Raw genomic sequence first — 72,089 nt, 5'->3', positions numbered from 1 at the left:
GCAAGTCTTTATTTATCTCTTTCTCTACAATTTGTTAAGAGAAATCTCATTATTTTATGGAGAATGAAAGTGACAGACATGTGCAGTGGGGTTTGCACAAAGTCTCAATGGTTCATGTCATGGAAACCAATATTCCTTGTCTTCTATTCTTTTAGATTATTTATTTAGAGGGAATTCTTGTCTGCTCTCTCTCTCTCTCTCTTTCTCTCTCTCTCTCTTTCTCTCTCTCTCTTAAATTGGTTCATCTCCATTTAAAAGGTCACAAAGAACAAAAAAAAGAGGGGCTAATAAAAAATGAATAATAAGAAATGACAAATGCACTGAACAACGCAGGCTTGTTTGATTTATGGGAGCTAAGTAGATACCTTTCGTTATTTTCATATTAGATTGGCCCATTGTAAGTTCTAAAAAAGTTAGTTTCCACTATAAGAGTCTTAGAGTATAAAATTACTTTTTAATTTTGTAGGGTATTATAGAGTTTAAACAACATTTATTGAAATTCAATTGAAATTAATGACACGCTCTTAATCGTAAGTATAAGGGTAATTCTAAGGGTAATTCTGGCCTTCATGTAAAAAAAGAAAAAGTAAATGTAATACATATGCTGTTTAGAAAGTGTAAAGCATCCATTTTAAAGATGGATGCAAGTAGGTGCTCCATCTAAAATCAATAGAAACTAATGGTCCAAATGTTTTTTTGTTGCTATAATTATTATTTTTAGTTTTTAAAATTTATTTATTTTTCATATTCATGATCTCCATGTTAGACATTACATGTTTTTAAAAATAAAGTCTTAAAATCCATCTAGAAAATAGATTTATTAAGAGGCCCGCATTTCTACGTGTGCGGGCATGGCTGATCAGAAACCGGGTCCAAATGCAAAGTCATTCTCAATTATAAATGAACTTTTATCCTATGCTCCTACGGGAGCATAATGTCCAACTACTCTCTTGCGCAGAAGACCTACTTTGCAGATTTTTTTCAATCTCAAATTTTGGAAACTACTTAAGAATCACTGGACGATTATTTCAAAAAAAAGATAATAGAAGAAGAATGAATTTTAAGTTTTCTAACACAGATCTCACCCTTAAAGAATTCGATGGTTACTAGTAAATCCTGAGACCATACTATTTTCAAGTATGTAGAGAGTGAAATTTGGAATATTTATTTTTTGAAGCTAATTAATGAATTGAAAAGGTTATATCTCCAAATTTGAGATCATAAAATTACTCCAAGAGTCGGTTTTACCTTGGGGAACTAAAGGAACTAAACAGACAATATGCTCCAGCAGGAGTATGAAATCTTTTTGACATATGAAAACTATCCTATGGTGTACTCTCTTTTATAAAAGTGGACGCTAGACATGACAAATTACAAGTAAGCAAAAACTCAGAAACCCAACATAATTCATATCCCAAAAATAGTATTTATTTCATGAAAAATGACTTCTTACATTAATATAAATCCATGCTATAATCGCTTGATGAACTCCTGAAAGATTGTCCGTCATTGCTCATGATCAACCGTGGTGATCAACAGTACTTTGTTAATGTAGATCCACAATTTAATTACCGTTTGTCTTCACCAACTATTTTGAGAAGGAAAAAATTTATATAAGGTTGCAATCTTAAAATGTAGAATTACAGGTGCATCTCAAAAATCTATCGAAAATGTTGTTTTAATATCGAAAACCCCCTCTATTTGATCATCTTGACATCGAGATATATGAATATAAAAAAAAAGTTTTTGAGTCTCAAAAATAGTGCATTTTACAACACATTATCTAGGCCGTCCATTTTCAAGATTTTCATATGTTTATAGATCTCCTTGATTTTAACTATTTTTTTAGTTTAAAATTTTCTAATTAGATAGGAAAATAGAGTTTATGATAATCCTAAGAATTGTTTACAACAAAAATACATATTACGATAAAATTTAGAGGTGCACCTTAATTGAATTGTTAAGATTGCAACCTTATAAAAACCACACCCTTTTGAGAATAGACAGGAGGGTACACCAACTAGATGCCATGTACTGTACATAGGGAGAGCCCGCTAGAGACTGTTACACATATTTGCAGCCACACACGTGTCATATATGGAACTTGTTTTTGTGTACCGGCTGGCCTATGCTACAGTATAGGTGTAGCAAAGACAGGACACCACAATTTAACAATGTGGATGGCTCATATTTATCGAAAGGTTTGGAAGCAGTTTAACAATGCACGGTGCTCATGTGTGGGCCCAAATCAAATAGAAACGGATCCTCCGTTTATGAATGTAGGGGTGGGGTCAGCATAAAAATTAAAGAGGAGAGAAGCATTTCAAAACCCGTTAATAAATGAAGTTCTGATGTTGGAAACCTCAATGACAGCCTTAAATCCATTTTCACTCTATATGAAATTTGAGACTCAAAAGCCGTACATATTTAGGGGGTACATATAAACATGAAAAGATACACTGAGGTTTTTAGATCCATAATCGTTAAAGACGACACGATCAAGTTGAGGACTTTTGATGCCAGATTATTATGAGCAGGGTTCTAACGTAGGGCTTTATTTATAAATAACTAGATTTATAAAGACTGGTGTGGTTTGCATAGGGCCGGGTCTCTAAACAATCAAAATAGAGCCTACCTTTAAATAGTGTAAAAAATTGTAGTTTTGAAAATCTTTGTGATAGCTTTAAAAGATATTTTCATATCTAATTATAAAATTTAAAACTTCAAAAATAGTGTAGATCAAGCAGATCTATGAAAACTTAAAAATCTTGAAAATTGACGGTCCAAAAATACATTACTAAATGTACTATTTTCAAAATTTGAAATCCATTTTTTTCTCATGTCTATGCATATTGATATCGTGATGATCGATATGAGGATATTTGGGCATCAAAACAACCTCTTTTGATGAAATTTTTGAGATACGTTCCAATTTGATTGTTTACCGCCTCGGCTCTATATAAGCTTTTCCTTATAAGGATATATCGTTATCAGCTTTTTTTTTTTAGAGCGAGTGAGTGAGTGATGGGTGAGGGTCATTCAAAAGTAGTTCAATCCAAAAGCAATATAATAATATTGTTTTGCATGGTAAAAAGAAAGCAGGGGCTACAGTCAATAAAGTGACTCCAACCCAAGCTTGAGAGAGGAGAGGGTGTTCCATTTCAAATTTGAACGAAGCCAGTAGAGGGCTGTCATTCCTTATTTGACCTTTAAAAAACAAATACAATTATATCTTTGATTTCATGTATTTTATTCTAAAGCACTGATTAGCGCTGCAATATGCAACAGTCTTGCACTGGGGGAAAAGGTATACACGGTTGACATCTTAAATTGTAGAATTAAGATGCATTTTAAAAATCCATCAAAAAAATTTATTTTGACATTGAAAGATTATTTCATCGATCACCTCGACATCAAGATCTATGGATATAAAAATAAAAATATTTCAACTCCAAAAAATAGTACACTGATAACACATTATCTGGACTGTCTGGTTTTAAGATGGGCGGGGTTCTTTGAGCGTTTAAAGTTGCATCTTTACACAAACATCACCCCTTGCAATAACTAATATTAGCAAATAAACAAAACCGAAGGGTAATTTTATCAGGAAAAAAGGGCCAAGAGAAGAGTCAATCACGGGCCCCCAAGCATTAATAAACCACATTAATAAATATTTATATGATTAAAAGCTTTTTAAATTGAGCTAAAAAAGAAATTAAAAAGAAACTTGAGGAAAAAGACAAAGCACTGTTGTAGTTGAAAGAGGAGGTTGGTTAACCGGGCGTTGTGATGTTGAAAGTAGCATCTGTTCTTTTCTTTAATTCCTAAAAATAAAAAAAAATAAAAAAATAAAATAAAAAGGGGATTTTTTCTCTTTATAAAAAGAAAACCATCGAATATAGTTTTTAAAATGAGAACTTAGAGGGAGAAAGTGTTGAGACGGCTCATAGTCGTCTGCCTCAATCATTACAAAATGCATAGTTTGTAGGGGGCAACAGGCTAGTATTAAATTACTAATGTTCAGTAATTTAATAATGCTCTAGTAATATTCCAATACAACCTCAATTTTGGTTTTAATAGGTCCACCGACGCATCTATTTATATGAGTCTTCCATCCAAAAATTTATATCATGAGATGGATCTTAGATCAAAAATTTTAGAGGTTCAGAACGTAAATAGGACTACTCAAAATCATTGTTCGAATTAATGACTCGGGCCACGTAATCAGCCCATTCCCGAGCCGAGTATTCCGCCCGAGTACTATATTAGCAAAAATGTGTTAAATGCTTATAAAAAATAAAAAATGTAAGTTTAAAGTATCTAAATGAGATAAAACAAAGTACTAAAGAAATTTTTGAAAAAGCAACTTGTGAGTGAGCAATTTCTGTATTTTGTATATTGTTGATTCTAATTTTTGGTAAGGCCACGGCTTTTTTACATCCATCTTTAAGATAAACGTCAAGATGGATGTAATAGAATTAGATGCACAAAACACTTTTCTTTTTTTTTTTAAACAATGTTTAACTCTTGGCAAATCTGTTGCAAGCTCTTAGTTTTAGATCTCTCGAATTTTCATATATGAAAAAATGTTAATATTACTCGCTCATTGTCAATATTATTCAAATGCATCCGTTTAAGGTGAGGCTAATGCAAAAAGGGGCTGGGGTCATGGTGGTAGCACCCCCACGACCTAGTCACCACATCAAGGTTTTACTTTATGGTTTCTATTCTTACTGACACCACCCCACTAACATTTTCAAAAAACTAACTCATAAACTATTTGAAAAAATAGATAGGGGTACGTCTTCCCCAGTGAATTACCCAAAAACAAAAAAAAAGTTGAAGCTCAAGGCAATGGCGAGGCAAAACTTGAGTCTAACTTTTTAAACATTTTATCAAGCCAATTTCGGGAGAGCTGGTTTGATAAACAACAGTACTTGTAGCATTTCAACAAACGAAGTTACTACAAATTAGCTAAAATTAATTGTTCCTTGGAGGTAAATTCAAATGGAAAAGTATACAAAGATACCATTTACCTTTAATCTAAGAAAATCACAATTGCTCTTATCCATTATATTTCAAATCCATTATATTTCAAATCAAATGGCTAAGAGTGTGTCATTAACTAAGTTCAAATTTCAAAAGAAATCTTTTCGAACTTCATGACATACCCCAAGCCATTTAATTTGATATCTAAAGGTAGGTCTAACTATGACCTCCTTATAATGAAAACAAATGGTTTTTTTTTTTTTGGTAATTCAATGGGGAAGACAGATAGCTATCCATTTTTTCAAATAGTTTAGCAATTCATTGTTTTAAAGTGTTAGTGAAATGGTGTTAGTAAGAATGAAAACCATAACGTGGTGGCTAGCGTATGGGGTGCTACCACCATGACCCCACCCCCTTTCAAATGCTTTTCTAGTATACAATCCCAATTCAAATTGGTTGATATTGGAATGTTTCCATTCCAACATAGAAGATATATACTTCCCCCATCTAGTCATCAAATTTAGATCAAGTGAACCACTGACTTTTTGATCTAGATCTGCCCCTCAAACTATTTTTTTTTTTACAAGTTGACAGACCGTTTGATCTAGATCTGTGCCACAGTTGTTTTTTTTTTTTACAAATTATATGATTATGAAATTTGGTAAATACCATCTTTTCAATGGGGCGCACTTAAAAAAAAAGAAAGTAAAAAGAAATTTTTTTTTAAATATAATGCCCAAAATACCCATTGAATTTTTCGAAAGTATTTTAGACATTTTTTTTTATTGGGAATATTTTTCTTATATATATATTTTACAAGTGGGAGTTTTAGCGAGGAGTAGAAGTGTCAAAATATTTTATATAAAAAATTAAAAATAAAATAGTATAGAGACATTGTGATTGACGTCATCTCAACCATCAATTCAGAATGTGTTTGCACCTTTGGCTTTAATGGTGAGTAAGGGAGATATGGGACTCAAACCCTAAAAAATGTTCTAGGATTCAACTAATCTAATGAATAATAATAATTTCCACTAAAAATTCCTTACATAACATATTGTTGGATGAGTTTATAGAAAGATTAAAAGATCATTAGAAGGTGGCCATTTTAACGATCCAAAGCAAATGTTTTGCTCTTTAAACCTTACAAAAGAAGAAAGTCAATGGTTGACATTCTATCCGAGACATGCTTTCCTTCGAGCACAACCACACCTAAAAACAAAAAAAAAAAAAAACCCAGTTGTTGAATGTCTTATACCAGTGGCATTGTTCAATCAACTAGAGTGTCATGTATTAATTAGCAAGAGGATTGCTTTATGATGAATAAAGGAAATGACAAAAGGTTGGTTCATGTCGAAAGTCAACCCTAAACCATAAACAAGAAAAGGATTTCAATTGATTAAAGGCCCGCTGCTAGCATGGTGCCATGGGGCCAAAATACATATGTGTTTTGTTGTTTAAGAAGGGGAAAATGGTTTGAAAGGGCTATCAAAATAAGTAAAGCCTCACCTCATAACTCATTGGAAATTGCAATTCAAGCATTGAAAACCCTTCACATCGATCATCTTGGCTTGAACATTATGGTTGTAGAAAAAGTTTAGGATTTCAAGCTCTAAAAATAGTGTATATTATATAACAAACTACCTAGACCGTCTATTTATCCCTAAAAATAAGTGTTCATAGATCTGCAAGATCCTTGACATTTTTTAATTTCAAATTTTATTGTCGGTATTGAAAATTGATTTTAGAGCCATCATGGAGATTTTCGTTGTCGAAAGTGCTTTCCAGACGAGGATTCGAGGTGAGGCTTTCTTTTGTTTTCATAAAGCGTAGGCTTTAGAAACCTCATCCGAAGGGGAAGATAAGCGGAATTTTTTAATATTATTTTTAAATCATCTTTGATTCATCCTATTGAGTTTTTTTTTTTTTTTATTCTTTTTGAGAAGGGCGCGGTTTACATAAAGTGTGAATCTTAAGCAATCAAAGTAAAGCGCACCTCTAAACCCTATCAGAAGATGCAATTTTCGTGCCGCAAATCCTACAATGGCCTGAAAATCTATCTTTAGATCAAATTATGAAATTTAAACTTCAAAAATAGTGCAAACAAATAAAAATCTTGAAAATAGAAGGTCCAGATAACATGTTATAGGATGCAACATTTTAGAACTTGAATCTTTTTCTTTTTTGCCCCCTATATCCAATCATCTTGAGGTCGTGATGATCAAATGGAAGATTTCTCAATATTGGAGCAACATTTCTAGTGGATTTTTTAGGTGTGCCTAACTTAATATATGCTTGATACTTTTATAAACATTCTCCTTAGGAAGAAAAGACTTTTGCTGTCTTGAAATACTAGATCTAGTTGCCACGCAAATGGACAATCCAGACTTAGTTTATGATGGTCGATTGGATTGACTTGCAAAAGTTTTGAAGCTCTAAATCAACTTTTTCTAAAAATAAAAATAATCTTTATAGTGAGTTTCAATAAAAGGTTATGATATTGTCAAAAAAAAAAAAAATGTTTATAGTGAGTTTATATAAATGATTTGGGAGTTTTGGTGTCAAACAATTGCTAAACGTAATTTTCTTGATCAGTGTAATACGAGTACGTTTTGGCAGCACGAGACTACAAATTCTCGTCCTATCCTCTCAGTGAGGCCAGAGCAAAGAAATGGGAAAGTATGAGGAGAAGGTTTTTGTGGGATAACAGTGATAGAAAGGAATTTACAATTTGGTTAAATGGGAAAAAGTGTGTACGCCTTATGTGGATGGTGGGATAGCTATTAGAAGACTGAAAATAATGAATGAGACTTTGTTAATAAAATGGTGGTGGAGGTGCGCAAATGAAAAGAATCAGCTTTGGAGGTGTATTTTAAGAGAAAACTATGGTGAAGATAAATAGCATAGGATTGTAGCTAAAAGTTCTATTAAAAAAGGTATCTCCTGGATATGAAAAGGTATTGTGGGATACGGAAGCTTTTTCCTAAGCTATTCTAGAATGATAGTTGGAAATGGTAAAATTAAGAGGTTTTGGGTCGCAGAAATGGGTAGGTGACTATCCCCTCGAAACCAAATTTCCTCGTCTTTTTGCTAAGGTAAATACAAAAAGTAAGTTGGTGTGTGAAATGGTTGAAGGTCGTGGATTCAATACAAATTGGGATGTTTGATGTCTTTATAGAAGAAATTGGGATGTTCGATGTACTTATAGAAGAGTAGATGATGCTATCACAAACGAATATATTCAATGTATTCAGTTGTTACAACAGTACTTCTATTGGCCAGAAATAGGTGATAAAATGGTGTGGGAACCATGTAAAAATGGAGAATGCTCTGTAAGCTCTGCTTACAAGCTGTTATTCAATGATAGAATCAGATGGGTCGATAAAGAAGCTGCAAAATTATGGGTTTGGCCTATTCCTTTAAAGGTGTGTGGTTTCTTATGGTTAATGAAGCTAAAAAGGTTATTAATAGTTGATATGTTGCGCAAAATAGGAAAAATCATAACCAATGTTTGTATCCTTTGTAAAAGAGATGAGGAAATAACTGGTTAGCTGATAGGTATGGGATTAAGGGTAGAATCATTTGGAAAGTAGTTAAAGGTTTTGTTACTTGGGAATTATAAAAAGAGTGAAATCATAGAACCTTTGGAAATATGAGTAAACAACCATTGAGTTACAAGACAAGGTTAGAGTAATAGTAGCATAGTGGTTAGCAACCAAAGAAGAATGGATCGGTGTATCTCGTTTGGATTTGTTGTATAACTTACATCTGATTATTATAGGTGGGAGATCAGCAAGAGTTATTAGGATTGAAATTTGGAAAAAACCTCAACAAGGCTGGATTAAACTTAATTTTAATCGGAGTTGTGCTAGAAATCCAGGGCCTCCGCAGGAAACAATTGATCACATCCGATTACTGAACTAAGAGTTGTGTTGCAAGGTGTGAAGATGATAAAGGATATGAATAGACCTGTGGTAATTGAAGGGTACTCTTTAAACATTATTCTGTGGATACAAATGAAATATGGGTTTCCTTGGGTGTTTAATGAACCGACGCATGAACTATTTGAGTTTTGCATAAATCTGGTTTGTGTATTTTGGCATGTAACCATGCAGAGCAATATAGATGCTGATTTGTTAGCCAAAAGGGGAGTTGATGCTGAAGTAATGACTATTTTGTAATTGTTTTTTTCTTTTTCCAGTTTGTTGGCTTGTTGTAGTTTTTCTATTACTTTCTTTTGTGGTTGTTGCAGTATAATGGTTACCGTTATTCAAAACAAAGGCCTAAGCTAATTCCATGTTTTATTAGTCAAGTTGATAATAAAAGAAAAAAACCTTTGAGTGAATATGAAGAATCTCGCTATAATCATTAGCCCAATTTTCCCTCACTTAAAAAGTAGAATCTTTCTTCTTCGTCAATTTAAAAAGGAAAACATCTAAAAATATTGATGCGCGAATTTCTACAATACTTCACTAATTGCTAATCACCATCAAAATCTATCAGATGGTCACAATTGTCTACTAGTGTTTGAGTTTTAATAATGTTTCTACGAATCTTTTAACCTAAAATTTATGGGTGTGTGCATATTAGTGAGGTGTGCCTAAATAAAATATAAAAACTAATTCAAATAATAAAAATAACCAAATTACCCTATAAATATTTTAGTGGTATTTTCTTAATTTTATTTTTTGATGATTATTTTTAAATACTTTATTTAGGCGTGAGTTGGTTATATGTGCACTCTCTCTAAATTTCACATGAATCTGATTTACAGAAAAATTATTAAAATTCAAATAATACTAGACAATTGTGATCGTTTATGGACATTGGATGGTAATAAGCCACGAGTGAAATACTATAAACTTCACTCATGAGTATTTGGAAGCGTTTTCAATTAAAAAACAAAATTCCCCAATTCATGAATCACCCAATCATGAGCATCGCTATGGAAATGCTTAATAATGCCATAGTTTGACACATTAAATTTTAACAATAGCGATGCTTTCTCGATACGCCAGTTTAAAAATGATAGGTGTTCCAACTTGGTCTGCCACTATTCAAGGGTAAGCCTAATTTTTGTAATTCCACTACACCAAACATTATGAAAATACTTGTAAGATTGCAAAAACGACGTTTCTCCTCTATTTCAGAAAAAAATAGAGTTCTTCAATATGAATGTGATGGCATAAGACCACAATTTTTTAAATTTACTCACATGGAAAAGCAAAGAAATCTCTGAAATATGGGGGTCTAAAACAAATGACTTATAGCAAAAATTAATGCATCATGTTTGAATTTGGCTTGTCAATGAACCAGGTAATCAATTTTGGGTTAATGACGAGCTCATTCCAAGAGGTCATAGTTGTAGGGCTGTTAGTGGTCGGGATCGTGCCTGATTTCGCACAGCTATGAGCCTAATTTGGGCCTGTTCTAGGCTTCGGGCTTGGCCACTGCTTCAAGTACTATTTAATATTAGAAATATAGCCTATCAGGACCTATTATCTCAGGATTTTATTTTTTAATAATAGTACAAAAGCCATATTGAAGAGAATATGTAAAATCCCATGTGGTTGATATAAGGTAATATCATAAACTAGGGATCCATTTTGGAGTTTTTTCATAGGATGACACACTGAAGGAAAAATTCAATGTCATTGGAGGGAAAACCCAGTGATGTGTTTGGATTCATTGTGAGAATTTATATATATATATATATATATATATATATATATATATATATATATATATTATAGATGTACAAAATTATTTAATTTCTAAATATTTTTTTTATCAAGTTGTAGGAATGCTTGGATGACATTCTATTATGAGTGCATTAGTGCACTAATGATGGGTTTAGCTCATTGCATAGGATTAACAGTTTGGTGACAACTTATTAATCTTAATAGGATGCACTTAAGGAATTAAGGCAAGAGTTATACTTGGATCTCAACTCCTATAAGCCATGAATGTGAGAGTTACAAATTTGGTTCTCTATAAAAAGACGTTAACCCCTCAAGTAAAAGAGACAGAGAGAAGGATGGAAAATTGGTGAAAGTAATTCACCAAGAGGACTATTAAGTTAGCCTGTCACCGGATGGCTTGGTCTATAGGTTTTAGTATAGAACTTTAAGTCCCTCGTATGATTTAAGGAGAGATTCGAGTAAGTTGTTTGTCGATTTTATTTTATTTGTTCATTATTATTATTTTATTTATTTATTTTTATTATTAGGACTAACAATGGTATCAAAGAGAGGTTGTTAAATCGACTTCCAAATATAACTTGTTGGATCATCTTTTCATTCTTTTATTAATATTTTCTTTTGTCTATATCATAAAGATCGATACACAGATAAACTTTTTTTTTTGTGTTGAAAAAAAAAAAAATTTGAGGCTATGTGTTTTTTTTTTTTTTTTTTTTTTTTTTTTTTTTTTTTTTTTTTTTTTTTTTTAACTTCTATAGTAATTTCTTTGAAATGCCCATAATAAATTGACATATTCCAATTTTTTTGCTTTTTATAAAAAAAAAAAAAAAAGGTTCTTTTATCAGAGGCATTTTCGTCCATTCCATTAAAAAAAAAAACTAGGGCATTTTCGTCTATTCTATAAAAACTCTCTTTTTAATACCTGAAAGAAAAGAGGGGAAAAAAAAAAAAACCTGCACCTTTCACCCCTCTCTCTCTATATATCATTCCCAAATACCCAACCCGTGAAAGAAAAAACCCTTGCACCCTTCTCCTCTCTCACTATATCATTCTCAAAGGGTCTTCTAAAGCGGACATACCGCCACTTGCCAAAATTGATTGTTTTTCTTTCTTCAACAAACATAGTTGTATCATGCAAAAAAAAAAATTTCTTTTCTTCAACGGGCATGATTGTTTCTTGCTAAAATTACTTCTGGGATCATGGGCTGCACACTCTAACAGCTATGTAACGGGTATGTGCCTCATTCACTTGTTATTTTTTGTTGCCATAGAGTACTATAAACAAGACCTTGTAAATGTTGTTGTATGATCAGAAAATCAGTCTTTTCATTTTCCACCTTTCTGAGATACTTGTGTTCTCCTCTCCCGCCGATGTATCTGATTTTTATTGTTGTTTATTACCCTGAGATAATAGAGTCATCTTCTTTGGTGCTTTATAATATGTGAATCTTTTTTTTCTATTTCACTACGGTTTAATTCAGATCAATTTTTCCCCAAATCTAGATAAAGAAAATATTCTACTTGAACACTATATATTACTGTTTGTTAGCAATTTAGGTATTTTTTCTGATGATCCAAGTTTGGAAGAACTATTGATTGAGCTGGATTCACATCAAGGCTTCTTCAATTTACCAGTTGTTGTATATATTTTTTGAGCTCCATTCTTGATTGTCTGTACTATTGCCCGGTGAGATCGCATCTATAAACTAGATTTATTTTAGTTTCTTGGTCTATATTTGTTATCATTCATGAATCCTAAACTGGAATTGAAAAAGAAGATTAGCTTTGATTTTAGAACATGAAAATTTAGATTACATTATTTCAACTGTAGTTCCTACTGACCCCACTGATGTTAGCAATAGAGTACAAAGATTAGATTATGCTAATTGGGAAAAAGAAAATAAGAGGTGTAGAAACATAATTTTGAGAAATAAAGATGATGAATTATTATTGAGTTTTGATGAATTTAAAAATACCAAAGATATTTATGATGAATTGGAGATACAATTTGGGGTGAATTCTTTGAGTAATTTAACAGTATTGACTCAAGAGTAGTATTCTTTCAAGATGAAAGAGAATGACTCTATGGTTGAATATGTTAGGAAAATGATTTTGCTGAGCTAACAACTTATATAAGTGCTAGTTATGCTTTGAATGATCAACAACAAGTTTTAACTTTATTGAATAGTTTGTCTAATTCTTGGGAATATGCTGTGACTACTTTATCCTTAAGCCGTAAGAATCTTACGTTTCAAAATTTTGCCGTTGAATTAAAATCTGAAGGGGATCGTAGATCTTCAGAGAGGGCTGATGCACTTCACATTGCTCAATCTCAAAACCCTCGAAAGGCAGAATGTTGAAAATAAACCAAGAAGCCTATGTACAATGGAACCAAGGGGGCATATTTCATTTGTGAGAAGATGAGACACTTTAAATCCTAATGCCCAAATAAGGGGGCACCCAAGACACCCAACTAAGGTTGTGACTACTTGTGTGTAGTAGTTGATTGTTTAATAGCTAATGTGTCTATTGATGATTGGTGGGTGGACTCTGAGGCTACTAAACATATATCCAGGTCTAGAGAGGGCTTTGTGGAATTTAAAGAGCTTGAATTAGGGAAACATGTCATTTCTATGGGCAATGATTATAAATATGATGTATTGGGGATTGACACTTGCACGTTAGCCATCCCAAATGGGAATTTTTTGTTCTTTTCTGATACTCTTTATGCTCCTTCCATGCGTTGTAACTTACTGTCTGTCAGGAGGCTTGATGCCAAGGGATGTGAAGTTTGTTTCAAGGATGGAAAAGTTTCAATTGGGATTAATAGGAAGATGATTATATGGGTGAAAGCTCTAGGGGATATGTATTTGCTTGATAAAATAAATGAAATTTCATTTTCTTCTTCTTACTTGAATGTGTGAAATGATGAAACTTACTTTTTTGGCATATGCGTTTGGGTCATATTAGTAGAAATATAATTTCTAGACTTGTTAATGATGGCTTGATTCCTAAAATGACAAATTTAGATTTTAAAAATTGTGAACCATGTTTATCTGGTAAAATGAGTAGAAAACCCTTTGGTAAGACAACTAGATCTTATGATTTATTGTCTATTATTCATTCTGATATTTGTGGGCTACTTAATGTAAAAACACATAGAGGTATGGAGTATTTTAATTCATTCATTGATGATTAGTCAAGATTTGATTATATTTATCTAATTAGTAGAAAATCTGATGCACTTGAAATGTTCAAAGAATTTAAATTGGAAGTTGAAAACCAATTAGATAAAAGAATTAAAATCTTTAGAATGGATTGAGGAGGGGAATATTGTTCTAATTTGTAAAGAAAATGGGGTAATACATCATAAGACCATGCCCCACACACTCCAACAAAATAATGTTGCCGAAAGGCGTAATCGAACTCTTATGGAAATCGTGCGATCTACGATGAGTCATGCTAACTTGTCCTCAATTTTTTTGGGGTGAAGCATTACATACTGCTATGTATATTTTAAACAGAGTTCCCTCAAAATTTGTAGAGAAAACACCTTATGAGTTGTGGACTGGACGTAAACCTCGATTGGAATATTTAAAAATTTGGGGTTGTGATGCTCATGTACTTATCCCCAGCCATGAGATATATAAGTTGCAAGTTAAAACTAGAAAATATTCATTCATAAGGTACTCTGATTATTCTAAGGGTTATAGATTTTATGATCATGAGACCAAATTTTTGGTTTAATATAGAGATGCACATTTTTTAGAAGAACATATTAAAATAAACAGACTCTCTTTAATAGATATACATGAATTAGACAATAACAAAGGAGTAAACGCAAACATAGAATATTATGAATCTAATATAGAAAATCTTGATAACTACATAGATAGCGGGAGTGATACTATTGAACTTACTAATGTAGATGACAATGAACCTAGGAGAAGTTCTAGAAACAGAAGAGCTCTGTATCATTTAGAACCATATAAGAGTTTTGTTTGCATTGATACTTTCGACCAACACTATAATTTTGTTTGTGAAGATATTCCTGAACCTTCAAATTATAAAGAAGCTATTAATTCTGGTGAATCTGATTTTTGGAAAATGTTATGAATGAAGAAATGGATTCTATAACTAAAAACCATAATGAAAATGAAAATCGTAACATGGCGTTGAGGGTTAATGTCTTATATTATGAGGAAATAGATCTGCCAAGGTGGAGTCAAAAGGACGACTCCTTTGGGCCTTAGATATATCCGTACTTGGGATTCGATATATCTGGGACTTGATATATATCCGTATAAGGGTATTTCGGTAATTTATACCATCTATCTAGAACTTGATAAATATTGTTGCGATTGGGGGTTTATCCAAAGTTAAGGGTTAAAGGAAAACACATATCTCTTTGTAATTAGATAAAAATAGAGTGGCGTGAGGAAGAGAGAATAATTGTAACTCTATTCTCTATTACCAGTAAAGAAGCTCTAATGTCCCGTGGACGTAGGCATGTTGCCGAACCACATATATCTTTATGTTGTGGTTGGTTGTCTCTTTTTTTTGTTTTTGTTTCTTCTTTCTTGTTTTCGTGGATTGCTTTTCGTTTCTACACATAGTGGCTAGTGTATGAGGGTGCTACCACCACGACCCCACCCCCTTTCAAATGCTTTTCTAGTAAACAATCCCAATTCAAATTAGTTGATATTGTAATGTTTCCATTCCAAGATGTTAATTTTGGAAAGGATCTTTTCAGCAAATTTCAGCCAACACGTTGTATGTGTGACTTGTTTAAATAGAAAACGTTAAAATCGCCATTATAGCCAAAAGAAATGCTTGTAATAACACCATAAAAGAAAAATTTACCCTCATGCCCTCTTGAAGTATAGTTATTATAATGGAGAAGTATACAAAGAAACCATTTATTTTTAATACAACTAGGTCACAATCACTTTTGTACGTCAGATTTAAAATCGAGTGGTTGTGAGTGTAGAAAACTCAAAGTTCAAAAAAAAATATTATCGAACTTTATGATACACGCCAAGCCATATAATTTAACATCTAATGCTAGGACCAATTGTGACCTCCTTGTAACAAAGATACATGGTCTCATACTATACAATCCATATTATAATATGGGATTGTATTCCACTTAGTTTTTGTTTTTTATGTTTATAGCACTTTTTCTATTCTTTTTTTTTCCCAAAATACCTCCACTTTAGATCTACTAGACTCAAACTTATAAGCTAATTCTTAGCTTTGAATCTTGAGGATTCGAAGTTAAGACTAAGTTATTGGCTTCAAACTTTCAAGATCCTATACGAGAACTACATATATATACCTTCGGATCTTCAAGATCCAAAGTTATATAAATAACAATTGAGAAAGTGTTAACTTTGGACTTTCAAGGTCCAAAGTCAAGTCTTATCGAAATCATTTCAAACCTTGAAGATCCGAAGCTATTTCGACAAGACTCAACTTCAGACCAAGAAATTACCTACTTTTAATACACAAAAGAAACTATCTACTTTTAATACAAAGGGGTCACAATCATTATTGTCGGTCATGTTTTATGTGTCATTGACTAGACTCAAAGTTCAAAAAAGTAATTCTCAAATTTTGTGATACACCCCAAGCCATCCAATTTGATATCTAATGGTGAATAACAATTCTGATCTCCTTGTAACAAAAATAAATGTTATCATAATATTCAATCCCCATAGTAAATTTCTCCACATGAAAAAGGTAAATAAAAAGTGCCATTTGTCTATTTGATAATGACATCACATTCATTATAACAGCTCTTGTAACCATAATATGGTAGTTAGCCATTATAATGGGGATAATGTTAAAACTTCTAACCTATAAATAATGGGAAATGTTTTCATACTTACCCTATCTAGGCATTAAATTTAGATCAAGTGACCCAATGACAGTTTGATATAGATCCAACACCTCAGAGTATTTTATTTTTAGTTTTTTACAAATTGTATGAATATGATATTTGGTAAGTGTCATTTTCTCAATGAGGCGCATCTAAAAAAAATATTAAAAAATATTTTGTATAAAATATAATGACCAAAATACCCCTTGAAAGTTTCAAAGGTATTTTGGTCATTTGATTTTATTGGGAATAATTTTTTTTATATTTTTTTACAACTACGAGTTTAAGAGAGGAGCGGAATCTCAAAATTTCGTGACAAAATATTTTATAAAAAAATTGAAAATATAATAGTGAGAGACATGGCATTGTAATTCACGCCATCTCACCCGTAAATTCAAAATGTGTCTGCAGCTTTTGCTTTAATGGTGAGACAGCCAATATTTGTAAGGGAGATATGAGACTCAAACCCTAAAAGATGTTCTAGGATTCAACTAATCTAATAAATAATAATAATCTCCACTAAAAATTCCTTACATATTATAGTGTTGGATGAGTTTATAGAAAGATTAAAAGATCATTAGAAGGTGACCATTTCAAGGGTCCAATGCAAGTGTTTTGCTCTTTAAACCTTACAAAAGAAAAAGGTCAACGGTTGACATTCTATCCACGACATATACTTTCCATGGAGCACAACCACACCTAGAAACAAAAAAAAAAAAAAAGAACCCAGTTGTTGAATGTCTAATACCTATAGCATTATTCAATGAGCCTATAGCATTATTCAATGAGCCTTCAACTAGAGTGTCATGTATTAATTAGCAACTTTATGATGAATAAAGGAAATGACAAAAGGTTTTTCATTTCGAAAGTCAACCCTAAACCAGAAAAGGAAAAGGATTTCAATGGATTAAAGCCCCGCTGTTAGCATGGAGCTGTGGTGCCATAGTGTTTTGTTGTTTAACAAGGGTAAAATGGTGTGAAAGGGCTGCAACCCTATCAAAATAAGTAAAGTCCCACTTTATAATTCATCAGAAATTGCAATTCAAGCATTGGAAACTCTTTACATCGATCATCTTAGCTTGAACATTTTGGTTGTGGAAAAAGTTTAAGATTTCAAGATCTAAAAATAGTGTATATTGTAACAAACTATCTGAACCGTCCATTTATTCCGAAAAATAAGTGTTCATAGATTTGCAAGATCCTTACCATTTTTTGAGTTTCAAATTTCTTTGTCGATATTGAAATTTGACTTTAGAGCCATCAAGGAGACTTTCATTGTCGAAAGTGCTTTCCGAACGAGGATTTGAGGTGAGGCTTTATTTTGTTTTCATAAGGCCTAGGCCTTATAGAGACCTCGTCCGAAGGGGAAGGTAAGCGGGATTTTTTAATATTATTTTTAATCATCGTTGATTCATCCTATAGAGGTTTTTTTTTTTTTTTTTCTTTTTGAGAAGGGCAAGGTTTACATAAAGTGTGAATCTTAAGCAATCAAAGTAAGGTGCACCTCCAAACCCTATCCGAAGATGCAATTTGGTGCCGCAAATCCTACAATGGCATAAAAATCTATCTTTAGCTCTAATTATAAAATTTAAACTTCAAAAATAGTGCAGACAAATAAAAATCTTGAAAATAGACGGTCCAAATAACGTGTTATAGGATGCAACATTTTAGAACTTGAATCTTTTTCTTTTTTGCCCCCATATATCCAATCATCTTGAGGTCGTGATGATCAAATGGAAGATTTCCCAATATTGGAGCAACATTTTCTAGTGGATTTTTTATGTGTGCCTAACTTCATATATGCTTGATACTTTTATAAACGTTTTCTTTCTGAAGAAAATACTTTTGCTGTCTTAAAATACTAGATCTTGTTGTCCCGCAAATAGACAATCCAGACTTAGTTTATGATGGTCGATCGGATTGACTTGCAAAAGTTTTGAAGCTCTAAATCAACTTTTTTAAAAAATAAAAACATTCTTTATGGTGAGTTTCAATAAAAGGTTATGATCTTGTCAAAAAATAAAAAAGATTAAAAAAATCTTTATAGTGAGTTTATACAAATGATTTGGGAGTTTTGGTGTCAAACAATCGCTAAACGTAATTTTCTTTATCAGTGTAATACGTGTACGTTTTGGCAGCACGAGACTACAAAATCTCGTCCTATCCTCTCAGTGAGGCCTGAGCAAAGAAATTGGAAAGTATGAGGAGAAGGTTTTTGTGGGATAACAACGATAACAAGAAATTTACAATTTGTTTGAATGGAAAAAAGTGTGTACGCCTTATATGGATGGTGGGATAGGTATTAGAAGACCGAAAACAATGAATGGGACTTTGTTAATAAAATGGTGGTGGAGGTGCGCAAATGAAAAGAATCAGCTTTGGAGGTGTATTTTAAGAGAAAAATATGGTGAAGATAAAGAGCATGGGATTGCCTCTAAAAGTTATATTAAAAAAGGTATCTCCTGGATATGGAAAGGTATTGTGGCATATCGAAGCTTTTTCCTAAGCTATTCTAGAATGATGGTTGGAAATGGTAAAATTATGAGGTTCTGATAGCAGGTGTGGGTAGGTAAGTATCCCTTCAAAACCAAATTTCCTCATCTTTTGTCTAAGGTAAATACAAAAAGTAAGTTGGTGTGTGAAATGGTTGAAGGTCGCCGATTCAATACAAATTGGGATGTCCGATGTCCTTATAGAAGGGTAGATATGTTGTTATAAACGAATATATTCAATGTATTCAGCTGTTACAACAGTACTTCTACTGGCCAGAAATAGATGATAAAGTTGTGTGGGGACTATGTAAAAATGGAGAATTCTCTGTAAGCTCTGCTTACACGCTGTTATTCAATGATAGGATCAGATGGGTTGATAAAGAAGCTACAAAATTATGGTTTTGGCCTATTCCTTTAGAAGTGCGTGGTTTCTTATGGTTAATAAAGCTAAAAAGGTTATTAACAGTTGATATGTTGCGCAAAATAGGAAAAATCATAACCAATATTTGTATCGTTTGTAAAAGAGATGAGGAAATAACCAGTTAGTTGATAGGTTTGGGATGAAGGGTAGAATCATTTGGAAAGCAGTTAAGGGTTTTGTTACTTGGGAATTATAGAAAGAGTGAACTTGTAGAACCTTTGAAAATATGAGTAAACAACCCATTAAGTTATAAGAAAAGGTTAGATTAATAGTAGTAGAGTGGTTAGCAACCAAAGAAGAATGGAGCGGTGTATCTCGTTTGGATTTGTTGTATAACTTACATCTGATTATAGGTGAGAGATCAGCAAGAGTTAATAAGATTGAAATTTGGAAAAAACCTCGACAAGGCTGGATTAAACTTAATTTCAATGGGAGTTGTGCTAGAAATCCAAGGCCTCCACAGGAAACAATCGATCACATCTGATTACTGAACTAAGAGTTGTTTTGAACTAAGAGTTGTTTTGCAAGGTGTGAAGATGGTAAAGGATATGGATAGACCTGTGGTAATTGAAAGGTACTCTTTAAATATTATTCTGTGAATACAAATGAAATATGGGTTTCCTTGGGTGTTTAATGAACCGATACATAAACTATTTGAGTTTTGTAGAAATCTGGTTTGTGTATTTGGGCATGTATCCAAGGAGAGTAATATAAATGCTGATTTGTTAGCCAGAAGGGAAGTTGATGCTAAAGTACTTACTATTTTGTAATTGTTTCTTTATTGTTCAGTAGTTTTTCTATTACTTTCTTTTGTACTTGTAACTGGTTTGGTTGTTGGTCATCGTTGTTCAATAAAAGGCCTAAGCTAATTCCATGTTTTATTAGTCAAGTTGATAACAAATATCAATGAAATCCTACTTGACACACTCACATAAAAATTTGAGTGAATTTGGGCGATCTCACTATATTCATTATTCCAAATTTCCCTCACTTAAAAAGTAGAAATTTCCCTCACTTAAAAAGTAGAATCTTTCTTCTCCATCAATTTCAAAACGAAAACATCCAAAAATAGTCAAGAGCGAATTTCTACAATACTTCACTTATTGCTAATCGCTATCAAAGTCCATCAGATGATCACGATTATCTAATAGTATTTGAATTTTAATAATGTTTCTACGAATCTTTTAACCTGAAATTTGTGGGTGTGTGCATATTAGTGAGGGCGTGCCTAAATAAAATATAATATATAATTTAAATAATAAAAATAACCAAATTACCCTATAAATATTTTAAGGGTATTTTCATAATTTTATTTTTTGATAATTATTTTAAAATATTTTATTTAGGTGCGAGTTGGTTATATGTGCACTCTCTCTAAATTTTACATAAATTTGATTTACAAAAAAATTATTAAAATTCAAATAATACTTAGACAATTGTTATGGTTTATAGACAATGGATGGTAATGAGCCACGAGCGAAATCCTATAGACATCGCTCATGAGTATTTGTAAGTGGTTTCAATTAAAAAACAACATTTCCCCAATTCATGAATCACCCGGTCATGAGAATCGCTATGGAAATGCTTAATAATGCCATATTTGGACCCATTAAATTTTAGCAATAGCAAGAAATTATTAGTCCATCATAAGGGTTTCTGAGGACTGCATCTTCCAGCAGAGTTTGGAGGTGCGCTTCACTTTGATTGTTTAAGGTTGAATTTTTATATGAATGGCACCCATATGTGTGTGGAAAAAGCTGGGTGCTTTTGCCCTCCCCACCCTCTCTCTCTCTCTCTTACGCGCACGCTCTCTCCTCTCCTCCACTGGCTCTCTCTCCTCTCTGTAATCTGTGACGAGGGTAGACATGTCCGAGAGAGAGACAGAGGCATAAGAGAGTGATACAAGAGAAAACATGCCCGAGAGAGAGAGAGAGGAAGCTGAGAGAGGGAGAGAGCAAAAACAATGCCCAAAGGGTTGAGAGAGAGAGAGAGATTGCGAAATTAGGGGGAGAGAGAGGAAGAGATAGACTGAGTGAATGGCGGGGGGGGAGAGAGAGAAAACAATGCCCAAATGGCGGATAGAGATTGACTGAGAGAGAGTGCCGAGAGAGGGAGACCGAGATTTGGGGATGACAGAGTCGGAGAGACAGGCCCTTAGAGAGAGAGAGAAAATGCAGTGCCCAAAGGTCCGAGAGAGATTGACTGAGAGAGGGAGGGTCTAAGAGAGAGCGAGAGAGAGAAGGATGGAAAATGGCACAAAAATTATTATAATCTTCAGTGGACGGTGATTGGGGCATGAGTGCCATGCCCAACTTGAGCACTTTTGAGTGTTCGGTAGCTTTTTCCTTATATATATATAATTTTCTTGGGCTTTCTTTTTTTTTTATTTTCTTGGGTCATTTTGGGTTTCCATTGAAATATGGTTTACTCTGAATGTTTTTCCTCTCTATTCTTTTGTGTCTAGGCAATATGGAGAATTGTCTTTCTTTTTTCTTTTATTAATCTTGGAAATGTTGCTTCTTGTAGGCTAATTTGGTATTGATGAAGGTGTTAATGACCAAATTGCAAGCAGAGAGATTACACACACACTTAAAAAGCATGGTGAAAAATTTGTTGCAGTGGCAAGATGACACCAATAAACATTTCAAAGCCAAAGTGTGGTTTTTTATTCCATAATAATACACTTAAGAAAGCACCTCAAGATACTATATTGGATTTTTGTGTAAAGATTTCTTATCATTCTTGAATACCTAGCTGTGTTTTCCAAAAGATTTCTTGTCATTCTTGAATTCCTAGCAGTGTTTTCAAATAATTAGCTGTTTCCAGGTTTATACAATGTTAAAATGTTTGGTAGTATTAGTATTTTTGGGTTGTTTCCATTTCAAGTTAAGCATCTGCTTGAGATGATTGTGCGAAAGTGTGGTCTAGATACGGTTAAGGCTGTAATACCAGAGGAACACATGAAAATTGTTACCAATATTAGGAAGGTGGGAGTTTTCTCACTCTTTCTTGTCTCGTATTTTCTTACTTCACTTCCAGTTTTTCTTCTGACTCTCTTTCGACCTATTTTTGTCCAGATTAAGGAACAAAAAGATCGAAAAATTGCAGCCAAGAACAAAGTCCGTGTATTCAAGAGCAAGCACTGCGAGGTATATACATCATTTTGGTTATGGTTGTGTGTCAGTGTTTTATGTGAGTTTAGTCCTTTTATCATTCGTTGCACATCATATGCATTGAACATTTCGTTTCAGCTCTCTTTCTCTCTCATATTGCTGCTCTGGAAAAATGCAGGCTAAGTAGATGGAGCCATACAAATATATTTTCTGATGTTGGAGATGAGGATGGTGGTGACAGTGATGATTCCCTGGGAGCAGGGACTTCTACTTGTCGGAGCAAGGATGCATCTGTTTCTTTCTCTAGATCTTCTTTAGTGACGTGAGTATTCTAATTCTCCATGTTTTCATTTCATTCATTCTTAAAGCAACCACAAATATCTGTAATCAATTCATAGTTCAAATAAGTTGCAACAAGTAGTAAAATAAATGTTTTCTAAGAAATTCCCAGAAACCAGCTTTTTAGCTGTAAATTTTTTGAGGATTTGTGGAACTGCGGGGCTACTTCTCTTAGTATTTCACCTGCATGGAAGCCACTGTATTTTCTCGTTGAAGGGAAAATTAAGTGAATCTTGTACATGTTTACAGAATATACAGTCGGGCATTCTCATTCCATCCTCATATGGAGATTAACCATTAGAGTTTTTCTCAATTTAACTACGGTTGATCATCACTGAGCACCACTGATGTGTATTTTATGCCAGCATACCATACCAAGTTGTGTATGGTACATTTCCCCTTACAGCTGACCTACAAATAGCAGTTACTTTCAGGATTCCTCAAAATGGCAGAATGTAGATCTTATCATATTGATTAAAAAAGCTATGGCTTTTCTTAATTTTGTGAATTCTGGATTTCTAACTCTGATTATGGCCTGAGCTCAGTTATTTTAATTTTTGGCCAATCTTGATAATAAATATTCCGGTTGAAATATGCTTGGAAAATTTGAAATTCCAGACCTTTACCTTGTCTAATGCATACAACCACATGTAAACTCTGTTGAAAGACCCCTTTATGAATTCTCGATGCATTAACTCTGCCTATTCAACATAATGAAACTACAGATCCAAGAAGCGGACAAGAGAAACAAACTAGCGACTCCCTGGGGATTTGCTTGACCATGGGGAATCCGTGCCCCTTGATTTGCTTGATCGCCAAAAGACGAGATCGGCCCTCCGAGCATCCCAACCTCATCAGCTCCGACCCCAAGAGATAGATGAAAACATTGAAATAGCCCCTGATGGTTGGCTCATAATAACAACCATCAAAGAGAGTAAGCTAAACAAGCAAAGAGACTCTGACTCTGATGATCAGAACAACGAATCCCTAACCCTAAAAAGCAAGAATTCGAGCTCCTCTCGGGTAATGCCTTCTATTGGATTCCGGCAGAATAAGCGGCAGAAGACATCAGATTCGGGACGGGCTTACAAGGGTGACGAGTATGCCAGCAAGAAGGCTTCTGGTGATTTGAAGAAGAAGGGCAAGCTCGAGCCTTATGCTTATTGGCCTCTTGACCGAAAAATGTTGAACACTAGAGAGGAGAAGAGAGCAGTTTCACGGAAGGGCCTTGCCAATGTTATGAAGTTATTCAAGAAGCTTGAGGGGAGAAGTGTTTCAAGCGCCCTCTCTGTGAGAGGGGTGGGTGGTCTAAAGAGGAAGCAAAAGGCCCACAAGGGTAAGGGACGCTTCAAGAAGAAATAAGGCTTTTTGCAAGTTGAGAGTGTTTCTTGGGGGTGTTTAGTTTGAATTTCTGGTTCCCGTAGCGCCTAGAATGTGTTTAATGCTGCCCCTGATGCCAAGTTTACTGTTAGCCCCTTTTAACTGTTTTGGGCTTTGGCTGGTTAGGGATCTAGCACAATGGTCCAACGCAGTCCTAGCTGAATACTGGGAAGAAAAGAGAGATATGGCCTTTGGCCCCATGGGAGTTTTTGTGAATGAAAGGAAAATGTTGTTTTAGTATTTAATGTTGAGAACAAGTTTCTTGTTTGTTTGTTTACAGTACATAGCCTTCAGCCCTGGTCACCTTGGCATGGAGTTCTGTAACCTTATATTCTTATGGATTCAGTTTATACAAGCCTAATGGGAACAAGTAAAGCCGCACTTAAAAGCTAGGGAATACAGTTTTGGCACAAAAATACCCTGTTGTCTGAAATATATTTTCATCCTTGATTATGATATCTTAGGAGGTAAAATAGGTGTGCAAGGCCTTGAAATCTTTCTGTTTTGTCTTTTTAATTATTAAATCTATGGTTGTTGAAGTTGAGATGATAAATTTGTGAAAATTTGACAATGGAACTACTATTTCTATTCGGATTTAAGATGCAATTTTGATTTTTCTTTTATGAAGGCTGGCCCTTATGTTGATCTATTTTACATTTTTTTTCAGGGCTAAGCCTTGCCAACCTTTTTATTTTTTAATTGGGATCGTATGCAAAGAGGCTATTTATCTTTTGTACGTGGAGGCCACAATCAAATTGGATGTTTTGGAGTGAGTCACGAAATTTGATAATGTCTTTTTTAGAACAATTTTTACTGAGTGACATTTTTACAACTACCCGTTTTGAAATTTAAAAAACAATAATGGTTATGACCTTTATGTACAAAAGATAAATAGTCTCTTTACAGACAGTTCTTTTTTAATTAAATCTTATTTAAACGTGACCTTTGTCACACTTGGGCTGTTGTGGTCATTGGATTTCCATGCGGAGATACTGTTAAGGGTGATCTTTAGACTGCATGGGCACGCATATGGATGTGTGTGCAGCAGTTTACTGTGCACATTTAGGTTTCAAAACAGCCGTTATGTGAAAAATAACAGGCGTTATTCAGCTAGCTAGCCCAACCCATCATGTTATAAGAGGTCAACCTTATCCTATATATGACCAAGCAATTTTAATACAAATTGATGCATTGAAAACAATTTTAGTAAATAAAATGTACATATGAAGCGTATTTTTGGGCACAACCAAGGCTAACCCAAGCCTATCCCGAAACATATTTCGGGCTTACTAGGCCAAACCCATATTCAGCCCTATCAAGGGGCTTGAACCTAGCCAAAGAGCCCCATCCTAGTCCAGACCCCCTTTGCAGCCCTAGATGTAAAACTGCAAAGGCTAATGGGTATCATCAAGATGTATCACCATAAGATAAAATGTAAAATAGGGATTGTAATCGTTTTCCTTTGGTACAATTGAGGTCAAAATCACAGTAAATTATCAAATGTCAACCCTAAAGCTTGGGGTATGCTGCAAAAGTCGAGAAATTCTCTTTTGGACTTTAAAATTTATCAATAAGACATCTCCAACAATTTTATTTTAGTTAACCTCTTTATACCAAAGACAAACAGTCTTGTTATATACTTTTCCAATAAAATAAGCTCAGTTCCTTAAGGGTAGTTCCATTGGAAATATCATTCGAGACAAATCAAGGAATTGAAAAAGAAAATATCTAGTGAAACTTGATGGAAATTTAGTTTTGATATCAATGCAAGTAAGAGATAATTGACCAATGCCTTTCATAATGGAGCCATGAAAAGAGTTGATTCTAAGGTAGAATTGGTCATTGAGAAGTACAAAAAAGTACACAAGCTTAATGAACTACAAAGTAATACAATTTAGGAAATTTATCAAAATTTACAAAAAAAAAAAGCAATTTAACATTTTACTTATATTTTAAATTTTATTTTGAAGTACCTTTCAAAATACACATGACCATGAGTTGGAATAGTTGAAAAAGAGTAGACTATTTATTTGTGGAAAAGTGTTATGCGAGTCAACAGACTCAGTAGCTCGTTGACTCACAAATGTTCAACTTTAAGATGAACCTCCACAACTAAATATTCATATTCAATGGATAGAAAAAAATTGAAAAAAAATGTTTTATAAGTTTAAGTTTCCCTTGTGTTAGTTTTTATTATCATGATAATCATATTGTAGATCATGGATCTCTACAAATTTGGATCCAAGATCTATTTAAAAAATGGGTTGTAGAGGGAGCCTGCACGAGAATAGTATGAGTTAGGGCACTCTTGAAAACCGGGTCCTTTAATTATTGAAAAGTTAGGAAGATTTTGATAAATTGCACAAGGGTGATGATCTTAAACTTTCCCTTGACCAATCATATGCCTGGGTAAAAAGGCATGGTTGTGTTAGGTAGGTAGCCAAAGTAAAATTTTGTCAAAAGCCATAAAAAATCTTAATAAACTTTTACTATCTTCTTATGTTAGGGCGTTCCCTGAAAGCGACGTGTTGTACCAGATTTTTGAAAAACTAAATTTAAATTTCTATATTTTTTCAAAAAAGTTTATATAAGATTGCAACGACAATACTTACAGATGCGCCTAAAAAATCCATCAAAAAATATTGTTTTAATGTTGAAAAGCCCTCTAATTGATCATATCACATCAAGATTAATGAATATGGAAAAAAAAAAGAAAAAGTTGAGTCCCAGAAATAGTGCATCTTGCATCGCATTATCTAGACCGTCCATTATCAAGATTTTCATATGTTTATATATTTACTTGATTTTAACCGTTTTTGGAGTTTAAAAGTTTATAATTACATATGAAAATAGGTTTTCAAATAATCCTAATAATTTTTTACTTCAAAATTACATATTATTATAAAATATGGAGGTGTGCCTTAATTGGATTGATTAAGGTTGCACTCTTTCAGAAACCACAACCAATATTTTTTGAGGGAATTGATGAGGTACGTCCACATAGAAAATGGCATTATGCTAAACGGCATGGATTTCACAGAGCTCAATCAACGGTGGGAGCGGGAAAACCATTTGAAAATTGAAAAAGGGTGCAGTTTGTATAGAGCCGAAGCTCTAAACAATCAAAGTAGAGCCTACCTTCAAATAGTATCAAGAAATGTGGTTTCAATACTGAAAATCTTTTTGTTATCCTTAAAATATATTTTCATCTTTAAGTAAAAAATTTAAAGCATAAAAAATAGTGTAGAACAAGCATATCTATGAAACCTTGAAAATCTTGAAAATTGACGGTCTAAAATGCATCACAATATGCACTATTTTTTATACTTGAAATCCATTTTTTTCTTTTGTACATGCATCTTGATGTCGAGATTATCAATTTGAGGATATTTGGGTATCAAATAACATCTTCTAGTGAAATTTTTGAGGTACGATCTAGTTTGATTGTTTAGACCCTTGGCTCTATATAAACCTTTCCCCACTGAAAGAGGCCATTTCAAATGATGGGTTTTCATACGGGACTTTAAATTTCACGGGTGAACCATACAGGGCTATGAATGCCCTCTCTCTCTCTCACAGTGATCCTCAATTCACTCTCTCTCATTGCCATTTCCCCACTCTCTCTTCATCTCTCTATCCTCCCAGTGTGTTTTAAAAAGCACTAGGCGGCATCTAGGCGGCCATGGGGTCCAGCCGGCACTAGGAGTACAACAAGAAATAAAAAGGTGAAGAGGTACCAAGTAGAGCAGCTAAAACTCTTAGAGTCTCATCTGCACAGAGTACAAGGGAGTAGAAGAAGAGGAGGAAGAAGCAGATTCGAGAAGAAATAGAGGATGAGTGTTACATTGAAGAAGAAGATGCCTCTTAAATCTGATGCATATATCTTTTTGATGATGATGATGACTGAATAATAAAGACGCTTGACTCTTGGTGTTGTGTGTTGAGTTATTGACTGTATATTTTCTTTTTTCTTTTTCTTTTTGTTCTTTTTTTTTTAGTTTCTTCTATCAAACTCTTGTGTGTATGCTTGTATGGTCTTAGTATTGTATGGAAATATGGATTATGGACTATCTAAATTCTCCTCATTCATGGAAATATGGATTATGAATTATATTTTATATAGTTATACTATTAGACACTTAGACTTTAGACATTTTTCTTTCTATTGGGCCACCCAGGTTCTGGGTGCCCGCCTAAACGCTGGGTGGCCTGGATCCCCCGGTCGCCTAGGTGCCACTTAGTATTTTTGGAAACACTGCCTAAAATCCATACTTTAAACCTATCTAATACCTCAAGTTAGTCGCCCTAGACAAACCTCACCCTAATAAACATGGGAGTGAAACTCATACACTAATATGATACTCATAAATCTAAAAACTAACACCGAATATCCTAGCCTTATAGACCCTTTAAAATTCACCCAATTTGACCAAATTTGATTCTAAATTATAGAGGAAATCACAAGCTTTACATTTCCAAGAATCGTCCAAATCCAACTTATGGCTTGAAAGTTAGGTCTGAGCAAATTTGTTAAAAAAAAAAAAATTATTTTGGTCTAGACGAAGTGGCCCAGATGATGGGAAATGCGTTGTTAACCCAAAAACTGTATGGATGATGCAAACTGCATTCTAGAGCCTAGATTGTCCAATTTGGACGATGTAGGCTACGTTGTTCGACGTAGAACACTAGACGACGGACATTGCGTCTTCCAGACCCCGTAAATTGGTTGATTTCAAAATTTTGACAAGATAAACACATGAAAAACTTCTAAAAAATGAGTTTTTTTTATGCAGATTATAGTCTATATAAAGGCAAAATATGGGACAAACTCAAGGAAATAACCAACCCATGCTATGTTAGAAACCCTAAAGAATCTAGTAACCAAAAACCCTAATTTTGAGAAGTCATAAAACCCTATGCAAACCTAAACCCTATATCAAGGAAACCCTGACATTAGTTTTAAGAAATCATAGCCAATTCTCTATGCATTCAAAACCTTAATTTTAAATCTTATTAAAACCCAAAAATCCTAGGATATAAATGTCCTAGTTACTTCTCATTCAAGAAAAATTCAAATGGTCGGGGATGATGACACTTCATCAGTTAGTCTAATCCGGCCACCAACTCTAAGTGCCAGTCCAGTTAGATTGGATTTTGGTAAGTTTTACTTTCTCTAAATTTCAGTTTATTTTCTTTTATCTGATGTTTCTTTTCTATTTTTTTAGGGTTTCAGTAGTGGATTTAGTGTGACCTTGAGCCGGACCTATCGATGGTTCCTATAGAACCTTGATTTTCCAAGCTTAGGGTTTATTTTTAATCAAATTTTGATGAAGCCCATTATTCTCTGCCTGTCTTTAATTTTAATAGTTTAAAGCATAAATTTGGGGGGGTTTCTTCTGAAATCTTATCAGATTTGTGTTGTAAACCAGGGATGTCTAAGATGACTAATTTGAAGTGTTAGGTAGGTTTAAAGTTTAGGTTAGGTCTGAGAGTTTGAATAGGGCACATGTTAAATGTCAATGGAATTTTAAATTTTTAGGAATTTAGGAAAAGCAACCAATCTCACAATGTGATTTCCAGTGCAAAAAAGGAAACAAGTTAACCCTCGTGACAACAAAGAAGTGGGGACGTAGATTATTAGGAGTTGATATGACTCTCCACGACTTCATATTATGAGATATTATGTTGCTTTTGTTGTGTGCGCAATGTGGGAGTCTCTGGTCCTCCAAGACACCCTACTACAATCTAATAAAAACATCAATAAGTACAATTTTGTTCATTGTGTGATCAAACTTTTGAAAAAAACATAAACAAAATTCCTCGAAAAATATCCCCTTAAGAATTATTCTTAGAAAAGAAAGAAGGCTCATGTGCCTTTTCATATAAAATAATGATTAATACTATAAGAATATAAATTTAGACCACACATACATCAACTGCCTATGATGTGAAATACGACAAAAGCGAGGTTCTAGAGGTAGATCGAAGCAAATTCAAATAGAAACAATTCAAACAGTTTTTCCAAATATTTCAAATTACTTGTCCTATAATGTTTGATTGAAATTTGACATTCAAATAAGATTATTTCATATTTTCCTCCTCAATACTTCCCTAATGAATTTAGAAGAACACAAATCATTAAATCACATCAAACACCTAAAATTTAAAAAATAAGGGAAAATTACAAATTACCCTTAAGTATAAACTTCCTATGTAACTTCCCCTCAACCAAACCTTTTTTCTCACTTTTTACACTAAATTTAACTTTCCCAACAAATAACCCCCAAGTAATAAAAAAAAAGTAAAATGAATACCCAAATACCCTCTAAAAAACATGCAGTCCAACACAAAATAGGGGCGGTCCGGTACTTTACTTTTGGAAAGCATGCGGTTTGATACAAAATGGGAGCGGTTCGGCACAAAATGGGGGTGGTCCGGTATTTTGCTTCTGAAAAGCATGTGGTCAAGCACTTTGGGCATGCGGTCCGACACAAAATGGGGGTAGTCAGGCACTTTGGGCTTCTGGAAAGTATAAGAATAACCAAAAAAAAAAAAGATAATCAAATTAATAAAGCAAGAGTTCAATATTAAAATCCACACAAGTTCAACTTATTTGATCTGAGATAAAAAGCAATATAGATACATTCCAATCACAAATGAAGCTAGTAATACTTGATGAAAAAAAAATCATAAAAGGAATATAGAAGCAGATCCTGGATGGAAAGAAAATAATGATTTACCAATAAATCACAGCTCATAAATTCTGATAATATACACACATCTAAATATCCTAATATATTATCAAAACCACCTATTTTTCCCCCGATATCATAGAACCCAATATCAAGAAAAACTAAAACAAATTCAATGATACAAAATTAGGGTTTGGTGAGAACAAGGGGGGCACCCTTATACTATTGAAGTAGAGTGCACACTAAAAGTCCACAAAAAGATATCATTATGTGTTGGAAAACGTGCAAACAAATCATCTTGACCTCTGGAAATATGAATGTAAAAAAATAAATTATGTTTTAAAAATAGTGATCTTAAAACAAGTTATCTAAACTATTTATTTTAAATATTTTTAAATGTTCATAAATTTGACTTTTACTTCTATTATTTTAAAAATTTAAAAATTTATAATTAGGTATGAAATAGATTTTCAAACTATTATAAAGTTTATGATACGGGAACTACTTTTGCCTTAAAAACTTTAGAGGGGCTCTTTGCTTCTATACAATAAGGTGGCTTATGGAAAGCTTTCTTTTCTTGAATATAAAACATATACATTGAGATCATTTATTTTTGATAGAAAAAAATCATATATAAAATTCGATTGAGGATATATTATTGATGGGTATAAAATTTAAAATAAAATTAATTTAATATTAAAGTAATGATCTTATTGGACCCTCTCTCATTCATGACTTTAAAGGATGGCTGTTAAAATTGACAAATATCTCCAAAAAAAAAAATATTACATCAATGGTACTTAACTTTATTCGTGCCAAATTCAAAAGTGGTGTTTTTGGATCCTTCACACGTGGGTGGAAACACGTGGGTGGAAGAGATCCTATAGGATCAATTTTTTTTTTAATATTATAATATTTCATCTTTTTCGTCTAAAGTATCACCAAACTCCGGCGGGGAGCACCAAACTTGAAATTCCAGTTCCTCCATCCTGTGAAACCACCTCGCATTTAAAACCCTAGCTCAAAGAACCAGCTCTAGGGTTTTTGTCCTAGGAATTATCGGGGCTTTTCGGATCGCTTTCTAGCGTGTCTTTTTTCACATTTTCTCTCTCAAATCCTCTTCTAGGGTAATTTATCTCCTTCTATGATGGAGTCTCTGTCATTTTCATCCTCATCTTTCTAGAATTTCTCTTCTGGGTTTTCAGGCTTCTCTGCAACTTATTGGTTTCCTCCATGGAAGGCATTGAAATGGAAGAAGTTTCACTTTGCGAAGAGAACGAGGACCTTTATTACGATTTATTATCAAGGTTAAAAAATTCTCAGAACACTGACCATCAACACTTATGTGCAGTAATAGGAGCCATGGCCCAAGAGCTCCAGGACCAGAACATACCTAGAAATCCCACTGCTTATTTTGCTGCAACGATTTCTTCTCTTGATAAGCTCTCTATTGATCCCATGGTTGGTTCAAATGACCCAGTCTCTGCTTCTCTCTTGATTTTCCTTGAAATGATATTGCCTAGAGTTTCCTCTGCGATTCTTCGAAGCAAAGGTGTGGCATCCATGGAAACAATCAGGAAGGTTGTTGGTAAACCAGGGGTTAGTGTGGGTGCAATGAATGCTGGGCTGAAGTGTATCTCTCATTTGATTGTAGTTGGAGACAAATTTCAATGGCAAATTATTGTCCCTTACTACGGGTTTTTGCTCAGTCATATAATTGACCGTGTCCAAAAGGTACTAGCTTCTCTCTATCTGATACACTTGTATACTCTCTCTCTGTCTCTTGTATGCCTGCTATTTCCATCTCATAGTTCAATATCTCAATTAATGTTGCCCAAAGGTGTTTGTTTTGATCTGTCTCTTTCTCGCTCTCTCACACACACACACAGGTTCTCTCTCTCTCTCATGCTGTATATATGAATGCCTATCCATGACTATTATTGTTGGATGTCAATTTCTAGGTTATTAATTGGATTTTTCTCATACATACTAATGAATTAAAGTTAACCATTAAAAGAAATCATGATGAGAATTTAGCCCTAGCAATACTCTTGTTGTATTTTTTTTGAAAGAGCAAGTACTTGGAAGTTGGAACAATTTTTAATCGTGGAGAAATAAAGAAGTTATGTTTTTCGGGGGAAAAATATTGGCATAAGGCCCAGAAAATAGTAGCCTCAAAGAAAAAAAAAAAAAATGGAGCAAAAAAATCATCAAATTAGAATTTGGGAAGGCTTCTAACATTTTGTTTGTTTAAGCTGAAATTTCAGCTACCTTTTTTTTTAATGCTAAAAGTTGGCTTGAACCCAAACCAAGGTCTCACTTGACCTGCTGCGAGTCAGATATTTTGATATTCAGTGTAGTTTGGGAGAGTCATCTCATCTGCCAATCAGAGGATTCAATTTAGGTTTAGATTAACTTTAGGTACATCATGCACTGTAGCAGTTGCTTCATATTTTGACTCATTATAGCATGTATTCCAGTTTTGGGAAGGTTTTCTGGCGTTTTGGAAATCTGAATTCTCTATTAGGCATATAGAAGGCGACCTCCTTTATGAACTAGCCTATGAATTCAAATTTTTCATGCTGAAACTTGTACAATATTTGGCCGTTTAGATAATTTTTGCACATTGAAGTTGTTGATTACTTGTTGTATTGTGGACTTAGCTAGTCCCAATAATAAGTAATCCCTTGTTTTAATTTCCAATTCTTGAATTAGTCATATTCAAATTACTGCTTTTGTAAAACAGTCATTGTAAGTTGGCAATCATGGTTTTGTAATGTTTAATTTTATAAAATATAATTGATTTCGAGGTTAATTGTGAGTAATTGCTGCTTTTTAAGCAACAAAACTACATGCCATATTATTGCTAAATATAAATGAGTATTTTGGAATATTGAATGGTATCCCTGCTTGTTGCACATTGATTATATGTCTGTAATTTTCCATTATTATTGAAACACCAGTTCATATCTGATTTTTAGAAATTTGAGGATGTCTTATGGGAGATTAGGTATTTAGATAAGCTGTACAGCCTTCCTTTTATGCCATGTTCTCAAAGGTGCAGATAAACTCAAGTGTCCTGTGGATTTATAGCTGTCAATACCTTTTTTGTGTCTCGTTGAGTTCCATCTTAAACCCTAGACCATGGAGCTGAGGTCTTTATGCCTTAACTGCTTAAACCAAAAGATTTTTTTTCTTGGATTTCTTTTGCATGTTATTACATTTGTTTTGTCTTAATGAAAGCTACTTTTACTATTTGAATGAGACGGTGCAGAATATGTTGAGCTGCTAATTGTCATTCTCACTTATTGAACTATGGATCTTATCTCCGATGTGTGGCAAAATTAGTGACTGTGTATGATGTTCTTTTTTTTTGTTTCTGGTTTCAAGGTTGTAATTTATTCCTGGCGGCCCAAGACAGCCAAGGGGGTTAGTGCCTAGACACTAGCAGATGCCTAGGTTTTGAGGTGTCCCGGCCTCCCAAACATACGTGTGTGTATATATATATATGTATGTGCGCTTGTACACTCCAAACACATGAAAATACACACACATATGTATATACAATTTTATGTACATATATACATACATATGTGCTCCACATGCACATATATGCATTATGTGTGTGTGTGTGTGTATAATATGTGTGTGTGTGTTTAATATGTGTGTGTGTGTATAATATGTGTGTGTGTGTGTATAATATGTGTGTGTGTGTGTATAATATATGTATGTATGTATGTGTGTATCTATATATATATATATATATATATATATACACACACACACACACACACACATATTATGTATCATTTCTTCCCGATCTTTGATTCTCGATGTTTTGGATGGATATCAAGCTCTAAATCACCCAAAAATTCCTCTTGTTCCCTCACTTGATAGTTGATAGTTCAAAATGAATCAATAGAAAAAGTTGGTAATTCGATAATTACTCATATTTCTATAATTTTTCTAGTCTCACAAAAATTGGAAAAATCTTATACTTCCAATTTGTTTGTGGCAAGAGAAACCCTAATACCCCACCCTTTTCCCCCTTAAGAGGGGGGAAAATAACTCAAATGGCTCAAACTCTGGTTGGTTGTGATTTTGAGTCCAATGTTCAAGAACACAAATCCAGTGGTTCGATGCCAAAACTTGGTTAACTTGCTGAGTTAAATACTTAACTTGCAAAAACTCGGTTGAGTTTTTATTTTTTATTTTATAATAGGAGCTAAAGATAGTACCAAGTGTCCATGGCAGGATTTTAACCAAGCTTGTCAACATGTGACTGAACAATGAAACCAAATCAGCAACTATGGCACAAAAGAACACAAAAACAATTATATAGAACCAAAATTTCAGGCACATTCGAGTTTTTTGTTTACAAACTTGGCAAATGGGCAAGTTGAGTTGATGAGTTTTCTGAGTTGAAAATGTGTTTTTATTCACTGAAATCTGCTGTATGCAGAGATAATATAAAAATTTGCAATGTAGACCTTTGCTTTCAAACTCATGTGACAGTCACATTGAATTTTAGTAATTATACAGTTGAGGTTGTTCGAGGAAGGTTTGCTCTATGTATTGAGAATACACTGGTTTACTGTTTGGTTTCTCTAGGTGAGAAAAAGGGCTAGAACATGTCTTCAAGAGGTACTCCATGGCTTTCAAGGATCATCCTTGCTTGTACCAGCAAGCGAAGCGATCACTAGTCTATTTGAACGGTATCTTCTTCTTGCCGGTGCATCAAATCCTGCAGTGCAATCAGTAACTGATGGCCCAACTGAAGGTGGGGCAATGGAGGTCCTATATATCTTAGAGGCTCTCAAGTATTGCCTGCCTCTAACGTCAACAAAATGCACATCTCAAATCTTGAAGTATTTAAAGCCACTCTTTGACATTGGACAACCTATTGTTACAAGACATTTAATGGACATTTTGCGTACGTTGTGTTCTAGTCCAACTTCTTCTTTGGCTCCAGATGCACTTTTAGTTTTAATTTGTTTGTTAGCATCATCTGTGTCTGCTGATGAGAAGTCAGCTGATGAGATGACAGCTACATCACACTTGCTGCTTATCGGTATGGAGAAGGTTTATGCTCTAGACAGAGACCTGTGCGTCGTGAAACTGCCGGCTATTTTCAGTGCACTCGCAGGTATTGATTTCAGTTGCACTTTGTTCATGTACAAGGAATCAAAATTCATTTCAATTTGGTTGACTCAGAGGCTTACTGAGGTTTGAAGTCTGAAAACTTGGGTTTACCCTGGTTTAAACTTGAGCCAATTGAAGATTAGAATTGGTGGATTTCATTGACTTGTTGAATTTTGTCCTCTTGTAGATTCCTTTTCTATTTGGCAGCCATACCTTTTCAACCTTGATGTTGTCACATGCGTGCTTGCATGTTCGTGTGCGTGTGTGTATGTGTGTGAGAGAGAGAGAGAGGAGAGAAAAAGTGAGAGAAAGAGAGAGGAGAGAGAGAGAGAGGGAGAGGCCTTGGTATGTTTCTCAATTTTTTATCTTTAAATAAGAACTTGCTTTGTTCTTATTCGTGCCAAATGCTCTCTCATGCTTCTCGTCTTTCTACCTTTCTTTTGGTACGGGAAGTAATATATACTTGTTATCTTATAATTGTAACTTGGCAGAGATTTTGGCTTGTGAGCATGAGGAAGCTGTATTTGGAGCTACAAAAGCATTGAAAAGTCTTATATCAACTTGCATTGATGAGAGTTTGATCAAGCAGGCAACCGATCAGATTAAGCCAACTCTTAGTGGAGGCCTGAGAAGGTCTGGACCAACTATATTGGAGAAAGTTTGTGCCACTGTTGAGAGTTTACTTGGTTATCAGTATAACGCGGTTTGGGATATGGCATTTCAGGTTGTTTCAGCGATGTTTGACAAATTAGGTGAGTTTATTTATTTCATACTTATCCAATTTATATCTAATGCCTATTGTTTCTTGATTTCTAAAGGCCATTGTTATTTATTTTGTTCTTTGCTATCTAATATTCCCTCTTATGGAATCATGGCATATTCTAGTTGAGGATTGGCCTAAGTTTTAATTGAATCGTGCATGCTGCTGGTGCTAATCATAATAATTCTTTTTAGATTTAGTCAAACTTATGATTTTCTTTTTTATTTGGCAGGGGAGTCATCCTCGTTTCTGATGAGGGAAAGCATTAAAAGCCTAGCAGATATCCAGCAGCTTGATGATGAGTACATGGCTTTCAGGAAACAGGTGATGAAATCAACCATGGGCTGTGATACTATGACCTAGAATTATTACTTTTTACCATCCATATATCTTATTCATCGAGTTCCTTTGGTTGCTTGAATATGAATAAAAGTTGAGAGGATTTATCCCTGGCTATCTACCATCTCAACTTTTATTGGCATGTTCCCCTTATATATTCTATCAATTGGAGTGTCCTTAGTGCTTTTGCTTTTACTGATGTTGATACTTCTGGTACACTCAGCTGCAAAAATGTGTTGGTTCTGCAATTGCCGCAATGGGACCTCAGAATTTCTTGAGTCATCTGCCTCTTAATTTAGATGTTGAGGATTTATCCCTGGCTAATGTTTGGTTGATTCCAATTCTGAAACAACACATAGTTGGTGCCCGTTTAAGTTTTTTTACATCCCATATTTTGGGTTTGGTCACATCCTTGAAGCAGAGAGCTAAAGTGGTAGGCAGTTTTCCTTATGAAGTTAACCAAATTCATTTGATTTCATTTTATTTTATGAGGTTGGGTACCATCATATCTTTCTCCTTTTGCAGTTTGAGAATGAAGGTCGCATTGTTGCATCAAGGACTGCAGAAGCACTGGTGTATCGTTTATGGTCCTTGTTGCCTGCCTATTGCAACTATCCTGTAGACACGGCTGATAGCTTTAAGGGTCTAGCAAAGTCCCTGAATGATGCACTTTATAAAGAGTCTGAGCTGCATGGGATAATATGCTCTGGTTTGCAGGTTTGCATCACACCTCTTAGTATGTCTTGCTGTTGATTTGGTTTATGGTGACGACTTTTGTTGTTCAAATTAATTTATGTTTATTTTTGTGAATTTGTGGTGTTTAGATCCTCATTCAACAGAACAAGAGAGTACTTGCTGAGACAAGGGATCTGTCTGCTGATGGGAATCCCCAGGATGTAAGCATTTCTATCCAAAAAGCTAGGGCATGTTATACGCCGCTGGTTGCAGAAAATAATTTGAGGGCATTGAGCTCATTCTCGCAACATTTTTTCTCAGTTCTGTTTGGAATCTTTGTAAAGTGCTCAACTGATAGCGGTGGGTCGTTGCAGGTAATTTGTAGTCCCTATATCTTTCCCATCTATGGTTGGATGATTTTAGAAATTGCACATGATTCTCAGTGTAGCCGAGCCCAAATAGTTTGTATAAGGCTCGAATGACGATAATGATGACATGGTTCTCAGCATCTCATTGTTTTCTTTGGAAAAGACAACTGCATGATAATTTAAATGCTTTCTGCAAGAGTTGTAAAACTGAAAACCTTGGCACTAACTATATGCATTGAGCTCAAGGCAAGGCTAATTTCACTGTTGTGGCATAAAGTTTTCTAAGTGATGTTCCAAGTTACCCTTTTCTCTTTATAATTGATGTGCCAAGGCCCTTCAAAATAGAGCGTATTGCTGTTAGCTCCATTTCTATGTTAATGACTGCCTTGTATTTGACTTTAGTTCTAGGTTGTGCAGTTGCTTTTGCTTTTTATTCTTAAAAGAAAAGGGATTCTGAGAAATATAAACTGACATCTAGTTGTAGATTTTCCTTGTGTTAATACAGCCCTCAGTGTATGCTGTTGTTGTGTGCCAGTGGCTACTAAAACTATGCTACTTCTTGGTTTGGACTTTATAATATATAGGGAAATTTATCAAATTACCCATGAGTGATGAGCAACTTAACACTTCACCCATATCTGAGCAGAGTGTTAAATACTTCATCTCTAATGGGTATTTTGATAAATTTCCCTAGTTTATATAAGTTAGGTTGTGTAAACAGCATCCAAGTGAGGTTTCTTGAGTAGTGTATGAAATGGCTGACTCAACCATCTAAGGAGGAACTATAGGCTTTGCCATAGAAATGCAAGTTAGTCTTTAGTAGTTCTTACATGCTGCAATTAGGCAAATGCAATACTTCCTTATATTCTTGGTAAGGATTTGAGGAAACCACAATATTCCATTGCCATCTGTTCATGCCAATACAAGAGCTCCTGTGAATATTTCCATTGAAATAGTGTAATTTGCATAGTTAGTTATTAGTCAAATATAAGTGAAAAGAGGATTAGTCACAACACCTGATGCTTTTGATGAACTGACTACTCAGGTTCATCTGTGGGGACTTTGTCACTGCATGAACCAACCAGGGTATTATAGTTTAGGGTGCATCCTTTGATGATGGAGAATGACCATAAAAGGATATGAGAAAAACTTATATCTACCTATTTAGGTAAACTTGTTAGGCGATAGTTTACTTTCTTTAGACTTGAATCCATATCTTGCTTTATGAAGTAACACACAAGATAAAGGTTTCCTTCTTGAAAAAGATAGATTGTGTAATTCATATCTTTCACTTTGTGGGGAGATATTTCTTCCATCAAACTAGAAAAGATGCCAAGTTTATGTAAGCCACAAGGGATATACTGCCTTGAATCAGTGTCATTATAGCCAGCCATATGAGTTTTCATCCTTTTGGAGGTTTTAGAGATTGTGTGCAAACCTTTGCATCAAATTTCACCTTTATAAGTCATCTCTTTGCTCCTCACCTTAATTCATCTCTTCCAATAGATTACCCCCTTGGAAATATTGTATCCTTCCACTCAGTCACTTTTCCTTCATATAAGTTCGATTGATTTAGGGTATACATCGAGTTTCATTGAAGATGCATTTGATAGGGAATATGCTCTAAAAGTCGTGAAAGTACTGGGAGGTTGTTTCTGAATGTGAAAGATTGACTGACCACATTCAGAGATTATCATTATCACAAATTCTCTTGCAAGACAATTGGCCTCTCTTAATATGTGACTGAAATAGATCTCCACTGCATTTATGAGGTTCTCACTCCTCCCTTATGTGTTGTGTCTTATCGCACACCTGGTGCAATTAATTTATTTTCCGTAATTAAAAAGGCATAAGTTGACTCATATTCTGCCTTTGGGAGCCTGAGAGAGACTAGAGGAGTACCTAAGGCCCATCAAAGGAGCTTTTGTTTCCTCTTTCAAGGAATCACAAATAACTATTGGATAAGAGAAACCTTCACTACAATGCCACATCCTTTTCGTCTCCCTCCAACCTTCTCGTTGTTGTTTTGTTGTTGTTGTTCTTTGTCGTGTTAGTGTTGTGATGTTTGACTATATTCACTGTCCATTGTTTTGATTGTTAATTCTTTTGCCAACGGAAAAGTTGTGAGCCTTGTGGCAGCATGTCTCCTAGAGTACAATGATGCAATCAGTCACATGTTATTCACTTGTGAATGCCAACTCGTTCAAAATATACGGGTCAACCAAACCTGCATGTTTTAGAGTGTTATATGAGTTAGGATGATGTGATACTAAATTGTTTTTTTTTTGGAGAAAAGATTAACAGCATTTAAAATAAATGTATTACAATTATTCTAATCCTAAAGAAGGCAATCCCACAGATTGGGTGCTCAGACAACAAGAGAGACAGATAGAGAGAGAGAAGATAAAAGAGATGGTAGCGGTAGGGGAAGAAACAAAGAGAAGAAGAAAAAAAGGAAAACGAAAAACCTAAAGAAGAAAAAGTGGGCGGAGCCCTACATATCTATGAAAGATGCAATCTCGAAACGAGTAACAGAGTGCCAAAAGGTTAGAGGCGAGGGCCTCTAGTAGTGCTAGCAATCCATGATGAATATGAGACCTCTCCGGGCTAACTGTAGTGATGTTTGGACCTCGGCAGCCGACTAAAAGATCTGGTGAGAGCTTCGGCCCACTGCAAGATGGTATAAAAGCTGATGACTCTGTTTTGTGGTGATGATGTCTGATTTCTGGTGATGAAGAGATCACACAGCAGCATGGAGTGTAGCGCACCCAAGGAGGTTGTATAAGCAGGTGCCTTTGTAGATGATGATGTAATCCAACGGATACCCACTGACCAAAGCATAGTACTCCTCCCCATATTGACAATACCCATTTCTTCGAGTTGAGTGTAGATGGGTGGCGGATGCAAATAGGGAGGATGAGAAAGGGAGTGTATGACCATCCCTAGATTTCTATTTCCACTACTTAGAGTAGAGAGTGAATAGGTCAAGGATGAAAAGAGAAAGGATGAGACAAGGAGTATATGAAGTGCGGCTGTGGTGGGTTAAGTAAAGAGAGCGATTGTAACCAACTTGGAGAATGTAGGGAGGCTACAGTGAATATATTGGAAAGAAGATTGGAGATAGAGATAGAAAAAAACGTAGGAGAAGGAGATGGGTGTGTGGCAACACTACAACTGTGATAGAGTTTTGGTGGGACAAATAATGGGAGTTGAAATGGAGGAAGAGAGAGGGGTTGGGGGGTAGAGGTTACAGAGGTGTGTACCTTAGATTAGCCTCTGTTCGAAGTGAAGACTTTGGCCACCGGGGCAGTTGATGGAAATGTGATACTAAATTGTTGTGTGAAATGTCTCGGCATTAATGGTTCTAAGTAGGTCAAAGTAGGGCATAGCATTGATTGGGGTGCTGTCATGGGGATTGCACGAGAAGGGTTGGGGTTTTTTTGGAAATAAATGATTTGTGGACAAACTTTTGAATTTGGATTTCATTCATTTGAATACTGGAGGCAGATATGGGAGCTAATTTGCAGGAAAACATGAGGGTACATAAGGACAACATGGGGATATGGAATTGTAGGCTACATTTGTCCTTTGTGTCGTAGGAGCCCTCTGCAACTTTTGTTTCCCTTGAAGGATACATTGTTCGGTAAAAAAATTTATAATAAATTAATAATAAATTGCATTCGAAGTTTTGAATACTTGACTAAAAAAATTAAACCTTGAAAAAAGCATTAGCATGGATCAATTGGAAATGACTGAAGCTTTTGTATGTTTTGAGGGTCCTTGTATTTTAAGATTAATTCGAGGAACAACCAAATTTCTTCAATTGTTATTTTAAATAACAGAGCAACTCTATTGTAGGGCCAATATTTGTATCTCTATCCTAGTGCAAACAGTTATATCCATTTAGTTCTACAGTTACCATGAGATGGGGCCATTGTACAACTTCAATGCTCAATAATACAAATGAGTTGCTTATCAAAAAGAAAAAGGTAGATGAGTTTTTGTCAACCTTACTAAATAATGAGGTTCATTTGATGTTTCTTAACAAACAATAAAACCTTTTGATGTGAGGCATAGAAATAAAGGATGATTGCCGCAATTCTAGGCTGGGTTTTCCAGCAATCCCAGATTTGACTTCGTGAGTTCTCTCAACTTGATGAACATCATCTTACAAATTCCGTCAGAAGATGAAGATCGCCTGTGAATTGCTCACCAGACTCATTGTATTTTCTCAGCTTTGCCATGTCCAGCTGCTTTAATGTCATTTGCTAGAGGAAAATCTCAGGGCCTGTAGTACTTCTGGATCTTATGGATATGATGTTAGACATCCTTCATAGCCAGAGGAATTACATTCCCTTATTCCCTTTGTGTGGTCAACTTGGAGCAAGAATTTTTGAGGGCATGGGGAGGACTTCCTAGCTAGTTGCTTGGACTGCTTGATGGCATCTCTAGGATCTGGATTCCATTTTCCCATAATGCATCCCCTCCCTGTCTCTTGTACCTTGCAGATCTCCCTTCTAGTAATACCCTTCTCTCTCTAACCCAATCCAAGCTAAAACACCCCCCCCCCCCTCCCCCGCCCCCCCAAAAAAAAAAAAAGATGGAAAAGGAAAACACGCACATCCTTTACTGCTCTTTTGTATCCTTTCCATAAATCTTCATTTGTCTGTACTTATTGCAACTAGGTGTTTACTCTCTACTATTGTTGTTATTGATAAAAAAGAACGTATAGACAAAAAGAGCATTTAGTTTACCGACCCAACAGCTGATCACACATACGCAGGCATGGTATCCAAAGTATTTGCAAAGGGGAGGGTGGCATCAATGGTTCCTAAAAAATCCTTGCGATTTTGTATGCACAATCCTGAAATGTGCTAAAAATTCCTTCTTAAAATGATGGATTAAGCTGTGGCTGCTACTTGCAAATTGCGCAACTCTCTATGAAGCCAACTCGTGGTATTATGAGGTGCATTGACAAAAAAAAAGAAAAATTTACAAAGGCTATACTGCACTTGCAAGTTGGATCTGATTTGGGACTTTAATTTGTACATCCAGGAAAGCAAAAGTTGAATCTTTATCCTGTACATATAGGAAAGCAAAAGTTGAATCTTTATCCTCTGCCTATGATGCCTTGTGATGTTGCACAAGTGGAATCGCAGAGAGAAATGTAGTCATAACTCCGAGAATGATTGGATCTTTTAGGATTGCCCTGTGTATATAATCACAATTATAAAGCTAATGAAATAGCTAAAATACGTATGTGCTGATTTTGATCTAACACAAGGTAAAAAATGATAAATCTAATCTAATTAAAAAAGGAAAACATAATAAACATGGGAGTAGCAAGAAATATTGCAGGGTTTTGGAATTTCATGTGACAGTAAACCTCTATAAAAAATTGTAATCCTTTTATTATTTTTATTACTTATAAAGGAAAAGCAATGTCAGAAGTTCTCTTGTATTTTGAGTTTTTCTTTTGTTTCCTAAGCATCTCGTCTGTGTAAGAGTTTTATTACTTTTCCATGTGACAAGTTGAACTAACTTCTCACAGTGATCATACTGATATCAGATGTACTAAGAAATTAGCAGCTGTAGAAATATCATTTATATGGGAGTGGGAAAGTTTTATATGTTGTGCATGTTATGGAACTCTAAAACGCTTTGTATGATCTCATAATGTAGGGAATGGCTTTGTGCTGCTAGGTGAAGTATTTTTTTATTGTACAGTAAAAAATGCCCTGCCTATCTGTGTAATTTACATTTCACAATGTATGCAAAGGTAATTCGTTGTCTTTTCACTAATTACAGTCCACTATTGCGGAGTTCGCATCTATATCAGATAAGATGGTGGTTCGCCAATTCTTCACAATGACGATGCAGCGGCTACTAAAATTGACACAAGAGGCTGTTCAATTAGAGCAGCCAAGTGAATCCAATTCCATGCAAATCGATGGCTCCAGGAATGGGGATGCATTAGCATCTGAAAGGCAAGTTTTTTGACCTTCCATATGATTGATGCATCTGAAAGGCAAGTTGTTTGAGCTTTCATATGATTTTTGCCTCCAACTTAATTTTTAACTATGAAGAATATAAATCATTCAACATACTCTTAATATCTTGACTTGTATATCAGGAAGCAAATTTCTAGGGTATCTTGCCTGAAAAATACTTTGGATTAGTTGTACAAAAGTGATTTTATTGCATTATGCATGCAATGATTGGTCAGTTTAATCTTATCATGTTAATGTTAACAATATAGTCTTTATGGTTGCAGGGGCCATTTGTTGGACTTAGCTATATCACTTCTGCCGGGTTTAGATGCAGAAGGCATCAATCTATTATTTATTTCGATAAAGCCTGCCATGGAGGTTTGTTGGTTTGAAATGAAATTTGCTGGTGTTTTGTTTAGGATTTTTTTTCATGTGCTTTGTATGGATTATGTTGTTGTATAATGGACTGTTGATGGCTAAGGTGTTGTCTGGTTGCAGAAGGAAGAGGGTTTGGTTCAGAAGAAGGCATATAAGGTTCTCTCTATCATCTTAAAGGTATTCACTCTTTTGCTTTTTATTTTTATTATATGTATTTGTGTGCTACTTATGTCAAACACATGCAATGTTCTGAAGCTTTTGTTGGTTGCCTGGCTTGTACTTTGGTGTTTTGTGATGTGGACATTTGTTGTTAACTATAGTAGTGCTGAAAATTTTCTTGAGCAGGAACATGGAGAGTTTCTTCAAACCAAGCTGGACGATATATGTAAATTGTTGGTAGAAGTGATGCCTATGTGCCATTTTTCAGCTAAACGACACCGTCTTGACTGCTTGTATTATTTCATCCTTAATGTCTCAAAGGTTTGTGATTATGGCAAATTGTCAAATTATCCCACCTATTGTTCTGGTTCTTAGTTGGCATAGTTGACTAATCGACTTATTCAGTTTTCTTTGTCGTGTGAGAATGTCAGCTATTGGTTTGTGATCGTTGACACTGTTTTCACAGGATACTCCAGAGCAAAGGAGAGATATCAATAGTGCATTCCTTACAGAAATAATACTTGCTTTGAAAGAGGTACTTCAATTAGCTCTGTTCCTGATGCTTTAAACAGGTAGATAGGAGACAATATAAATCTCATCTTTCAGGATGATTACTTCAGTACATTATCTGCTTCGTAGAATGGGTTTGTTTTTAAAAGATTATGAAATCACGTCTTTTTCTTAAAAAAGCACTTGTAACGAGTTCTGTATTTGAATGCTTCTCCAACTTAGATTACTTGGGGCAATCTTGACTAGGGTTGAACTTTGGAGAGAAAGTGTGCGCAACTGCTATAAAAGTTTTTCTGTTGGAAATTGAAGTCGTTTATCTTGAAGATGGTTGGAAAACCCTCTAATTGATCATCTCGACATCGAGATGTATGAATATGAAAAGAACAAAAGATTTCAAGTCCGTGAAATAGTGTATCTTGCAATATACATTATTTGGACCGTCCAGTTTTAAGATTTTCACGTGTTTATAGATCTACTTGATTTGAACCATTTTTAGAGTTTAAAATTTTATGATTAGAGATGAAAATAGATTATCAAGCCATCCTAAGAAATTTTGATATCAAAATTGCATTTATGGTAAAATTTAGAAGTGCGCCTTGATTGGATTGTTTAAGGTTGCACCTTATGCAAACCACACCCACATATATGTGACCACACCCCATATATGTGCATGCGTGCGTGCGCACACACGTGCGTGTGCATGTGTGCGTGTGCATGCGTGCGTGTGTGTGTGCGCGTGTGTATTTGCGAATTAACTATTTGTAAATTCCCTTTGCAGGCCAACAAGAAAACAAGAAACAGGGCTTATGATTTACTCGTCAAAATTGGGCATACATATGGTGATGTAGATCAAGGAGGCTCTGATGAAAATCTACATCAGTTATTTAATACGGTAAGAATATGGTTAATTTTGCATAATCACGTTATCATGTAGCTAATTATTTATTCCATTTCCGTTGTAGCTACTTTATTCTGATTGATATTTTGCAACTATTTCAGTGTATAATTTTTACATGGGAGAGACGTTTACACATGCAATGCAACCCCCAACAACTAGAAAAGTTTTAATCGAAAGTCTGGGACATTCATATCCGACGTCAAAATCCCTAGGGGGCTATCATACTTGCTACTCTATCAGCTTAAATGAAATCTAGTGTTTTCAAATTATCCACAAAATCTCTGCATTACCACACCTGCCATCTTGTTGTTTGCGTCGTGCTTGTATGAAAAAATATGACTCCTAGGATAAAGGACGAAAACAAACACAAACAGGGAACAAGTTCACCCAAGATTACATATAACCAAGGACTTCTTCATTAATATGAACTCTAGGTACTAGGTAATTCCAAGACCCTTAGGTATCCTGTTTCATTTACATATTACTTGTTTATACAAGGAAGAACAGATCTGGGTTTCAGAACTATTATAGACCACAAAGAAACAAAGTGCTAGCATGGACATCATGATACTTATGACTATGGATGTGGGAAGTGTAGCTGCACTTGTTCATCAATTTCCTGCTCTAAATTAAGCCTCGATCTTGAGTATATATCTCTGAAATGAAGTCCCTGAGTTCTCTGTAGTTACAACGTATGCTTGTGCGATACTTTGCTCCAATGGGCTTGTATATCATAGAAAATATCTCTCCCTTATAAAATGTCTCTCCTCCCCTACTGGCAGTCAAATCCACATTTATAGGGCTTTTGGAGAGAGAATCACTATTGAAGACCTTGTAATTAACCAAAGCCACAATTCAATTGAGTCTAAGGGTGCAATGGGCCAGTCCGACCCGGCCCTAAAAACTTTGGGCCTGGGCCACAAAATGTGTCTGGGGCGGGCCACTAGGGCTAAGGCCGGCCCAGTTCGGCCTGGCCCAACCCTCATTTTTCTTTAGTTTTCCTTCTATTTTACTTTTTAAAACTTTGTTCTAGATCGGCCTGACTTGGCAAGGGCTAGGGCCGGCCCTACAGGGATTAGGGCTAGGGCCATCGGGCCTGTTGCCAGCCCTAGTTGATCCTCTCTCACATAACAATGTGAAGGATGGGTATCAAATGAGTTTTGTGCGTATCCAAACTTCAAACATGTGGAACGTCCCATCATGACCAAAATTCAAGAACATACCAAACGAGCAATGTCTGGACCCAACAAGTTGGGGTCTGGGTCTAGGTCTAAGCCTGCGTAAACCCTTCCATGTGACCCAAACCTGTCCCGACCTAGTATGTATAAATATATCTTATATAAATATATGTCAAAAGTGCATATAATTATTATTATATTAATTATGGAAAAGTCTTCCCAACGCCTATAGCCGACAATGAACAGTGATTTCGCCTACCCTCATCACCGTCCAAAGTTCATCGCATGGTCACGATTGTCCGGTAGTGTTTCATTTTTCATTTTTTTTTCTACAAATAGGAATGATCTGAAAGTTGGAGCATGTGTACATCTTGGTGAGACGCACCTAATAAAAATATATATAAAAAAAATTCGCGAAAACAAAATTGACCAAAATACCCCTGAAACTTTTTGGGGGTATTTTGGTCAATTTATTTCATGTAAAATATTGTTTTGATATTTTTCGTAGATTCATCTATATTTGATGAACACATGCTCCAAATTTCAGGTCATTCTGATGTGTAGAAAAAAAATGAAAAATGAAATACTACCGAACAATCGTGACCGTGCGATGAACTTTGGATGGTGATGAGGGTAGGCAAAATGACTGTTCATTTTTGCCTATAGGCATTTTGTAGTATCTTCCATTAATTATATATATATTTTCTATATTTTAAACATGACTAACGCGACGAGTCGTGTTCAGGTACAATTGACTTAGACCCAACCAGGTCTTGGTCTCACCCCGGCTCTATTGGGTTGGGCTGCTTGGAAAGGTGAACAAGATGACAAATCTTGGATCAAAAGCATTAGAGATGAATAAGATATGATCAATCGAAAACACTTCATTGCAGTTTTTTCAATTTGTTGCAACCTAATGTATTGTGTAGATCGCTTTCAAATCAAGAACCTTATGGTCCCCATGTCTTATTATAATATTGGGGCATTCAATGAAGAACAATTCCTAAATATTTCATGAGTAAACTCCTAAAGAATTGAGAGAAATCCTAGTTTGAAGTTTGTATAGATTGTCAAACGACACTCTGATGATATCATGCCTTTTGCGGCTCAAATCATTTTCAAAATTGGAATCTGTCACACCCAACTCCTTATTAGGATTCTAGGGCATAAGGCATGAGGAACTTTCCCTTCAGATTTATTAAGAAAACTCCCAAGGAATTGAGAGAAATCTCGATTTGAAGATGAAGGTCAATCTGTCAGATGAACAGAGCTTGGCCCTTGGTGGTTATGGGCCCCTTGGTGGTTATGGGCCTTGACCTCCACTGAGTATGGAAAGTGGGTCAAATCGAGTCCAAATGACTTGAAACTTTTGAAATAGTCTTATATTGCCTTAAATTATCATTCCACCAAGTTTCATGTGGATCCAACATGGTTCTATTTCCGATTGACGATGAAGCCATAGACGCATGCTCTGACCGATACTGGCTTCAAAACTATGTCGAATATAATCCTAACGTCATGAAATTTGGATGAGAGGCTCATAATGTCTCAAAATGAAGATTCACAAAGTTTCACCATACGTCAAGATCATTTCATAGGGTTTTCAACTGACCAAGGGTCAAGGCCTTCAGGTTATGCTTGACCAACGGTGATTTCAAAGGGGTATCAAATGAGATCAAATCCTTATGAAATTTGAATTACATGCTCTCATAATGTTTTCAATCAAAGGCCCAAAATTTTGTCTCATACTGATATAATTTGATTACGTTTCCAAATTCCAAATGACTAGGATCAAGCTTCTAGGGTGCACTTGACCCGTGGTGCTTTCAGAAAAGGCGGGGTTAGGCCTCATCCTTTCTTGACCATTGGTACAGTCGCCTCACCTTTGCAAATTATTTGAACCATAGTTATCGGGATGTTCTAAGGTATCTCGTTCTGGAGCTCTAAAGCACAGGATCTCAATTTCCAGCGATTCTTTGATACTAAGGATCTCGAATTGGGAAATAAGATATCTTGATCGTATGTTAACAAGACCCATATCCCTATACAAAATATGATCGTTTCATGAATAAGCCACCAACATGGAATCCAATATCTTATACTTTGGTGGCAAGTTTCAACGATACATTTTTTTCTTTATGATCTACCGACTTTCTAAAATCCGTGATTTCCACTATATTTTACAGTTTACGATTTTACATACCCTGTGAATTGTGATTTGTGTCTAGTTTCCACATAAAGGTGACCGGAGAGGGCAAGGGGAGAGAAGGAAGAAATTTGGACGAGATACAAATGATAGTCGCATTGCTGTTCTATTGAGGAATGAGATCACAAAAAATATGCGAAACATCCTTGGGTCTAGTTCATTGGTCTTGTCTGCTTCTTGAAGAGCATCTATCGCTTGATTGGTGGTTAGCTAAATCACGTCACACACAGTGTTGCCTTGTGGTTGGAGTAACATGTATGCTTGGAAATGTGAGGTCTCTTTTGTGTATAGGTCATTGAGCCCCCCTAGCAATCTTTGATGGAGGAGAGCTGTTGGGGTTTTATTTGGCAGCCTTACCTTTTTTATTGTTTTGCAAAGGAGAACTTAGCTATTGAGAGGGAGATAGCCTTACCGTTTTTATTGTTTTGCATAAGAGAACTTAGCTATGAGCGGGAGATAGACCACAATGTTCCCCAAGGAATTGAAAAGGAATAAGTGTCCATAAAAGTCCCCAATGAATGTATCTCTTCACCAGTTGACTAGAGAGCTAGAGGGGGGGAAGGGGGGGGGGGGGGGTAGAGAGATAGGGAGAGATCGCTGAGAACACAAAGCTCCATTCTTGCCCAAGGATTGATTAGGTATTACATCACTCTATTGGTTGTTTAGTATCGCTATCATTTGTGTCCCATTGATAACAAAAATCCAAGAGATTGATACTTGGGTTTTGAATTTCGAAAAAGTAAAAATATTGTTAAATGGAACTCGATCCCTAAAAGTCAGGGATCTCAATCGCTACATTTTCCAATGGACAGAACTCGTTCCCTCAACAATGGAACTTCGCAGCTTCTTCACTCCGTGCTTCCGCTCCCAATCCCAGAGCTTTTTTTTTCTCCTGCCCCAGGTAACTATGATTTGAAGTGTGCTTGGATTGTTTTTTTTTTTTTTTAATCACTAACAAAACCTTATTGATTATAAAAACAAATATGCATTTATGGGTTTGTACGCTTTTTAGGATTTACATATCTAAATTTATTATGTTTCCTTTTCCAAAATTGGATTCTTAAATGAAAAATTGATTCACAACGGAGTTATCAAATGCTCTTTATCAGCTTCTTCTCTAGCAAGAACATTTGCCATTTCATTTGCTTCTCTCTACATATGTTTAAGAAAATACTATTCTTGCAGAGCATATCTCAAATAGTTCATAAAAAATCTGGGCCAATGTCCATGGGCATTTTGCCAACTTTCCTGCCAATGCTCTTGCATTTGCGGTGTCTCCTTCTACCACACTAGAGTTCTGATCTGTTTTCAAGTTACCTGATCCAGTCAACAGAGCCTTAGGCTTCACCGGTCTATAGAATAACATGTACCTCTTTCCCTTAAAATTTCCATCTAAATTTAGTTTTATCTTTTTGGAGGTGGTTGTGGTGCTCGAACAGCGGATCTCTCTGGTTCTTTGGTAGCAATCTTGGCAGTGTGTCTCTAGTCTTGAAATCGTTTAGTTGGTAGCCCCATAACTCCTTTTGATTCAATACCTTAAGGATGACCTGTTCTTTGACACTTTCAGTTAATCTTGGAATAGTTTGGTAGTGACATTTAATGTTCCTCTATTCCTTTCTAACCATATCGTCCACAGAGTTGCCTACAGTATGAACCTTCACCATTGATTGAGACATTGAGATTGAAGAAGTTCTCTAGGCTGGGAACACATTCCGTACAATTTATTAATTAATAAATAAAATTTCTAAATAGAAAGAGTCTAAAAAAATGCAATCATTCTATAATATTAGTATTAGTAAATAAAATGAAAATTATAGATATCCCCACCCCCTAAAAAGAAAAAAAACTTTTGATACCATACTATTAACCCCAATACTATTTATTTTTTTTCCAACTAGCCCCACAAGCAAAGAAAGTTTATTTTATTTTATTGGACCAAGGTATTCCCCCCCCCCAAAAAAAAAGGGTTTTATACTGTATTTCCAAGATGTGAAGCCCAACATGCGCGGGTTTGGTACAAAAATGTGTCGGACTGGCTTTTGATAATCAAATTCTATCGGTCCAGGACAAAATGAGTCCAACCGGCATATATTGAAATTATGACGGTGGCTTCTATATTCAAGTTGTGCTGGATTGGCTTAGAAGAGAGTGGGAAATGTGGGTTATTATGAGGGTATTTTGTCTGAAAAAGTGAATTTTTTTTCTTTGGGGTGTGGATGCAAAAATAAACAGTGGGGGTTAATAGTGTGGTATTAAAAGCATTTGGGGGTGGCATGCTTAGAAAGTCAAATTTTTTTTTTGGGGGGATCGATAATTTTCCATAAATAAAAATATGAAAAATAGAAATTATATAAAAATTAAAAAGTGCAATCACTAATTTATTATCATTCAATTATATTATGATGGGGCACACAGTGATGCATGTATAGCACTATGATGTAGTTTGTGGGTTTATACAATCATGTGACCATCAGAGCCTTATCCCCAACTATTTAGAGTCGGCTTTAAGAATCATGATCCGCCATTTTGCTCTATCGGGGGCCATACCCTTAGTAAGACCATAAGCGCTTACTGGGAACGTCCTAGCATGACTAGATATCGTAGAGCCAGGATTCATGAAAAGTTGCGGCAAAGTTTTACGTTGGTTGCTCACTAACACAACCCTCCTCCTTTACCCCGGGTTTCGATCAGCATTGGGGTCCAGCCAAGGCGAGCTATAGTTTCTCACTAAAAGAAAAAAAAAAATTATTGGAGAATAATCAATTTGACTATGATACCAAAATACAAAGAGAAGTAAGAACATGTAGTGGCCTATGATCAGGTACAAAAAGTGCCTATCGATTTGAAAGGAAAATACCACAGCCATCAAATAGAATCCAACCTTGAGATGCTGGTAGGGATTCAATTGTGTAATTACCATGTCAGCCCAGCATCCCGGGATTGGATAGAATTAAACAGTTGTTGGATTTTGAATAGACAAAAGAGGGGGATACTTTTCCTATGCAATCACTCCTATCCAATCAGGAGCGAAAAGGGCATCCATTCGGGTGGTCACAACATTGTAACAACCAAAGGAGACAATATTCATCAAGTAGAAAAGGTCAAAGCATAGTAGTTGGGTTTCAATGTATATATATATATAGAGGGGAATCAACAGAGTACCTGTCCCGCTCCCAAAAGAGGATGATCGGTTTGACCTCCTATTGCCAATGAGCCAATCATCATCCTTGTTACTTCTCCAAGAGTTCCGAGACTAGTACAACATTGTAACAACCAAAGGAGACAACATTCATCAAATAGAAAAGGTCAAAGGATAGTAGTTGGGTTTCAATGTATGTGTAGAGAGATATCAACAGAGTACCTGCCTGTCCTCGCAACAGAGGATGATTGGTTTGACCTCCTATTGCCAATGAGCCAATCATCATCCTCGTTACTTTTCCAATAGTTCCGAGACTGGTTACTCATCTCTGAAATTCCTCCCACCTTGCCTGAATTAATCTTCATCATCCGAGTCTGATCAGCCCCAGTTTTGGGAACCCCTGAAACCTCTTTGCCCTCTTGAACCACCTTGGAACCCTCGATCCCTACTTAAAACAGCCCATAGTTTGCTCCTGATACCCTGTGTCATCTTGCAATGGCGGCAACTTCATGCAATCATGTGATGTAGTTTTTTTTTGGGTGAATCATTGTGATGTAGTTTATGATTTAGTAAGTCTTTCATAAGACCCCTATTATTAGGGATTGAGATCCCATGGAGATCCCGACAAAGAAATGCCAGATCATGATCCTGGAGCTGGATCACCACCTTAGATGGGAGATTGAGGTAACTATGGACGGAAGTTTGGGAGAGAACTAGCGCTTGAAGAGGTTTTCTACTGTTTCTGGAGTGCATGGAAAGCTAAGGGTAGTAGATGAGGTTCCCATATCTTTACACTTGTTGTACCATGGATGAAGAGATGGTATATGGTCTCTTTGTCTAGCTTGCACATTATGCACCAATATTGGAATTGGTAGCCCTCAGTTTTACCAGATGTTTTATTGTAAGTACATTAAATGAGGTCGCAAGCCATCCAAAGGCATATATATTTCTGGGGAGCTGATGCCCTGGCCTTTCAGAATGTTGATAGGCTACTCTTGGATCCCGTCAATTCTTTATAGAAAGACTTCACCGAAAATTTGGGCTTCAAATCATTCCATTTTCCCCATACCTTGCTATAAGTTGTTTGTCATGATTAGGACTGGGCACAACTTTCCTCTTCCTTTAGTTCCTGGAGCCCTTCATATTTGAGATTATGATGAAGTTTAGGATTCCGGGATTCTCCTCCCAATTCTTTCTAGTGCTTCTGCTATTCTGGATTCCGGTGAAATAGCTAGAGCTGCTGGATGTTATAGGGATGGGTGGCGAGTGTTTAGTGGCTCATTCTGAAGCCAAAAGTGCTTCCATATCTTGATTATATGTTCACACCTAACTTAAATAGAGTGTTTTATAAACTTTTTTAGAAAGTGTGTTTTATAAGCTTCTTTACACTGTATGTAGCTCTCCATGCCTCTCAATGCCCCACTGCTATTTTTCTGGTTGGATTGATGCACCATTCTGCGGTATCCAAGCTAGTCTTGTGTGACCATGGCCTTCCAAAGATGATCTTCCTTTTCTCCGACCCTCCAATGCCATTTGCTGGGTAAGGCTTCATTTGTTGTTCATATGGATGCCTAACCCTATTTCTTTTTTTGGGCTACAAATATGCTCCCATTTAACCAATTCAAACTTGAGTTAACCGGTTCTCAAAAAAAAACCAAGTCAAACTTGTTATGTGTTGCAATCCTCTCCAACAAATATCTCTTTCTAATTATTGTAATTTTTTGGCCACCTTCATGAAAATGCACTGAGAAATTTCAGAGGATGGCATTTATAAGCATAATTCGCCTTCCAACTGACAGATGTTGGGTCTTCTACACTAACCTTCGTTTGAATCTCTCAATCACTGCTTCCCACTGCAAGAATTGTGTTTTGCCTGCAAACAGAGGCAGTCTCATGTATTCAATTGCTGATTTTGTCACGCTCATGCAGCTGCTTTTTTGGAATTTGCTGATGTTTGTTGGTGCACATTTATCCCCAAAAGTTAGCGTCTTGTACATATTTATTTTTTGTCCAATGCCACTTCACAGCAACTAATGGATCCCCAAAGATTATCAACTTGATTGTTTGTTAGTTGACAGAATAAATGTGTCATCTGCAAATTGTAGATGTGATGTTGTTGCTGCATTCCATGGGCTTCTTCGCTCTTCTATATTCTCCTTCTAACATTCTACTAAATGCATTTACCACTATTGAAAAAAGAAATGGTGAATGGGGATCACCCTGCATAAGGCGACTGTTGCTTTGGAAAAAAAAAGAGGCTGATCATTTTATGAGCTATCGTAGTAGACTCTTAGCTGAGAAACTAGTTCAGAACTTCCAAACCCTACCAAACATTCACGAGATTGCTTCATCATGTTGAAGAGATTTCACTGTTGTCAATAGTTTTCTTGGTTTAATCCCTGAGTAAAGTAGCAGTCGGACTTCTGCCAAGAATAGACGTAATTCCAACATCAGCAATGGTTGGGTTTCTCTTTAGAGCTTAGTCAGTTTACTGATATTTTTTACTGTGTTTGTCCACCAGACAGCTCAACCACTAGAGTTTCTTCTAATGCCTATGAATCCCAGTTGATAACATCCTTTTGTTGCTAAATTGCTGTTGTCCCTTGCGAAAATGCTGATTGAGATTAATTATCCAAAGAAAATATGAAGATTCATTCGTTTCTATCCAAACTCTACATTGCTGGAAAGCTATGTTGCCTTAAAATAGCTCCTCCCATGTGCTAATTAGTGACAGCTTGCTTTATCACCAACATGAGCTGAGTTTGGATTCTCTCATGTGCTACAAACTGTCTCAAGATCTGCCAATATTTGTTCCACATTAATTTTCAATATCCTGCAAATTATACCTTTTTATGTCTACCTGCACAAAGATTGGCTAGGAAGCCAAAAATCTAAAGGAAGTAAGAGCAATCCATTGGAAAGATTGTGATCTCTGTGCGTGTGTGTGCGTGCGTGCGTGCATGCGTGTGTTTCTTCTTTTTTTTCTTTTTTTTTATTTTTATGTTTTTTGTTGGGGTGTCAGTATGTGGGGTGGGGTGGGGGGGGTGTCAAAAGATTCGGAGAAGCTTTGCCTAAATCACCGACTTTGTATGCATTTGCTTAACCAGAAGGGGAGGTACATATTGCAAAGTTTGCATTATTATCATTAAATGAATTAGAGTACATAAATCAAACATGAATAAATTATTTATTCTTTGTCAGGCGCTTAGTTTATTAAAGAGGAAAATTAAACATGAGCATTAATATAGCAATCTGTTTCAAGCCTGGCATCCCTTGTATACTGTCTTCGTAGTTCTTGTCATCAGGGATGCCTTTCTACTTTCTGAGAATGCATTGAGAGATCCCGGGTGGCCTGTGTTGTCTAGGAAATAATTATTTAGAGGTTTTGCATATGATATATAATTTTTTTTTTCTTTCATGAATCAGTGATGTATGAGGTATTATGAGGAACGTGTCTTAGCTTTTTGGTTCATCTATACATCTTGACGGGTTTCCATGGTCATTATCATTTGATATTAGATCATTGGCTTTGTGGCTGGGGAATCTCCACACATGAAGAGTGCAGGAGTAAAAGGACTAGCTCGTTTGGCTTATGAGTTCTCTGATCTCGTTGCTTCAGCTTCCCACTTACTTCCATCTGTATTCATACTTCTTCGTCAGAAAAATAGAGAAATAAACAAAGTAAGTAATTCCTTTGTCCATGCTCGGCATGAGGTTTTTGTAAGTAATTTCTTTAGCTCCATATGTTTGGCATTAGGTTTTTGTGGTGGTTGTGTGCATGCGTGCGTGTTTGTGCGTGCTTGCATGTGTCGTGTGTGTGTGAGACATTACTACTGCTGAGAGATTAGACAAAAATGAATTTGAATATTAATGTTTTTGTTTTAATTTCATATTCAATTCATTCAGTATTATTGTTATAGCTATTTATTTTTCTAACCTTTTCTTGTATTTGAGCTTTCTTCTTTGGTTAAGTTAAAACACCAGTATAGAAATTTCTATTTTATAATTCCCAATTTGATTTGCGTAATTAGTGTATAAAGCCCTTTTTCAAATCATATTAATTTTTTTCCCCTTTGTTTGCTCCTATTTCTTCTCCATAATGAAATGTGTTACGATTTTTGTTTTTAATTTTTTTGAAATTTTATCCGTGAATTTCTATAACAAGTCAAAAAAGGTTTTGAAGAGATTTTAGGGATGATTTTAGTGAGAGAAAAAGAGGGAGAGATTGTGGGAAATTTGGAAAAACTAGAAAGAGCTTTGAGAAATTTAGTAAGTCACATGCATGCACATGCACACACACATATAGGGAAAAGTTTACAAGGTGTCAACCTTCTTCTATAAAAATAATGTGCACCTCAAAAACTCAACTGAAAAGGTTGTACAACGCTGGAAACCTTCCAATTCATCATCTTGATCTCACGATTTGTGGATATAGTAAAAAGGAAAACATTACCTGCACCGTCTATTTTCAAAAAATTTATCGATCTGCACCATTTTTGGACCTTTAAATTTCATAATTAGGCCTAGAAATACATTATTAGTCCATCATAGGGTTTCTGAGGACTGCATCTTCCGGCAGAGTTTGGAGATGCGCTTCACTTTGATTATTTAAGGTTGAATTTTTATATAAATGGCACTCATATGTGTGTGGAAAAAGCTTGGTGCTTTTGCCCTCCCCACCCTCTCTCTCTCTTACACACACTCTCTCCTCTCCTTGTCCCTCTCCTCTCCTCCACTGGCTCTCTTTCTCCTCTCTGTAATCTGTGAATAGGGTAGACATGCCCGAGAGAGAGAGAGAGAGAGAGAGAGAGAGAGAGGAAGCTGAGAGAGGGAGAGAGCAAAAACAATGCCCAAATGGCTGAGAGAGAGATTGAGAGATTAGGGGGGAGAGATAGACTGAGTGAATGGGGGGGGGGGGGGGGGGGAGAGAGAGAAAAAAAACAATGCCCAAAGGGCAGATAGAGATTGACTGAGAGAGAGTGCCGAGAGAGGGAGACCGAGATTTGGGGATGACAGAGTCAGAGAGAGAGGCCCCTAGAGAGAGAGAGAGAGAGAGAGAGAGAGAGAGAGAGAGAGAATGCAGTGCCCAAAGGTCCGAGAGAGATTGACTGAGAGAGGGAGGGTCTAAGAGAGAGAGAGAGAGAATGCAGTGCCCAAAGGTCCGAGAGAGATTGACTGAGAGAGGGAGGGTCTAAGAGAGAGAGAGAGAGAGTATCCCAGAGAAGGGGGGAGAGGGAGAGAATCCAAGAGAGAAGGGCCAAGAGGGAGAGTTTGGCATGGGGGGATGGAGGCTAGGCCTTACCTGTGATCTTATTTGGCAATGGCAATGGCAAGGGATGCTCTCTGCTAGTGATCTTTGATGGTGAGGAGAGAGATGGACTGTGGGGAGGAGAGATAGAAAGGAAAAGGAAATGGGGATAGCGGTTGGTTGATGGCAAGGAAATAAAGGGATCATGAAGAGGGAGGGGGGAGGGGTTGGGGCAGGGGGTAGGGTGGGAGGACAAATAGGAAAATTCAGTATAGATAGATAGATAGAGAGAGAGAGAGAGAGAGAGAGAGAGAGAGAGAGAGAGAGAGAGGGATGGAAAATGGCACAAAAATTATTATAATCTTGAGTGGACGGTGATTGGGGCATGAGTGCCATGCCCAACTTGAACACTTTTGAGTGTTAGGTAGCTTTTTCCTTATATATATAATTTTCTTGGGCTTTCTTTTTTTAATTTCTTTGGTCATTTTGGTTTCCATTGAAATATGGTTTACTCTGAATGTTTTTCCTCTCTATTCTTTTGTGTCTAGGCAATATGGAGAATTGTCTTTCTTGTTTCTTTTATTAATCTTGGAAATGTTGCTTCTTGTAGGCGAATTTGGGATTGATGAAGGTGTTAGTGGCCAAATTGCAAGCTGACAGATTACACACACACTTAAAAAGCATGGTGGAAAATTTGTTGCAGTGGCAAGATGACACCAAGAATCATTTCAAAGCCAAGGTGTGGTTTTTGATTCCATAATAATACACTTAGGAAAGCACCTCAAGATACTATATTGGATTTTTGCGTAAAGATTTCTTATCATTCTTGAATACCTAGCTGTGTTTTCAAATAGATTTCTTGTCATTCTTGAATTCCTAGCTGTGTTTTCAAATAATTAGCTGTTTCCAGGCCTATACAATGTTAAAATGTTTGGTAGTATACTAATTTGTATTAGTATTTTTGGGTTGTTTCCATTTCAGGTTAAACATCTGCTTGAGATGCTTGTGCGAAAGTGTGGTCTAGATGCGGTTAAGGCTGTAATGCCAGAGGAACACATGAAACTTCTTACCAATATTAGGAAGGTGGGAGTTTTCTCACTCTTTCTTGTCTCATCTTTTCTTATTTCACTTTCAGTTTTTCTTCTGACTCTCTTTCAACCTTTTTTTTGCCCAGATTAAGGAACGAAAAGATCGAAAAATTGCAGCCAAGTCAGAGGGAACAAAGTCCGTGTATTCAAGAGCAAGCACTGCCAGGTATATACATCATTTTGGTTATAGTGTGTGTCAGTCTTTTATGTGAGTTTAGTGCTTTTATCATTCATTGCACATCGTATGCATTGAACATTTAGTTTCAGCTCTCTCTCTCTCTCTCTCTATCTCTCTCATATTGCTGCTCTGGAAAAATGCAGGCTAAGTAGATGGAGCCATACGAATATATTTTCGGATGTTGGAGATGAGGATGGTGGTGATAGTGATGATTCCCTGGGAGCAGGGACTTCTACTCGTCGAAGCAAGGATGCATCTGTTTCTTTCTCTAGATCTTCTTTAGTGACGTGAGCTTTCTGATTCTCCATGTTTTCATTTCATTCATTCTTAAAGCAACCACAAATATCTGTAATCAATTCGTAGTTCAAATAAGTTGCAAAAAGTAGAAAATAAATGTTTTCTAAGAAATTCCCAGAAACCAGCTTTTTAGCTGTAAAATTTCCGAGGATTTGTGGAACTGCTGGGCTACTTTGCTTAGTAGTTCACCTGCATGGAAGCTACTGTATTTTCTCTTTGAAGGGAAAATTATGTGCATCTTGTACATGTTTACAGAATATACAGTCAGGCATTCGCAATCCATCCTCATATATGTACAATGGAGATTAACCACTAGAGTTTTTCTCAATTTAAGTACGGTTGATCATCACTGAGCACCACTGATGACAGATGATGGATATGCAGTTGTGTATATTATGCCAGCATACCATACCAAGTTGTGTATGGTACATTTCCCCTTACAGCTGACCTACAAATAGCAGTTACTTTCGGGATTCCTCAAAAAGGCAGAATGTAGATCTTATCATATTGATTAAAAAAGCTATGGCTTTTCTTAATTTTCTGAATGCTGGACTTCTAACTCTGATTATGGCCTGAGCTCAGTTATTCTAATTTTTGGCCAATCTTCATAATAAATATTCCGGTTGAAATATGCTTAGAAAGTTTGAAATTCCAGACCTTTACCTTGTCTAATGCCAACCACATGTAAACTCTGTTGAAAGAGCCCTTTATCAATTCTCGATGCATTAACTCTGCCTATACAAAATAATGAAACTACAGATCCAAGAAGCGGACAAGAGAAACAAACAAGCAACTCCCTGGGGATTTGCTTGACCATGGGGAATCCGAGCCCCTTGATTTACTTGATCGCCGAAAGACGAGATCGGCCCTCCGAGCATCCCAACCTCATCAGCTCCGACCCCAAGAGATAGATGAAAACATTGAAATAGCCCCTGATGGTCGGCTCATAATAACAACCATCAAAGAGAGTAAGCGAAACAAGCAAAGAGACTCTGACTCTGATGATGAGAACAACAAATCCCTAACCCTAAAAAGCAAGAATTCGAGCTCCTCTCGGGGAACGCCTTCTATTGGATTCCGGCAGAACAAGCGGCAGAAGACATCAGATTCGGGACGGGCTTACAAGGGTGATGAGTATGCCAGCAAGAAGGCTTCTGGTGATTTGAAGAAGAAGGGCAAGCTTGAGCCTTATGCTTATTGGCCTCTTGACCGAAAAATGTTGAACACTAGAGAGGAGAAGAGAGCAGTTGCACGGAAGGGTCTTGCGAATGTTATGAGGCTATCCAAGAAGCTTGAGGGGAGAAGTGTTTCAAGCGCCCTCTCTGTGAGAGGGGTGGGTGGTCTCAAGAGGAAGCAAAAGGCCCACAAGGGTAAGGGACGCTTCAAGAAGAAATAAGGCTTTTTGCATGTTGAGAGTGTTTCTTGGGGGTGTTTAGTTTGAATTTCTGGTTCTGATATTGATCGTCTGTAGCGCCTAGAATGTGTTTAATGCTGCCCCTGATGCCAAGTTTACTGTTAACCCCTTTTAACTGTTTTGGGCTTTGGCTGGTTTGGGATCTAGCACAATGGTCCAACGCAGTCCCAGCTGAATACTGGGAAGAAAAGAGAGATATGGCCTTTGGCCACATGGGAGTTTTTGCCATATGGGAGTTTTTGTGAAATGGAAGGAAAATGCTGTTTTAGTATTTAATGTTGAGTACAAGTTTCTTGTTTGTTTGTTTACAATATATAGCCTTTAGACCTGGTCACCTTGGCATGGAGTTCTGTAACCTTATATTCTTATGGATTCAGTTTATACAAGCCTTATGGGAAAAAGTTAAGCCGCACTTAAAAGCTAGGGAAGCTAGGGAATACAGTTTTGGCAGCAAAATACCCTGTTGTCTGAAGTATATTTTCATCCTTGATTATGATATCTTTGGAGCTAAAATAGGTGTGCAAGGCCTTGAAATCTTTCTGTTTTGTTTTTTTAATTATTAAATCTATGGTTGTTGAAGTTGAGACGATAAATTTGTAAAATTTTGACAATGGAACTACTATTTCTATTCGGATTAAGATGCAATTTTGATTTTTCTTTTATGAAGGCTGGCCCTTATGCTGATCTATTTTACTTTATTTTTCAAGGCAAAGCCTTGCCAACCTTTTTATTTTTTAATTGGGATAGTATACAAAGAGATTATTTATCTTTTGTACATGGTGGTTACAATCATTTACATTTATTAGATGTCAAATTGGATGTTTTGGGGTGAGTCATGAAATTTGAGAATGTTTTGTTTAAAACAATTTTTATTGAATGACATTTTTACAACTACCCGTTTTAAAATTTAAAAAAAAATAATGGTTATGATTTCTATGTACAAAAGATAAATAGTTTTTTTACAAACAGTTTTTTCTTAATTAAATTTTATTTAAACTTTATTTAAACATGACCTCTGTCACACTTGGGTTTTGGTTTTTGGCCTTCTTGTGGTCATTGGATTTCCAAGCTGACATACTGTTAAGGGTGATCTTTAGATTGCATGGGCACGCATATGGATGTATGTGCAGCAGTTTACTATGCACATTTAAATTTCAAAACAGCCATTATGTGAAAAATAACAGGCGTTTTTCAGCTAGCTAGCCCAACCCATCATATTATAAGAGGTCAACCTTGTCCTATATATGACCAGGCAATTTTAATACAAATTGATGCATTGAAAACAATTTTAGTAAATAGAATGTACATATGAAGCATATTTTTAGGCACGACCAAGGCTGGCCCAGGCCTATCCCGAAACATATTTTGGGCTTATTGGGCCAAATCCGTATTCAGCCCTATCAGGGGGCTAGAACCTAGCCAAAGAGCCCCAGGCTAGCCCAGACCCCCTTGGCAAAGCTGCAAATGCTAACGGGTATCATCAAGATGCATCACCATTAGATAAAATGTAAAATAGGGATTGTAATCCTTTTCCTTCAGTACAATTGAGGTCAAAATCCTTGGCAAAGCTGCAAATGCTAACGGGTATCATCAAGATGCATCACCATTAGATAAAATGTAAAATAGGGATTGTAATCCTTTTCCTTCAGTACAATTGAGGTCAAAATCCTTGGCAAAGCTGCAAATGCTAACGGGTATCATCAAGATGCATCACCATTAGATAAAATGTAAAATAGGGATTGTAATCGTTTTCCTTCGATACAATTGAGGTCAAAATCACTGTAAATTATCAAATGTCAACCCTAAAGCTTGGGGTATGTTGGAAAAGTCGAGAAATTTTCTTTTGGACTTAGAAATTTATTAATAAGACATCTCCAACGATTTTATTTTTGTTAACCTCTTTATACCAAAAGACAAACGGTCTTGTTATATACTTTTCCTATAAAATAAGCTAAGTTTCAGAAAGGTAATTCCATTGGAAATATCATTTGAGACTAATCAAGGAATTGAAAAAGAAAACATCGAATGAAACTTGGTGGAAATTTAGTTTTGATATCACTGCAAGTGAGAGATAATTGACCAATGTCTTTAGTAATGGAGCCATGAAAGGAGTTGATTCTAACGTAGAATTGGTCATTGAGAAGTACAAAAAAGTCGACAAGCTTGTAGAATTGGTCATTGAGAAGTACAAAAAAGTCGACAAGCTTGTAGAATTGGTCATTGAGAAGTACAAAAAAGTCGACAAGCTTAATGAACTACGAAGCAATATAATTAAGGAAATTTATCAAAATTCACAAGATAAAAGCACTTTAACATTTTACTTATATTTTTTATTTTATTTTGAAGTACCTTTCAAAATGCACATGACCATGAGTTGCTTGGAATAGTTGAAAAAGAATAGATTGTTTATTTGTGGAAAAGTGTTATGTGAGTCAGTAGACTTAGTAGCCCGTTGACCGACAAATGTTCAACTTTAAGATGAACGTCCACAACTAAATATTCATATCCAATGGATAGAAAAAATTTGAAAAAAAATGTTTTAAAAGTTTAAGTTTCTCTTGTCTTAGTTTTTATTATCATGATCATCATAGTGTAGATCATGGATCTCTTCAAATTTGGATCCAAGGTCTATTTAAAAAATGGGTGCTAGAGGGAGCCTGCACAAGAATAGTATGAGTTAGGGCACTCTTAAAAACCGAGTCCTTTAATTATTAAAAAGTTAGGAATATTTCGATAAATTGCACAAGGGTGATGATCTTAAACTTTCCTTTGACCTATCTCATGCCTGGGTAAGAGGGCATAGTTGTGTTAGGTAGGTAACCAAAGTAAAATTTTGCCAAAACCCATCAAAAATCTTGATAAACTTATAGTATCCTCTTATGTTAGGGCATTCCCCAAAAGCGACACATTGTACAAGAATCTGGGTATAGTGAGAAATGAGCAAGGGGTAGCTAGGGCGTTCCCTAGAAGTGACGCACCGCAGCGCCGCCCGGTTGTGGTGAAAAATAGGCAGTGGTTCCCGCGACACCCTAGACGAGCGCTCGTAACGAAGTTAGCCCAAGAGAATAAGATTCGTTTAGCCACATGGAATGTAGGAACACTTACAGGTAAGGGTATAGAGTTAGTGGATACAATGAGACGAATGAGAGTAAACATAACTTGTCTACAAGAAACTAAATGGAATGGAGAAAATGCTAAAGAAATAGATGGGTATAAACTATGGTATACATGAAATGATAATATTAGAAATAACGTAGATATAATAGTAGATGAAGATTTAAAATATAAATTAGTTAATGCCAAAAGAATTAGTGATATGCTCTTATTAATTAAACTTGTATTAAGAGAAATGATAATTAATATAATTAGTGCTTACACACCACAAGTAGGATTAGTAATAGAATTAAGAGACAATTTTGGGAGGACATATATGGAATAGTTCAAGGCATACCAAATGGAGAGAGGAACTTTTTAGGTGGGGACCTAAATGGTCATGTAGGGAAGCATAGTAGAGGATATAAGGGGTACATGGGGGATGTGGATTTGGGGAAGGAAATGAAATGGGTGAGAATATTCTAGATTTTGCTATAGCCTACGACAAAGCAATAGCAAACACTTACTTTAAAAAGGAAGACGAATATTTAATAACTTGCAAAAGTGGAACACATAAAAGCCAGATAGACCTCTTCCTAATTAAGAAGGTGGATTGCCCATCATGTAAAAAGTGCAAGGTTATCCCAAGAAAGAATTTGACTACCCAACATAGGCTCGTAGTCATAGACATCTGCATAAAGACATGGAGGAAAAAGGTGAAAGTAATAGGCGTCCAAGAACTAGGTGGTGGAATTTAAAAATGAGAAAATCAACTTATTTAAAGATAAATTAGTTGAAAAAGGAAATTGAACTTTGAACATGAGGTCTATAGAATGAGATGATTGAATGTATCAAAAAAGTAGCAAAAGAAGTTTTAAAAGAATCTAGAGGGAAAATAAACTTCGATAAGGAAATTTGGTGATGGAATGATGTGGTTTAGAAGGCCATTAGGGAAAAACGATCATTTTATAAAACTTGGCAATGTAATAAAAACGATCAAAACTTAGAAGAATATAAAAATGCTAAAAAAAATACTAAACAAATAATAAGTAAAGCTAAACTTAAGGCATATGATAACCTATACAATAAACTGGGAACAAAAGAAGGTGAAAAAGATACCTTCAAACTAGTTAAAATAAGAGAGAAAAAATGTAGGGATCTAAGACATATTAAATGCATTAAGAGTGAGGATCAAATGACCTTGGTAAATGATAAAAAAGGTCAGCGAAAGGAGAACAGTCTATTTTCAAAAATTATTAAATGACGAACAAAATGAGAACATAATGGTAGAAGGGCTTGTTAGTACAAGTGACGCTAGAGGCCATAGATACATTCATAGGATTAGGATGTCGAAAGTGAAAGAAGCTTTGAAAATGATGAAGATATGAAAGGCTTTAAGACCACATGTTATCCGAATAGAGGTTTGGAAGTGCATGGGGAAAATTGGCATTGACTAGCTGACAAGGCTGTTCAACAAGGTGTTGAAAACAATGAAAATGCTAGACGAATGAGGAAAAAGTATTGTGGTACCTATTTACAAGAATAATTGAGATATACAAAATTGTGCAAATTATCGAGGGATCAAGCTTATGAGCCATACTATGAAGCTCTGGAAAAGAGTCATTGAGCAACAACTAAGGCATGAAACTAGTGTATCTGAAAAGTGATTAGTTTTGTACCAGTAAGGTTAACAACTGAGGCTATTTTCCTAGTTAGGCAACTGATTGAGGAGTTTAAGATGAAGGAAAGAGACCTCCACATGGTCTTTATTGATCTAGAGAAGGCTTATGACAAAGTACATCAAGATTTGATTTGGCGGGTGTTGGAAAAGAAAGGTGTTTATAGATACTACATCGACTTGGTAAGAGATATATACAATGGAGCGGTAACTAGTGTACGAACAACTAGTGGAGAGACAAGTGAGATTTTAATGACAATAGATCTACATCAAGGGTCAGCATTGAGCCTGTACCTCTTTGTCTTCGTTATGGACGACTTAACTAGGTACTCACATGATGAAGTACCGTGGTGTATGTTGCACGCAGATGACATAGTTTTGATTGATGAGACCTAAAACGGTGTCAACACAAAGTTAGAACTTTGACGAGATGTTCTAGAATCCAAAGGTTTAAAATTAGTTGGACTAAGAGTATATGAAGTGCAACTTTAATAATAATAGGAGTAGAGACAAGGAAGTAGTTAAGATTGACGGTCAGGAAGTACAAATTACTGTCGATATATTGGGTCGATAATCCAAGAAAATGGAGAGATCGAGGAAGATGTCGCACATAAAATTATAGCTGGGTGGGCAAAGTGGAGATGTGCGACTGAAATTTTATGTGATCGCCGCATACCGATAAGGCTCAAGGGCAAGTTCTATAGCACAACGGTAAGACCAGCTTTGCTATATGGGTAGAATGTTGGACGGACAAAAACAATATACCCATAGAATGAGTGTAGCAGATAAGATGTTGAGATGGATTAGTGACAAGACATGAAGAGATAGAATTCGCAATGAATCTATTCAAGAGAATTTAGGCATAACACCAATAGACGATAAAATGAGAAAGAGTAGACGTAGGTGGGTTGGCCATATATGGCGCCGACTAAGTATAACACCTGTTAAGAGGTGCGAATTAATTCAAGTAGAAGAACTGAAAAGAGCAAGGGGTATGGCTAAAAGGACATGGTTGGAAGTAGTCCAAAAAGATATGGGGACTTATGACGTCACTGAGGAGAATGAAGAACCAGGATTCATGTAGCGGATCCCAATAAATTAAAAAAATGCTAAAATGATGATGAAACACAATTTTTTATTAATTATATTCCATCAAACAAGGGACACTCTATTGGTTTTGGCCATGGATATGGAGGATTTGAGTGAGGTTTATTGCAAGCCTAAGATGCAATCAATTTTTTAAAATGGATTTTCTATTCAAACTTCATTCTTTTGCTATATAAGCCCAAACTCTGGGCGGAAGTATGGAACGCCACAAACAAATAGTATAACGATCCATGTTTGTGGGTGCAATTAAAGGCAAATGAAAGAAAAAATTTATATACGGAAAAAGTTTATATAAGGTCCCAACCTTATATTGTGCAAGTAAGGTGCACTAAAAAAATCCATTAGTGAAAGTTGTTCTTATGCTGGAAAACTCTCAATTCGGGCATCTTAACCTCGAGATTCATAAATATGAAAAAAAAGGGATTTCTAGTCCTAAATATAATTCATCTTCGAACACATTATCAAGACCGTCAGTTTTTTTTAAGATTTTCAAGTGTTTAAAGATCTGCTTAATCGTCACCGTTTTTGAAACTTTAAATTTCATAATTGAGGACAACAATATATTTTCATATCATGCCAAGGGTTTGTGCCACTGAAATTGCACTTTCGGCATAGTTTTAAGACGCACCTTAGTACAAGGTTGGCACCTTATACAAACGTCATCCACGCGAGTTGGTTATTTTTCTGCGTGTGTAATAGCGTCCTCCTAGAGGCACATACTATACAATAAGTCTCTAGGGCCAAAACCCTATTTGGAAGTATTTTTTTTATATGAAAATTTGGGAGCTTTCTATCACTAGACGCTTAATTTCACTAAAAATATTAGATTTGAGGTATTCAACAATTAGTTCTACCCGTTCAAAAATTGGGCAGTTCTTGTTTCAATCTTGGGACATTAGTTTTTTTTCATGCACATGGCATGTGCAATTTATATATATATATATATATATATATATATATATATATATATATATATATATATATAATTTTTTTTTTTTTTTTTTTTTTTGAGGTTCGTTGCCGATTGCATCTCCAAAATTTGGAGTCCAAAAAGTGATATACCCATTACTTGTGGGAGCAATTAGACATTATTCTCCAGCCCAAGCAGAAAATCCGTTTGCAATTCATATTGAAAATTCTCAAATGAGAACAAGGGTAGGTCACATATATGTAAAACTAACAGGGCCTGGCACCTAAATCCGGCCTTTTTTTATTTTCAAGTCCAAGTCGTTTGATTTCTAAGTCGTTTGTAGGGGTGACAATGGACCCGGATGCGGACTCGGACCAGACCCAGGATCCAACGGGTATACCGTATACCTGACCTGGGTTCAGGTAAGGGTCTAATGCTTGTCGGGTTTGGTTCCAAAATCTGGACCAGAACACTATTTGGGTATAGGTCCAGGTCTGATTGGACTCGACCCGTACCCATAAACTGTTAGAAATAAAATCCTTCAAACCCTATTTGTTTTGGTCTATTAAAGATCGTATACGATAAGAACTCATAATCATATTTAGCTATTAAATGATAAATAAGACAACTTGAAATATGATGGCAAGTGATTGTGACTTTGTTGCCAAATAGTATAGGCATGTGATGGTAAAAAAAGAAAAGAAAGAAGAAGCTCATAGTGCGGGTGGCAATAGACCCGATCAGACCTGAGACCTGATGGGATAGACCTCGGACCCGACAAGTATGGGTATGGATCCAACTTTTAGATCCGACGGGTTGGGTTTGAGTCCAAAACCTGAATCTGAATGCGACTCAGGTCTGGGTTTGGGTCCGGGTCCGAGTCCAGCCAGACCGGACCTGTTGCCACCCTTGGTCATTTGGATCCACTTATCATAAGGAGACCAAGACTGGCCCTCAATAATTCACAAATGTACAAATTGGGTTTCATTGTGGAGAAGACTTAAAAAGAAGTCTTCAAACTCTTGTTATAGATTCCAACTTTTCTCAAGATTTTCAGATATATATCAAGATACCTAATCTTGGACCTAAACACTATTTTGGTCTAGGTTTAGGTCTAGTTGGACCCGACCCGTACTCGTAACCTGTTGGAAATAAAATACTTTAAGCCCTATTCGTTTGGGTTTATTAATAATCATACATAATAAGTCATATTTAGCTACGAAACGACAAATCAGGCAACTTAAAATCTAATGGTGGGTGATTATGACATTGTTGCCAATAATATGGGTATATGGTGATAAAAAAAAGCAAAAAAAAGAAAGAAAAAAAAGCTCATAGTGCGGGTGGCAATAGACCTGACCAGACCCGGGACTTGACTGGATTGATCGGGAATTGACGAGTACGGATATAAGTCCAACTTTTGGATCCAATGGATAGGGTAGGGTCCGGTCCAAAACCTAAATTCAAAACTATTTGAAGCTAGATATGGATCTGGGTCCAACCGGACCCGACCCTTACCCTTACCCGGCCCGTTGCCACCCCTTTTCGATTCACTTTTCATAAGGAGACAAAGGCAGGCCGGCCCTCAATAATTCACAAACGTACAACCTGGGTTTCACTGTTGGAGAAGACTTGAAAAAAAAGTCTTCAGTCTCTTGTTATAGATTCCAACACTTCCCATTGGGTTTCACTGTTGGAGAAGACTTAAAAAAAAAGTCTTCAGTCTCTTGTTATAGATTCCAACACTTCCCATGATTCTCAGATATATATCAAGATTAACTTATCGCCAAGCATGTAACCCTCAAAGCAACATTTTAATGAGATAATGAGGTGAGGAGAAAAGTTCTAAAGTGATGTTTGGCTGGCTCCCTACTATATTTCCAAATCTTAACTATTGTTTGGTGAAACCGTTTTCATGATTATGAATGTTTCAACTCAAAAACAAAGCTAAAAAAAATTATAATTTATGTACAGTTAGAAGGTCGAACTTCCAAACCGCCTAGTGGGCCCCGTAATAAATTGGGATGAATTTCCAGATAAAATGTAAACCAAAAAAAAAAAAGAGAAAAAAAAGTTGTTTGGGCAGTTAAAAAACGTTTGAAAAACTTAACTAATCCAAAATCCCATGAAAATACCACCTCTCTTAGATCTCTCACATGGAGACTTATCTTCTTTTTGAACGTCCTTTCTCTTGAACCCCAAAGGGGTGATCTTCAAAATGAAGAGCATTATGTCTTTTTGGACTCTCTTATATAGATATCACTCTTTTGCTTTTCCAAAAAATCAATTTTTTTTACCGTAGTGCCTTTAATCTTAATAAAAAAAAATGAATATAGTGATTTGGCTACAGCATAAACAATAGTTATGTGGCACATTAGATATATTTGAAAGTACTGGGAGCTAAAATAAAACATTGTTGGTTTCTAAACTATCAAAAGTAAAGAGACGTGTCTCTTCACCAGTGGGCTATACGCACTCAACATCCCTAAAATTCATGGTTTGGGCAAAACTTCGCAGGTCTTGTAGCCATGTATACAAAAACCCTATCTTTTCAAGCATTTGAGGCGACACCTTAAAGGGAACAATAGATCAAGAGGGGGAGAGAATATGGGGTGTAGCTTTGTATTGAGGTCACAGAGTGTTTTTCTTATGGCCATACTTACTGTGTGTTGCATGGAAGCAGTTGGTTTGGAGGTACCATCCACCCCCTTCAATCTTTCGACTGATCAATTCTCTCTCTACCAGTTTAAGAGAGAGGTAAAGCGCGATCCATACGGGGTGTTGAGCTCGTGGAATGCAAGTGTTCGTGTGTGCGATTGGCAAGGAGTTACATGCGACCGGCAAAAGGAGAGAGTAGTAACACTGGATCTTAAGTCTTCTTCCTTGGGTGGCACCATCAGTCCACACATCGGTAATCTCTCTTCTCTTACCTCCCTAAGCCTCTCTGATAACATTTTCCATGGAAACATCCCTAGGGAGATTGGACGTTTATCTCTCTTGAAGAGTCTCGACCTGAGCTTCAATGTTGTTGAAGGAAGCATCCCATTCGAAATCGGAAACCTTGCGAGTTTGGAACACTTGAATTTGAGAGTCAACAGCGTACATGGGAGCATTCCTGCAGCAATTGGACGACTGCAGCGCTTAAAAGACTTGGGTTTGTCATGGAATTCTTTGTCCGGTAAAATCCCATCGAGTTTGGGGAATTGCACGAGTCTTGTGCGTCTCGGCATGACCGGAAACCATATGAATGGAACCTTACCCATGGACATGGGCAACTTACCGAACCTAGAAACTCTCTATCTTTCAGATATTAATTTACAAGGAAACATCCCACCTCCTTTTGGAAACCTTTCAGCTCTAAAATGGCTCGACCTATCTAATAACTCTCTAATAGGGGACATACCCAAAGAGTTGAGCCATTTGAAGAGACTTGGGATTTTGAGGCTCTGTGGAAATAACTTGAGTGGTAGTATCCATCCTTCCATTTACAACCTGTCATCATTAAGTTATTTGGATGCATCTCATAATAGTCTGGTTGGAAGCATTCCCCCAGGGATTGGGAACCTTGTGAACTTGATAAAGTTACAATTGGATCACAACTGCTTAAGTGGAAGCATTCCCTCAACAATTGGGCAACTTCATCTTTTGGATTATTTAGATTTGTCAAGGAACAAATTATCTGGTCGAATCCCATTGAGTTTAAGAAATTGTTCCCGTCTTTCTCACTTGGATCTCTCCCAAAACATGATTAATGGAACCATACCTGCTTCGCTGCTTGCCCTCCAACTTTTACAGATGGACCTGTCCGAGAACAAGCTTTCAGGAGTTATTCCAGATTCATTTATCGATTCACAGCTTTCTACCAGTATTCGGATTGCTAGTAATTCATTGGAAGGTCCCATTCCGAAGTCAATAGGTAACATCGAATATCTAGCGGCTTTGGATCTCTCTCATAATAATTTACAAGGCCGAATTCCAGAATCATTTAACAACCTGAAAGTAATACAAAACCTAGACATATCTAGGAATCACCTCTCCGGAAAGATACCAAAATATCTACTGCGGTTTTGGTATATAGAGAGATTAAATCTATCATTCAATGAATTCGAAGGAGAGATTCCAGAAGAGATACTATTAAGTAGTACTTCACTTGATCTCCGAGGAAACAATAAGCTCTGTGGGGGTCCAAGGACTATGAATATTACTGCTTGCTACATCCAATCTTCCGAAGAGATCCACCAAAGATTTAGATCATCAAGAGTATTCATTCTAGCCCCTATCTTGCCTATCTTAGCAATTATACTTGGGGCAACTATCTTATTGGT

General features: G+C 35.9%; 2 protein-coding genes across 3 annotated transcripts in view; both read left to right on the top strand.

The window, feature by feature from the left end:
• Positions 1–32,046: 32,046 nt before the first annotated feature.
• On the top strand, positions 32,047–61,642 carry LOC18433723 (ARM repeat superfamily protein). The gene is made up of 19 exons (XM_006843804.4): positions 32,047–32,743; positions 35,621–36,155; positions 36,643–36,903; positions 37,144–37,235; positions 37,474–37,683; positions 37,776–37,967; positions 38,075–38,299; positions 44,102–44,280; positions 44,568–44,661; positions 44,782–44,838; positions 45,007–45,141; positions 45,287–45,355; positions 46,109–46,222; positions 56,271–56,432; positions 58,610–58,738; positions 58,981–59,082; positions 59,174–59,253; positions 59,409–59,552; positions 60,322–61,642. The coding sequence occupies exons 1-19, from the start codon at positions 32,243–32,245 to the stop codon at positions 60,956–60,958; spliced, it is 3,918 nt and encodes a 1,305-aa protein (XP_006843867.2). The 5' UTR covers positions 32,047–32,242; the 3' UTR covers positions 60,959–61,642.
• An 8,480-nt stretch (positions 61,643–70,122) lies between these two features.
• Positions 70,123–72,089, top strand: part of LOC18433724 (uncharacterized) — a 4,103-nt gene continuing 2,136 nt past the window's right edge. Inside the window, exon 1 of one of the 2 annotated variants that reach the window (XM_020666632.2) lies at positions 70,123–72,089. This exon is cut by the window's right edge and continues 659 nt beyond it. In XM_020666632.2, coding sequence (XP_020522291.2) covers positions 70,372–72,089 — 1,718 coding nt within the window. In that variant the 5' untranslated portion in view covers positions 70,123–70,371. The other variant, XM_088854167.1, reaches the window with a different exon arrangement.

Source organism: Amborella trichopoda, chromosome 12 (assembly GCF_054954075.1).
Source record: "Amborella trichopoda isolate Santa Cruz 75 chromosome 12, AtrichopodaSantaCruz75HAP2 v2.0, whole genome shotgun sequence".
NCBI lineage: Eukaryota > Viridiplantae > Streptophyta > Magnoliopsida > Amborellales > Amborellaceae > Amborella > Amborella trichopoda.
Note: the sequence above shows the minus strand (reverse complement) of the source record. Positions and strands in the feature narration are given on the sequence as shown.

Bases quoted from the DNA above. Each gene is read 5' to 3' on its own strand.
- LOC18433723 (XM_006843804.4), top strand. From the start codon at position 32,243: ATGGAAGGCATTGAAATGGAAGAAGTTTCACTTTGCGAAGAGAACGAG. The intron at 45,356-46,108 runs GTACTTCAATTA...TTCCCTTTGCAG, and splicing joins TAATACTTGCTTTGAAAGAG to GCCAACAAGAAAACAAGAAA. The intron at 59,083-59,173 runs GTGGGAGTTTTC...TTTTTTGCCCAG, and splicing joins TTCTTACCAATATTAGGAAG to ATTAAGGAACGAAAAGATCG.